The sequence below is a fragment of the Hordeum vulgare genome, chromosome 4H (genome assembly GCF_904849725.1).
Source record: "Hordeum vulgare subsp. vulgare chromosome 4H, MorexV3_pseudomolecules_assembly, whole genome shotgun sequence".
Lineage (NCBI taxonomy): Eukaryota > Viridiplantae > Streptophyta > Magnoliopsida > Poales > Poaceae > Hordeum > Hordeum vulgare.
This window is the reverse complement of record NC_058521.1, coordinates 489015630-489087718: the sequence shown is the minus strand read 5'-3', so window position 1 is coordinate 489087718 and position 72089 is coordinate 489015630. Positions and strand designations below refer to the sequence as shown.

At 42.8% G+C, this 72089-nt stretch overlaps 1 pseudogene; it reads right to left on the bottom strand.

Annotated features, from left to right (window-relative positions):
- Positions 1 to 37816: 37816 nt before the first annotated feature.
- Positions 37817 to 67347, bottom strand: LOC123450648 (annotated as a pseudogene).
- Between the last annotated feature and the right edge of the window lie 4742 nt (positions 67348 to 72089).

Sequence of the window (72089 nt, the reverse complement as noted above, 5' to 3'; positions counted from 1 at the left end):
GAACATGCGCCAAGTCAAGCCACTTGAATCATTCAAAGGAGGATACCATCCTATCATAGTACATCATAGTCATCTCAAGATTCATGTTGGCATCCAAGACAAACCATTATAAGATCCTAGCTAATTAAGCATGGCATCAGAAACTATGATCTCTAAGTTGTCATTGCAAACATGTTTCTCTCACAACAAAGCTGAATCAGGCACGATGAGCTAGTCATATTTACAAAAACAAAATAGATCGAGTTCATACCAGCTTTCCAGGCTCAGTCACTTCATCATATATCGTCATTATTTCCTTTCACTTGCACGACCGAATGATGTGAACAATAATAAGAGTGCTCGTGCATTGGACTAAAGCTGGAATCTGCAGGCAAACACAAAGGAGAAGACAAAGTAATATGGCTCTTTAACTGACAAACAGATATCCATGCGAGAGCCACTAAACATTGTAACCATGGTCTTCTACCTTGACCCAAAGAAAAAGAAAACTATTTACACGGGAAAGCTCCCAACAAGCAAAAGAAGAAAAAGAAAATCTTTTTTGGTTTTCTCAAACTAGATAGACACACGAAAAGAAAACGAGAAAAATAAAATAAACTAGCATGGATGATAAAGTGGCAAAGTGTGAACACCGACGAACAAAGTGATAGCATAAGCAAGAATGTAAAGTTGGTGAGAAACACGTACTCCCCCAAGCTTAGGCTTTTGGCCTAAGTTGGTCTACTCCCAAGGATGGTCTGGATGATACCCAAAATCATAATGAGGGTTGTACGGGAGCGCTGCAGTCACTGCCTAAATAGCTGCCTCACGGAGACGAGCATCCTTTGCCTCCCTCTCATACTCTTCTGCCTCTCCTCTCGTTATGTAATATCTCCGTTTTACCTGAAAGTCAAAGAAGGCAGGAGCAGGAAGGGTAATATGGAAAACACGCTGCCGGTTAATTATCAAATGGTATAGGAGGGATTCATCATCCCTCTCAAGGAACTGATAGCGTGTCAAAGCGGTGCGATCAAGGAAAGCTGTATGAAGCTGGGGATCTCCTTCGCGGATGGGTACTGCAAGAAAATTTGCTATGTGAGTGGCATAGATCCCACCAAAGAAATCCCCTTCATTAGCATTATTATTCAGCCTCCTGGCTATAATAGCTCCCATGTTGAAACTTTTATCACCCGTTACAGCGCTCTTAAGAATACTAAGGTCGGGTGCGCAGAGGTGACAATGCTCAATCTTGCCATTAATGCATCTACCTATGAAGAGGGCATAATAATGCAAGGCAGGAAAATGAATGCTCCTCATGGTAGTCTGTGTAATATCTCTAGTTTCTCCAACAGTTATACCAGAGAAAAAAATCTCTAACCGAAAATTTAGGAGGATCATTGAGACTACCCCAAATAGGTATCTCGAAAATTCTATTGAAATCCTCTAAATCCATGGTATACGATTTGTTATAGAGATCAAACAGTACAGATGTATCACGGCCAACTGAAAATTTTAATCTACGAACAAAAGAGGCAGTGAGAGCAACATACTGTTCACATTTATCGGAGATGAATTCTTCGAGTCCGACGTTGTGAACAAGTGTATCAAACTCGTCTTTGAAACCTGCCTCAATCATGAATTCATCAGAAGGCCATTCAGATGATTGTACCTGTGCGTTCCTCGGTTGGTAAGGATTGGGTTCCCGAATCGCAAGACGGGGGCCTCTCTTGCTTGAGGAACCACCAAGATAGTTTCTCCCGAACATCTTCCTTTTCTGAAATTTTCAGTGACCCAAAGGAAAAGTGAACAAGGCTCAACTAAACTAGTCGCAACTACTCCCACAAGTGCCTCGAGGCCATATTACGCATCAAAACTACTTGGGACCAGCTAAAATTAGCATGCAAAGCTCAAGAACATGGTCACCAATGCAGCAAAAATACGCGAAGTATAAGGCAATAGAGCAAAAACTAATTGGACCAATGGAGGAGTCAGTTACCAAGGAGTAATTTCCCCCAAACAGTTCGGAGAATGGTACTTTGAGCAAGGAGATCGAAAATCCCAGCAAGAAGAGCAAGCACACGGGTTTGAGCTGTGACACGATTTTTTCTGGAGGTAGAAGAAGCAGATGGGAGCTAGAATGAGTGGAGGGGGTTCACGTGGGCCCCACAAGCCAGGTAGGCACGACCAGGGGGGTGCCCGCGCCTTCAGGGCTTGTGGCCCACTGGTGCAGCCCCCAGACTAGCTCTTCGTCTTAGTATTTTTCAAAAATTCCAGAAAAAGTCATACTTGATTTTTGGACGTTCGGAGAACTTTTATTTTTGGGGTACTTTTCTACGGGATGCTAAGACAGAAAACACGGAAAACTAAACTAACTCTATCATTTTTCTTCTAAGCAACCGAAGGTGAAAGCTTGGAACACAGGTTTGTGACTCCTCGATTCATCCATCTCATGGTCATCGAAAGAAATTCGTCAATGAGGTTGATCAAGTCCCCTTGACAAACTTTTTTGAATCGCAAAAGAAGATGGAGAATTATCGAATAGTCACTAGGTCACCTCAATGGGGATGTGAATATCCCCAACAAGCAAATCATACTTCATCTTAACAGGAGGAATAGGGCATTCAAAGCTCCCAATAAGAATCGATGAAGTTTTTCGATAGCATTGATGCGATGTACTCGATATTGTCTCTTCGGAAAGTGCACCATATGCTCATTACCGTTGACATGGAAAGTGACATTGCCTTTGTTGCAATCTATAACAGCCCCTGCAGTGTTTAAAAAGGGTCTTCCAAGGATGACCGCCATGGCATCGTCCTCGGGAATATCCAGAATAACAAAGTCTGTTAAGATAGTGACGTTGGCAACCACAACAGGCACATCCTAGCAAATGCCGATAGGGAAAGCAGTTGATTTGTCGGCCATTTGCAGAGAGATTTCAGTGGGTGTCAACTTATCCCGTTCAAGTCTATGATAAAGAGAAAGAGGCATAACACTAACACCGGCTCCAAGGTCGCATAAAGCAGTTCTAACGTAGTTTCCTTTAATGGAGCAAGGTATAGTAGGCACACCGGGATCACCTAGTTTCTTAGGAGTTCCACCCTTGAAGGTATAATTAGCGAGCATGGTGGAAATCTCAACCTTAGGTATCCTCCTTTTATTAGTCACAATATATTTCATGTACTTAGCATACAGAGACATTTTGAGCATATCTGTCAAACGCATTTGCAGAAAGACAGGTCTGATCATTTCAACAAATTGCTTAAAATCCTCATCAACCTTTTTCTTGGATGGTTTGGGAGGAAAGGGCATGGGTTTCTGAACCAATGGTTCACTTTCTTTACCATGCTTCCTAGCAGCGAAGTCATTCTTATCGTATCTTCTATTCTTAGGCTGTGGGTTATCAAGATCAACAGGTTCAATCTCCACATCCTTATCATTGCTAGGTTGAGCATCAACATGAACATCACTATCGATATTATCATTAGGCTCATGTTCATCGCCAGATTGTGTTTCGGCATCAGAGGCAGAGACATCATTTGGACTCTCAGGTGTAGCAGCAACAGGGTTGCTAGCGTGCAGGTTCCTATCATCTTTCTTCTTCTTTCTAGGATGACTAGGTGCATTAGTGCTAACTTCTTGAGAATCTTGTTCAATTCTCTTCGGATGACCCTCAGGATACAAGGGTTCCTAGGTCATTCTACCGCCTCTAGTGACGACTCTGACAGAATTGTCATTCAACTCATTGAGCAAGTCATTTTGAGCTTTAAGTACTTGTTCTACTTGATTAGTAACCATAGATGCATGTTTACTCAGAAGCTTAAGATCATTGACATTTCTGTCCACACAGGCACTTAAATGACTAAGCATACGAGCATTCTGTTCCAATTGTGTGCTAACATAATCATTGAAACTTTGTTGTTTGGCAACAAAGTTATCAAATTCATCCAGGCATAGGCTAGCAGGTTTACCAAAAGGAATATCACTCTCATCGAATCTACGCAGAGAATTTACTTCTACTACCTGTATCGGGTTATCAAGACCATGGATCTCTTCGATAGGTGGTAGATTTTTGACATCTTCAGATTTAATGCCTTTCTCTCGCATATATTTCTTAGCTTCTTGCATATATTCAGGACTGAGGAATAGAATACCTCTTTTCTTCGGAGTTGGCTTAGGAGTTGGTTCGGGAATAGTCCAAGCATTCTCATTGCACAAGATGTTATTCAATAGAATCTCAGCTTGTTCTACAGTTCGTTCCCTAAAAACACAACCGGCACAACTATCTAGGTGGTCTCTAGAAGCATCGGTAAGTCCATTATAGAAGATATCAAGTATTTCATTCTTCTCAAGAGGGTGATCAGGCAAAGCATTTAGTAGCTGGACGAGCCTCCCCCAAGCTTGTGGGATTCTCTCTTCTTCATCTTGAGCAAAGTTGTATATTTCCTGCAAGGCAGCTTGCTTCTTATGGGCAGGGAAATATTTTTCAGAGAAGTAGTAGACCATATCCTGGGGGCTACGCACACAACCAGGAGCAAGAGAAGTGAACCAAGTCTTAGCATCATCCTTTAACGAGAAAGGAAACAGCTTGAGGATATAGTAGTGGTGGATCTTTTCCTCACTAGTGAATAGGATGGCTATATCGTGCAGTTTGGTAAGATGGGCTACAACCGTTTCAGACTCATAACCATGAAAAGGATCAGATTTGACCAGAGTGATTAACTCAGGGTCGACAGAGAATTCATAATCCTTATCGGTCACAAAGATAGGCGAAGTAGCAAACTTCGGGTCGTATTTCATCCTAGCGTTCAAAGATTTTTCTTTCCACTTGCGCAATAAATTCTCAACATCATAGCTATCCTTACAAGCAAGAAAATCCTTAGCTATCTCTCCCTCCATAACATAACGCTCTGGCATATCAGGCAATTCAGGCATAATAGCAGGTTCTACTTCAATAGTATCAGGAGTTTCAGAAGTATCATCACATCTAGCGGCAACTCTAGCAATTTGTGCATCAAGGAATGCACCTAGTGGTAAAGCAGTATCAAGCATAGCATCATCAGGCAAAGTAGTATCAAGCATAGCATCATAATAAGCATCATGGGCAGTAGAAGTAGCATCATCAAGCACATGCGACATATCAAGATTTCTAGCAGGAGGTGGTGTCGCAAACTTACTCATAACTGAAGGTGAATCAAGTACAAAGCTAGATGGTAGTTCCTTACCTGTCCTCCTAGTTGAGGGAAAGACTTTAGTTCTTGGGTCTATTGGATTCCTCATAGTGACCAGCAGACGAAAATCCCAAGCGACTCAGAGAATATAGCTGTGCTTCCCCCGCAACGGCGCGAGAAAATAGTCTTGATAACCCACAAGTATAGGGGATCGCAAAAGTTTTCAAGGGTAGAGTATTCAACCCAAATTTATAGATTCGACTCAAGGGGAAGCCAAAGAATATTCTCAAGTATTAGTAGTTGAGTTGTCAATTCAACCACACCTGAAAGATTTAGTATCTGCAGCAAAGTATTAGTAGCAAAATAGGGTGATAGCAGCAGTAAGAACAGTAACCAGTAGCAGCAGAGTAACAGCAGTAGCAACAGGGTAACAACAACAACAACAAAGTAACGTAGCAACGACCAGTAGTAAAATACTCGTAGGCATTGGATCGATGATAGATGATTATGCCGGATGTGATTCATCATGCAATAGTTATAACACGGAGAGATAAGTAACTAGCTCCAGTTCGTCAATCTAATGTAGGCATGTATTCCGTATGTAGTCATACGTGCTTAGGGAAAAGAACTTGCATGACATCTATTGTCCATCCCTCCTGTGGCAGCGGGGTCCTAATGGAAACTACGGGATATTAAGGTTCTCCTTTTAATAAAGAATCGGACCAACGCATTAACACTTGGTGAATACATGAACTCCTCATACTATGGTCATCTCTGGGAGTGGTTCCGGCTATTGTCACTCCGGGGTTGCCGGGTCATAACACATAGTAGGTGACTACAACTTGCAAGATAGGATCAAGAACACACATATATTGGCGACAACATAATAGGTTCAGATCTGAAATCATGGCATTCGGTCCCTAGTGACAAGCATTAAGCATGGAAAAGTAGTAGCAACATCAATCTCAGAACATAGTGATACTAGGGATCAATCCCCGTCAGAACTAACTCAATTACATGATAGATCTCATCCAACCCATCACCGTTCAGCAAGCCTACGATGAGATTACTCATGAACGGTGAAGAGCATCATGGAATTGGCGATGAAGGAAGGTTGATGATGACGATGGCGACGATCTCCCCTCTCCGGAGCCCAAAACGGACTCCAGATCTGCCCTCCAGATGAATTCTTCTCCTTGATTTTTTTTCGGGCGAGACGGACTAAATAGAGCTGGATTTGGAGGCGGTGGAGCAACGTGGGCCCCACAAGCCTGCCAGGCGCGACCAAGGGGGGCCCGCGCCTGGTGGGCTTGTGGGCTCACAGCTCCACCCCTCTGGTTGATTCTTGCACCAGTATTTTTTATATATTCTAGAAAAATTCTCCGTAAATTTTCGGGTCATTCCGAGAACTTTTATTTCTGCGCAAAAACAACACCATGGCAATTCTGCTGAAAACAGCGTTAGTCCGGGTTAGTTCCATTCAAATCATGCAAATGATAGTCCAAAACAAGGGCAAAAGAGTTCGGAAAAGTAGATACGACGGAGACGTATCACGCGGGTACAGCCACCGATGGTTAGTTAGCGTGGGCCGGAAAGGGCCTTGAGCTGTGGCTTTGTCGGTTGCGAGCGCGTTGATGTAGATGCGGGGCCGGTCGACCATGCCGATGACGACGACTACGATTGGTAGTGCAGGGCAGTCCCAGCTTCGCACGACGTGGGCCTCTCAAAGTTCTCGGATTTCTCTGATGACGGACGCACGGGAGCTGAACGGGCGCGCGCCGGAGCTCGCCCTTGGGTTGTGTTCGAGTGCCACCCTCGCCTCACTGGTCAGGCTAGGGACCTCCCTGGTGGGAGCCCCCAGCCCAGACCCAAGGGGGGCACCGAGCGCACCTTCCTATGCGATGGGGGCCATGGCCCCGTCCCCCGGTACGGAGCCCGAAGCCCCAGGGCACTCCGTGGGGAGGAGTTCCTTATTCTTCTTGCATGGGTCCTCGCGAGGCGACTCGTCTTCTTCGTCGTCCGAGCGCTCTGCCACTGCTGCGCGGTAGGCGCACTCGAGTGTGCAAACGACATCCTTCTCGTCACACGCAATGGTGATGACGCTGCCGCTCCCCGGCATCTTGAGGACGTTGTATCCATGGTGGGTCAGTGCCATGAACTTGGCGAGAGACGGGTATCCAAGGATCGCGTTGTACGGCAGGTGGATGTGCGCAACGTCGACGCGATGATCTCAGTGTGGTAGTTCTTGCGCTCGCCGAAGGTGACTGGCAGTTGCACCTGCCCGATGGGCATGGTGGACCCCTCCGTGACTTTTGAGAAGGGCGCGTTCACCAGCAGCTGTTCGTACGATAGCTGGAGTTTCTCGAAGGTCCCGACCGAGAGGATGTTGAGCCCCACTCCACTGTCGATAAGGGTTTTGGTGACGAGGACGTTGTTGATGGTTGGGGTGCACATCATGGGGAGCTTGCCGGCCATGAACGAGCACCTGAGCTGGTCACTTGGGTCGAAGGTGATGGTGGTCTGGGACCAGTTGAGGGGGCGCATCGCTTCAAGCTTCGGGAGAGCGACATTCACCTCCCGTGCGGACTACTTGAAGGCGCGGTTGGAGGCCGGGGTCTGGGCGCCGCCCAATATGGAGGCCACCACCCTGACCTCCTGGAAGCCCCCAGCCCCATCATCCTGCATATCTTCATCCCTCCTTCTGGGTGGCGGAGGCAGAGGAGGTAGCCCAGCCTCACGAGGGCGAACCTCACGAGGCTGACCGCATCGTTGCCCCTCTTGAGGGTCGTCATGCCGACGGTCCTCCTAAGCCTGGCCGCGCCAACAGTCTTCATGAGACTACTCGTGCCACCCCTGACGCAGCTCTCAGTCGTCCCAGCGGCCCCCGTAGCGGCCTCCGTTGTGGGGGGGCTTCTGTCTCCCCGTCCAGGGCGACTGCTGAAGTGCTCGACACGGGCCAGTCGGAGCTTTTGGCACCCGGAGGTATCATGGCCGCTGGTGCCATGGAAAATGCACACTAGCCCCCCTCCGGATGGACACTCTCCTCCTTGGCCGTACTACGCCTCAGGCTCGGCTGCAAGCACCGCAAGAGCCCTGCGCTTCACCTCCTTGGCCTTGGCCTTCTTCCCTTCTAGTTCCGCCGTTTGAGCCCCAAGGAGAGACATGCGACCTTCCTCAGCCCTGGCGCACTTGTTTGCCAGGTTGAACATCTCCAGTGTGGTGCTCATTTCATCACTCATGGCGAGCTCCTCCTTCATCTTGAGGTCGGTGACTCCGTCGAAGAAGGCCGAGATGACGGCCTCGTCCGACGACGTGGGGATCTTGAGGCGCATGACCGTGAAGCGATGTATGAACTTGTGCAGGGTCTCCCCCTCCTGCTGCTTGATGCGTCGCAGGTCATTCATGGTGGGGGCGCGGTCGCGAGTGCCGTGGAAGTTGGCAATGAAGCGCTCGCGCAGGCTAACCCATGAGGTGATGAACGCCTTTGGGAGGTCGAGGAGCCAAGAGAGCGCGCCACCATTGAGCGCCATGGGGAACCAACATGCCATGACCTTGTCGCCTCCTCCTACCGCCCTAATGCTCAGCGTGTAAAGTTGCAGGAACTCTACCGGGTCTAGGGTGCCGTCGTAGTGCGAGGGCAGGTCGGGCTTGAACTTGCAGGGCCACATAGTTGGGTAGAGGTCATGGCCGATGGCGAGGCATCCCACTGGTCCGACGGATGTACCGCGTGCGGGGCGACCTGGCCCTGTTGCTCCAACGGGTCTGCTTCAGGCGGGGCACGCTCACGGTCCAGGACTTGCAGTGCCGGGAGCGCGTGTGCGTCGCCGCGCGGTCGAGGAACCACCTGACAACTCGCTTCGTCTCCTGGCCTTGCCCTGGGCTCGCAAGGTTGGTCGCGGGGACTCGCTTCCTGCCTGGGCTCGAGGCGCACGTCACGCCGCGGTGGTGGGGGCGGTGCATCTTGCTCCTCGTCGTTTGCTTGGGACGATTGGGGCCAAAACAAACAGGAGAGCATTGCGGAGTCGCCGACGGTGGCGACGAGCTCCTCGATGGACTGGAGCCAGTCGTTGTGGCGGTCAGGGGTGGGCCGGTAGCGGAGCAGTTCAGAGGCCATGGCAAGCGCGCGCCGGCCGTGTGGCATCTCCGATTGGGCGTGCGAGGTCGCCCCGGAGGCCCGGACGAGTGACGGAGTGGCGGTGCTGCCGTCGTGGTGCTCGATAGCCGGCTAGGAGGAACCCTGGTGTTCTTGAGTGTCGGGGCCCGTGGCGGCATTCACCATGGGTGATGGTGATCGACGTGCGCCGACGGGGCCTGCGGGCGCCGTCTGAGCGACACGGGTGGCGCAGCATTCGGCGCGAACCTGGCGAGCGTCACCCATCGGAGCAGCGAAGCTTGGTGAAGGAAGAACTTGGATGAAACCTTGACACGCCCCCTACCTGGCGTGCCAAATGTCCGATTTCGGTCTCCGCAAAACTCTTAAGATTCGAATTCACGGGCCTCTACGAAGATCTCTCACTGGCTCGCCTCACCTCGCCTTCTACTCGCTGAGAATGGCAAGGAACTCACTCGATGGTGAGGAAGACACAAAACACAACAGTTTACCCAAGTTCGGGCCATTGTGAAGCGTAATACCCTACTCATGCTTTGGTGGATTGCCTCTCTTGGAGGAGGGCGGAACAACAAGTACAGTGTTCAAGAGCCTCAGGAAACTGGGTGGCTTTGCATGGTGCTCGAGGGTGAATGAATTTGTCCCTCTCTATGAAGTATCCTATCCTCTATATATAGTGGCGGCCCGCGTCCTCTTCCCTTATCGTTTTGGCGGGAAGGGATCCCACAATGGCCAATTTTAAAGGGGAACATGGGAACATGCCCCCCCTGCCCAAAGGTGGTCTTCGCCTGCAAAGTGACTGTCAGCGCAACATGGCCGTGTACAGGGATGGCGCCCGTCCTGCTGGCGGGTGGCGACGACTTATTTACAACAGAAGGGAAACCTTTGGAAGATGCCTTGGGAACCCCGGTACGTCCTTGCCCCCATTTCACTAAAGGGGAAACTGCACCTCCCTGCTCCCTGCTGCTAGCCTGCCCTTCCTACACCTCATACTTGACTCCTGAGGATGGTCCCTGCCTCGGTATCTCCTCCGCTCTGGAGGGGTCCTGAGTAGCCCCCCTGCATGTCTTGAAGCTGCTCCTCCTCGCGAGGCTTGGACCCTCGCGAGGGCCTTGCCTTGAGGGGCCTCGGGCCCGTTGGTTTTGGTTGATAAAGCGGGCCAGCCCTGGGCCACAGGCACGCAGGTCTGGGTACCCCCATTCTCAGAACGCCGACAGAGACAATCCAAAGGACTACCGCTGATAAGAACAAATCATGTGGATATGTCCCATACATTCACATGCTTATCAATGCCAAGCTAGGCAAGCATGTATATCTCCTTGATCATCCCCATTTACCGCTATAGCCTGAGTTTGAACAGGATGATGTGGTGATGGATGATAATGATCCCAGGTCTGCTGTATCCAGAATGGCAGCAGAGGCAGTAGAAGTTGAAGCTGCTAGGAATGTGCCACCACCATCTCCACAACTCAGAACTCAAGCTGAGAAAATGGCATTTCTAGTTAGCTTTGTCCAAGGTACGGAGAAGAACATCTCGGAGATTCTGCAAAATCAAAAAAGCCTAGAGCGGGTCGTGGAAACAAAGTTTCACGACATGGATGTGAAGGTTACAAAATTGAACACTATAGTCAAACAACTTCAACATGAAGTTGACTCAGTGAAGATTCCAAGCTCAGATGATAATGATGATGATGATGATGAAGAGTCACCTCCTCGCACTACCACTCAGATCAGCACCAAGACTAGATCAGCTGTTGTACCTGCTCCAGAGACACGACAGACTTCATCAACTCAAGCATCTGCACCTTCAGCTCCAGCCCCAGCTTAAGCACCTCCAATATCTATTTCTCCAGCTCCACGACTTTCTGCAGAAGACTTCACGGATGCTCTTCTGTGGAGTCCATCATCAGCTGCCCGACGAGACGATTAGCTCTATACTTTTGAACTTTTTGGTAACTGATACGTCAATTTTGCATCATGTTTGCATGTTGATATTTATCGCTTCTTTGGCTGTTATTTCACTTCATGGTACAATTCTTATGCCTTTTCTCTCTTATTTTCCAAGGTTTACATGAAGAGGGAGAATGCCGACAACTGGAATTCTGGCCTGAAAGTGGAGCAAAGTTGAGATACCTATTCTGCGCAAATCCAAACGCCGTAAAATCAGTGAGGATTTTTTTTTCTAGATTTATCAAAAATACTGGGCCAAAGAAGCGCCAGAGGGGCGCCAGGGGTTGGCCTCAAGCCTGCACGGCGCGGCCACCCCCCAGGCCGCGCCATGAGGGCTTGTGGGCAACCTGCTGGCCCACTTGCCCCCTCTTTTGCTATATGAAGGGTTTCGTCTAGAAAAAAATCAGGGAGGAGCTTTTTCGTGGTTTCGCCGCCGCCACGAGGAGGAACTTGAGCAGAACCAATCTAGAGCTCCGGCATGACGAGGGAAACTTCCATCCCGGAGAGGGAAATCATCGCCATCGTCATCACCAACACTCCTCTCATCGGAGGGGACTCGTCACCATCAACATCTTCATCAGCTCCATCTCATCTCCAAACCCTAGTTCATCACTTGTAACCAATCTCCGTCTCGCGACTCCGATTGGTACTTGTAAGGTTGCTAGTAGTGTTGATTACTCTTTGTAGTTGATGCTAGTTGGATTACTTGGTGGAAGAGTTTATGTTCAGATCCTTTATGCTACTCATTACCTCTCTGGTCATGAATGTGATTATGCTTTGTGAGTAGTTACTTTTGTTCTTGTGGACATGGGATAAGTCATGCTAATAGTAGTCATGTGAATTTGGTATCCGTTCGATATTTTGATATGTTGTATGTTGTTTTCCACTAGTGGTGTTATGTGAACGTTGAATACATAACACTTCACCATTATCTGGGTCTAGAGGAAGGCATTGGAAGTAGTAAGTAGATGATGGGTTGCTAGAGTGACAGAAGCTTAAACCCTAGTTTATGCGTTGCTTCGTAAGGGGCTGATTTGGATCCACTAGTTTAATGCTATGGTTAGACTTTGTCTTAATTCTTCTTTCTAGTTGCGGATGCTTGCGAGAGGGGTTAATCATAAGTGGGATGCTTGTCCAAGTAAGGGAAGTACCCAAGCGCTGGTCCACCCACATATCAAACTATCAAAGTAACGAACGTGAATCATATGAACATGATGAAACTAGCATGACAGAAATTCCCGTGTGTCCTCAGGAGCGTTTTTCCTCCTATAAGACTTTGTCCATGCTCGTCCCTTGCTACAAAAGGGATTGGGACACTTTTCTGCACCGTTGCTACTTTTGTTATTTGTTGCTTGCTACAAATCATCTCACCACACAATCACTTGTTACCGATAATTTGAGTGCTTGCAGATTTTTCCTTGCTGAAAACCACTTGTCAGATCCTTCTGCTCCTCGTTGGGTTCGACACTCTTACTTATCGAAAGGACTACGATTGTGGGTCATCAAGACTCTTTTCTGGCGCCGTTGCCGGGGAGTGAAGCGCCTTTGGTAAGTGGAACTTGGTAAGGAAACATTCATATAGTGTTCTGAAATTTATTGTCACTTGTCACTATGGATACTAATCCTTTGTGGGGCTTGTTCAGGGTATCTTCACCTCGAACGCAAGCACAAATAGTTACTCCTCAACCTGCTGCACCTACTGAAAATATATTCTTTGAATTTCCTTCGGGTATGCTTGAGAAACTGCTGGCTAATCCTTTTACAGGAGATGGAACATCACATCCAGACTTGCATCTAATCTATGTAGATGAAGTTTGTGGTTTATTTAAGCTTGCTGATTTGCCCAAGGATGAGGTCAAGAAGAAGGTCTTTCCTTTATCTTTGAAGGATAAGGCGTTGACATGGTATAGGCTATGTGATCATACTGGATCATGGGACTACAAGCAGTTGAAATTGGAATTTCATCAAAAGTTTTATCCTATGCATTTAGTACATCGTGATCGAAATTATATTTACAATTTTTGGCCTCGTGATAGAGAAAGCATCGCTCAAGCTTGGGGGAGGCTTAAATCAATGCTATATTCATGCCCCAATCATGAGCTTTCGAAAGAAATTATCATTCAGAAATTCTATGCTCGGCTTTCTCATGATGATCGCACCTTGCTTGACACTTCTTGTACCTGTTCTTTTATGAAGAAGGATATTGACTTCAAATGGAATTTATTGGAGAGAATTAAGTGCAACTCTGAAGATTGGGAGCTTGAAGAAGGTAAGGAGTCAGGTATGAATTTCATGTTTGATTTCGTTAAATCCTTTGTTGAGACAAATACCTTTAGTGATTTTAGCGCTAAGTATGGACTTGACTCTGAGATAGTAGCTTCATTGTGTGAATCTTTTGCTGCTCATATTGATCTCCCCAAAGAGAAGTGATTTAAATATCATCCTCCTTTAGAAGTCAATGTAGTTAAACCCACTCCAGTTGAAGAGAAAGTCATTGCCTATAATGATCCTGTTGTTCCCAGTGCTTACATTGAGAAACCACCTTTCCGTGTTAGGATAAAGGATCATTCTAAAGCTTCAACTATGATACGTAGAGGCTATATTAGAACACCTACACCCCGTGAGAAAATTAGAGTTGAACCTAGCATTGCTATTATCAAAGATCTTCTGTCCGACGATGTTGAGGGACATAATATTCACTTATGTGAAGATGCTGCTAGAATTGCTAAACCTCACGTTAGAGACAAACATAGGCCTATTGTTGGCATGCCTGTTGTTTCTGTTAAGATAGGAGATCATTGTTATCATGGCTTATGTGACGTGGGTGCTAGTGTTAGTGCAATACCTCAATCCTTATATGATGAAATCAAAGATGAGATTGCACCTATTGAGATAGAGCCTATTGATGTCACTATTCAGCTTGCTAATAGAGATACTATCTGCCCCGTGGGAATTGTTAGGGATGTTGAAGTCTTGTGTGGTAAAACAAAGTATCCTGCTGATTTCCTCGTTCTTGGTACCACACAAGATAGCTTTTGTCCCATCATATTTGGCAGACCTTTTCTCAATACCGTCCATGCTCATATTGATTGTGAGAAGCAAACTGTCACGGTTGGCTTTGAAGGTGTGTCACATGAGTTCAATTTATCTAAGTTTGGTAGACAACCTCATGAAAAGGAGTTGCCTATTAGGGATGAAACTATTGCCTTAGCCTCTATTGTCGTTCCCCCTACTGATCCCTTAGAGCAATACTTGCTTGAGCATGAGAATGATATGCATATGGATGAAAGGGATGAAATAGATAGAGTTGTCTTAGAACAATATCCTATCCTTAAGAATAACTTGCTTGCTGAACTGCTTGGGGATCCACCCCCACCAAAGGGTGATCCTGTGTTCGAGCTTAAACAGTTGTCTGATACTCTTAAGTATGCTTATCTTGATGAAAAAGAGATATATCGTGTTATTATTAGTGCTAGCCTCTCAGAGCAGGAAGAAAAGAAGTTACTAAAAACTCTGAGGAAGCACCGTGCTGCTATTGGATATACTCTTGATGATCTTAAGGGCATTAGTCCTACTCTATGCCAGCACAAGATTAAAACTGATCCTAATTTCAAACCAGTAGCTGATCATCAAAGGAGATTAAATCCTAAGATGAAAGAAGTAGTGAGAAAAGAAATACTAAAGCTCCTGGAAGCAGGTATCATCTATCCTGTTGCTCATAGCGATTGGGTGAGTCCAGTGCATTGCGTCCCTAAGAAGGGAGGCATTACCGTTGTCCCTAATAATAAGGATGAATTGATTCCACAGAGGATTATTACTGGCTATAGAATGGTGATCGATTTTAGGAAATTGAATAAAGCCACTAGGAAAGATCATTACCCTTTGCCTTTTATCGACCAAATGCTAGAAAGACTGTCTAAACACACACACTTCTGCTTTCTAGACGGTTATGCTGGTTTCTCCCAAATACCGGTTGCACAATCTGATCAGGAGAAGACCACTTTCACCTGCCGTTTCGGTACCTTTGCTTATAGACGTATGCCTTTTGGCTTATGTAATGCACCTGCCACTTTTCAAAGATGTATGATGGCTATATTCTCTGACTTCTGTGAAAATATTGTTGAGGTTTTCATGCATGACTTCTCCATTTACGGGTCTTCCTTTGATGATTGCCTCAGCAACCTTGATCGAGTCTTGCAGAGATGTAAAGACACCAATCTTGTCTTGAATTAGGAGAAGTGCCACTTTATGGTTAATGAAGGCATCGTCTTAGGACATAAAATTTCTGAAAGAGGTATTGAAGTCGATAAGGCTAAGGTTGATGCAATCGAGAAAATGCCATATCCCACAAATATCAAAGGGATAAGAAGTTTCCTTGGTCATGCTGGTTTCTATAGAAGGTTCATCAAATACTTCTCTAAGATTTATAGGCCTCTTACCAATCTCTTACAAAAGGATATTCCTTTTGTTTTTGACGATGATTGTGAGGAAGGCTTCGAAATACTTAAGAGGGCTTTGATAACTGCACCTATTGTTCAACCACCTAATTGGAACTTACCTTTTGAGATCATGTGTGACGCTAGCAATTATGCTGTTGGTGATGTTCTACGCAAAGAGTTGATAAGAAGTTGAATGTTATTCACTCTGCTAGTAGAACTCTAGATAGTGCCCAGAGAAACTATGCTACTACGAAGACGGAATTTTTAGCATTTGTGTTTGCATGTGAAAAGTTCAGGTCTTACATAGTTGATTCCAAGTCACTATTCACACTGATCATGCTCCTATTAAGTACCTCATGGAGAAGAAGGACGCTAAACCTAGACTTATCAGATGGGTTCTCTTGATACAAGAATTTGCACGTTGTCAACAAAAAGGGTGCTGATAAATGATACGTCCATTTTGCATCATGCTTTCATGTTGATTTTTATTTCTTCTTGGGCTTTTATATTACTTGTGGTACCATATTTATGCCTTTTCTCTCTTATTTTGCAAGGATTATTTGAAGAGGGAGAATTCAGGTAGCTAGAATTCTCGACTAGAAGGGGAGCAAATCCTAGTCCACTATTCTGCACATCTCCAAATGCCCTGAAAATTTACGTGGATTTTTTCTGGAATATATTAAAAATACTGGGCGAAAGAAATACCGGAGGGGGTCCACGAGGGCCCCACAAGCCCCCACTCCACCACCACCCGCTGGTGGCGGTGGGCAAGGTTTTGGGCTGCCTCAAGGCCCACTAGCCCCCTCTTTTGCTATATAATGCATCCTGACCTGGAAAAAAAAATCAGAAGGGAGCTTTTTCGTGGTTTCGCCGCCGCCACGAGGCGGAACTTGAGCAGATCCAATCTAGAGCTCCGGCAGGACGATCCTGCCGGGAAAATTTCCCTCCCGGAGGGGGGAATCATCGCCATCGTCATCACCAACACTCCTCTCGTCGGAGGGGAGGCATCTTCATCAACATCTTCATCAGCACCATCTCCTCTCCAATCCCTAGTTCATCTCTTGTAACCAATCTTCGTCTTGCGACTCCAATTGGTACTTGTAAGGTTGCTAGTAGTGTTGATTACTCTTTGTAGTTGATGCTAGTTGGATTATTTGGTGGAAGAGTTTATGTTCAGATCCTTGATGCTATTCATTACACCTCTGGTCATGATTATGATTATGTCTTGTGAGTAGTTACTTTTGTTCCTGAGGACATGGGATAAGTCATGTTAATAATAGTCATGTGAATTTGATATTCGTTTGGTATTTTGATATGATGTATGTTGTTTTTCCTCTAGTGGTGTTATGTGAACGTCGACTACATAACACTTCACCATATTTGGGCCTAGAGGAAGGCATTGGGGAGTAGTAAGTAGATGATGGGTTGCTGGAGTGACAGAAGCTTAAACCCCAATCTATGCGTTGCTTCGTGAGGGGCTAATTTGGATGCACTAGTTTAATGCTATGGTTAGACTTTTTCTTAATTCTTCTTTTGTAGTTGCGGATGCTTGCGAGAGAGGTTAATCATAAGTGGGATGCTTGTCCAAGTAAGGGCAGTACCCAAGCGCCGGTCCACCCACATATCAAACTATCAAAGTAACGAACGCGAATCATATGAACATGATGAAACTAGCATGACAGAAATTCCCGTGTGTCCTCGGGAGCGTTTTTCCTCCTATAAGACTTTGTTCAGGCTTGTCCCTTGCTACAAAAGGGATTGGGCCACTTGCTGCACCGTTTCTACTACCTGTTACTTGTTACTCTTTGCTTGCTACGTTTCACCTTGCAACACAATCACTTGTTACCGCTACTTTCAGTGCTTGCAGTTATTACCTTGTTGAAACCCGTTTATCAGAGCCTTCTGCTCCTTGTTGGGTTCGACACTCTTACTTATCGACAGGACTACGATTGATCCCCTATACTTGTGGGTCATCAATAACCCAGTAGCAGATAACTTGTCTAGGTTGGAGAACGTTCTTGATGACCCACAACCTATTGATGATAGCTTTCCCGATGAGAAATTGAATGTCATCAATGCTTCACGTAGTGCACCGTGTTATGCAGATTATGCGAACTATATCATTGCCAAATACATACCACCTAGTTTCACGTACTAGCAAAAGAAGAAATTCTTCTTTGACTTGAGACATTACTTCTGGGATGATCCTCACCTTTATAAGGAAGGTGTAGATGGTGATATTAGACGTTGTGTACCTGAACTTGAACAGGGACAGATCCTACAAAAGTGTCACTCCGAGGCCTACGGAGGACACCATGCGGGAGATAGAACTGCACACAAGGTATTGCAATCAGGTTTCTATTGGCCCACTCTCTTCAAGGATGCCCGTAAGTTTGTCTTGTCTTGTGACGAATGTCAAAGAATAGGTAATATTAGCAAATGTCAGGAAATGCCTATGAACTATTCACTTGTCATTGAACCATTTGATGTTTGGGGCTTTGCTATATGGGACCTTTTCCAAAATCTAATGGGTATACTCACATCTTAGTTGCTGTTGATTACATCACTAAGTGGGTAGAAGTTATCCCCTCTAGTAGTGTTGATCACAACACCTCTATCAGGATGCTGAAAGAAATTATCTTCCCTAGATTTGGAGTCCCTAGATATCTAATGACGGACAGTGGTTCACACTTCATTCATGGTGCTTTCCGTAAAATGCTTGCTAAGTACGATGTCAACCATAGAACTGCGTCTCCCTATCACCCTTAGTCCAGTGGTCAAGTAGAGCTAAGTAATAGAGAGATTAAACTGATTCTGCAAAAGACTGTCATCAGGTCTAGAAAGAATTGGTTTAAGAAGCTCGATGATGCACTGTGGGCTTATAGAACTGCCTATAAGAATCACATGGGCATGTCTCCATACAAAATGGTGTACGGTAAAGCATGTCATTTACCTCTTGAGCTAGAGCATAAAGCTTATTGGGCAATCAAAGAGCTCAACTTTGATTTCAAACTTGCCGGTGAGAAGAGATTATTTGATATTAGCTCGCTTGATGAGTCGAGAACTCAGGCATATGAGAATGCCAAGCTGTTCAAAGAGAAGGTTAAGAGGTGGCATGATAAGAGGATACAAAAGCGTGAGCTCAATGTAGGTGATTATGTCTTGCTATATAACTCTCGTTTAAGATTCTTTCCAGGCAAGCTTCTCTCTAAATGGGAAGGTCCCTATGTTGTTGAGGAAGTATATCGTTCCGGTGTTATCAAGATCAACAACACGGAAGGTAATTGTCCGAGAGTGGTAAATGGGCAGAGAATCAAGCATTATATCTCCGGTACTCCCATAAATATTGAAAGCAATATTATCAATACCATAACTCGGGAAGAATACCTAAGGGATATTTATCAGCCTGTTTCAGACTCCGATAACGAAGAGGTATGTGATTCGGTAAGGAAACACAGTCCAAAACTTTTCCAATAGGAAATTTTCTCCGTTTTGGAATATTTGAAAAAAATACAAAAATTGGAAGTAGTCCGGAAAGTGCGCGAGGAGGCGACAAGCCTGCACGGCATGGGCCCACCCCCTGGCCGCGCCGTGAGGGCTTGTGGCACCTCGTGCGCTTCCCGGACTCCGTTTTCGTGCAGGGTACTCCTTCTGGTCTGAAAAAAATCATTATATATACTCCCGTTTGGTCTGACACCTGCATCACGCAGATCTCTTCTGTTTTTTGTTTCAAACCTGTTTTCTGCCGCAGATTTAGAGCAAGATGTCGTCCCAGGAATTTGTGGGGTAGAACAATCTCCGTCAAATCTATGTAGAAGTTCATGCTGATCTAAAAAGGATGGAGGTCATGGAGGCTAAGGAAAGGCTACCTAAAGAAACCAAGGGCAAAGCTAAGGAGAAGGATTAGGCATGGGACGAAGTGCAATCTGTGCTCAACAAGGAAGAAGTTGAAGAAGTGGACTTCCTCCAACCCTACCTCCACCTACTGTCTCCATCTTTGATTGAACTCTTGAGGTTTTGTGAAACAACTTGTTCTCACAATACTTGTCTCACTCGTGAAGTTGTTTTGCTGGAAAAACATATCGCAGATCTCCAAGGTATAAATCAAAGATTAATGGCCTTCTTGGAGTCAAAGATTGCAACAACTCCACCACCATCACCACCAAAGGAAGACAACTGAGCATTGGTATGGGCAATCCCCTTGGCTTGTGCCAAGCTTGGGGGAGTTGCCCCGGTATCGTATCACCATCACATCTTTTGCCTTTACCTTTGTTTTAGTTTGTTCCTTCTCAGTTTTCTCTTTCTCTAGTAGATTAAGAGTCTTAGTGTTTTAGTCTTGAGTTTTGCTTTGTGTCACCCTGATGTATTCTTGCTCGTGAGCCATATAATAAAGAGTGTCTTAGTTGAAGGGCTTTGCCTCTTGCCATGATGAAAAGAGTGAGAATAGAACAAAAGCATGAGAGATCATGTAATGATCTTATGGGTAGTGATGGCTTCACATATAAAAAGAACGAGGATTGAAACTTGTTGAGGGTAGGCAAACGTAGACCATGGTCATTGTTGCAATTAATAGGAAGTGATAAAGAAGGAGAGGTTCACATACAAATATATCATCTCTGACACCATCTATGATTGTGAACACCAACTAAACTATTGCATGCCTAGAAGTAGATGTTGGACAAGGAAGAGAACATAATGAATTGTGTTTACTTGGCTCCGAACAATATTATATGATTAGAGATCCCTTAGCATGTGATGATTGCTTCCACCTCATATTAGCCAAAACTCCCGCACCAAGTAGATATACTACTTGTGCATCCATAAACCATCAACCCAGTTTTGCCATGAGTGTCCACCATACCTACCTATGGATTGAATAAGATCCCTCAAGTAAGTTTTCATCGGTGCAAGCAATAAAAATTTCTCTCTAATATGTATGATCTATTAGTGTGTGGAAAATAAGTTTTATACGAACATGTGATGAGGAAGACATAAAAGCGACAGACTGCATAATAAAGTTCTTTATCACAGGAAGCAATATAAAGTGTCGTTCCTCCGCACTAAGAGGACACGCATCCAAACCTCAAAAGCGCATGACAACCTCTGCTTCCCTCTGCGAAGGGCCTATCTTGTACCTTTACTTTTTGCCCTTGAAAGAGTCATGGTGATCTTCACCAATTCCTTATTTCGCCTTTATCTGGGCTTCTGTAATATGCTTGGGAAGATCTATATTCATATGTCAACTTGGAGGTAGGCATTCATGAATTATTATTGTTGACATTACCCTTGAGGTAAGCAGTTGGGAGGCAAAATTGTAAGCCCCTATCTTTCTCTGTGTCCAGCTGAAACTTCGATCTCATCAGTACCACGTGAGTTGTAGCAATCGTAGAGAACGAAAGAATGATTAAGCATGTGGATTTGCTTTATAAGCTCTTATTTGACTCTTTCTGATGTTGTGATAAATTGCAATTACTTCAATGACTAAAGGCTATCGGTTGTTACTTCTCGGTAAGGTTCTTGATCCATGCTTTACTTTGTGAAGGAATTATCACTTTAGCATGAGAGATTATATGTTGGTATTGTTGTTCTGATCATGATCATGATGCATGCATGTTCGTATCTTGTTTTGTAGACACCTCTCTCCCTAAACATGTGGACATGTTTATTGAGATAGGCTTTCGCTTGAGGACAAGCGAGGTCTAAGCTTGGGGGAGTTGATACGTCCATTTTGCATCAAGTTTTCGTGTTGATATTTATCGCTTCTTTGGCTGTTATTTCACTTCACGGTAGAATTCTTATGACTTTTCTCTCTTATTTTGCAAGGTTTACATGAAGAGGGGGAATGCCAACAACTGGAATTCTGGCCTGAAAGTAGAGCAAAGTTGAGATACCTATTCTACGCAACTCAAACGCCGTAAAAATCACCGAGGATTTTTCCGGATTTATCAAAAATACTGGGCCGAAGAAGTTCCAGAGGGGCGCGAGGGGTTGGCCACAAGCCTGCACGGCGCGGACACCCCCAGGTCGCGCCATGAGGGCTTGTGGGCAACCTGCTGGCCCACTTGCCCCCCCTCTTTTAGTATATGAAGGGTTTCGTCCAGAAAAAAAATCAGGGAGGAGCTTTTTCGTGGTTTCGCCGCCGCCACGAGGCGGAACTTGAGCAGAACCAATCTAGAGCTCCGACAGGACGATCCTGTCGGGGAAACTTCCCTCTAGAGGGGGAAATCTCGCCATCGTCATCACCAACACTCCTCTCATCGGAGGGGACTCGTCACCATCAACATCTTCGTCAGCACCATCTCATCTCCAAACCCTAGTTCATCACTTGTAACCAATCTCCGTCTCGCGACTCCGATTGGTACTTGTAAGGTTGCTAGTAGTGTTGATTACTCTTTGTAGTTGATGCTAGTCGGATTACTTGGTGGAAGAGTTTATGTTCAGATCCTTGATGCTACTCATTACCTCTCTGGTCATGAATATGATTATGCTTTGTGAGTAGTTACTTTTGTTCTTGAGGACATGGGATAAGTCATGCTAATAGTAGTCATGTGAATTTGGTATTCGTTCGATATTTTGATATGTTGTATGTTGTTTTTCCGCTAGTGGTGTTATGTGAACGTCGACTACATAACAATTCACCATTATTTGGGCCTAGAGGAAGGCATTGGAAGTAGTAAGTAGATGATGGGTTGCTAGAGTGACAGAAGCTTAAACCCTAGTTTATGCGTTACTTCGTAAGGGGCTGATTTGGATCCACTAGTTTAATGCTATGGTTAGACTTTGTCTTAATTCTTCTTTCGTAGTTGCGGATGCTTGCAGGAGGGGTTAATCATAAGTGGGATGCTTGTCCAAGTAAGGGCAGTAACCAAGCACTGGTCCACCCACATATCAAACTATCAAAGTAACGAACGCGAATCATATGAACATGATGAAACTAGCATGACAGAAATTCCCGTGTGTCCTCGGGAGCGTTTTTCCTCCTATAAGACTTTGTCCAGGCTTGTCCCTTGCTACAATAGGGATTGGGCCACTTTGCTGCACCGTTGCTACTTTTATTACTTGTTCTTGCTACAAATCATCTCACCACACAATCACTTGTTACCGATAATTTCAGTGCTTGCAGATTTTTCCTTGCTAAAAACCACTTGTCAGATCCTTCTGCTCCTCGTTGGGTTTGACACTCTTACTTATCGAAAGGACTACGATTGATCCCCTATACTTGTGGGTCATCAGTAACTAGTTTCCAAAGTGGGAGAAATGTATAGATCATAGGGCTTCGAGTGAGAGAGAGCTTTTGACTTTATTTGCTCTCATTTGCTTTCACAAAGTTTGATCTTTTGGTTGAATTTATCTAGTTCCCGTGTTTGATCATACGCTTTATCCTGTGTGATGCTATATTATTATATTTTAACTATCCGTGTGATAATCATTCACTTATCTTGTTGGTGTCATGCGCATTACTATTCATTCTTATCTTGTTTGCGCAGCACCAAGATGTATATGACATGGAAGAGTGACCCATGATCCTAATTTAGGGGGAGCTCTTGCTTTTCGCATACTTCTCAAAGCATCGATGCTAATCATTGGTTATATCTTTTGTCGAAGCTTTGATCTATGTGTTGTCATCAATTACCAAAAAGGGGGAGATTGAAAGCACAGTCGCTCCCTAGGGTGGTTTTGATAATTGATCACAACATATGCATCACAGGACTAATATGTTTATCCAAGTATATTTCAGAAAAGTTCAAAAGATGCTTTGGCTAAGGCTTATGTGGAGATGTCCCTTGACGCAAGAAAGGATTAGGATTGGCTCAAGCTTCAAGCTAGAAGACTCTTCATTTTCTGTTTGCGACAAACCACATTTGAGTCCATAGGAAAGCCAATACTATTAAAAGCGGGTGAGGTATTAAAATGAACTAGTTGCTCAAGTGCTCTAAGTTAGCCACCAAAATACTCAGTCATTTTTCCCACAAAACCATTCTGTCAAATTCCACATACTCAAATTCGGTGTCACCAAGTTTCATATTTTGGACCCACCGACTTTGACCTCACATAGAAACCCTAGCTACTGTCACCAAATCGGTGCAACTGAAAACCATATCGGTGCTGCCGAGTTCAGGTGACCAACTTTCGGTTGCCTCGATACACAAAATCAGAATTTCCGAGTTTGAGTAACGGTGTCACCGAGTTTGCTCATGTGACTGTTAGTCACTTTTTCGGTGCCACAAAATTTCATATATCGGACTCATCAAGATTCAAAAGTTTATACCTTTAATGCTTGTCGGTACCACCGAGTTTCCCACTTTGGTGTCATCGAGTTTGCTACTTTTGGTGTAATGGTTGGATTTTGTATACTGCCTACATATACGCCTTCACCCACCTCTCATTCGTGGGAGAAGCACTCAGAACACACACTTCATATCCAGATCCATTTTCTGAGAGAGAATCACCTAATCATGTGTTAAGACCGAGATATTCCACTTAAATAATTTGAAATTGACCTCTAGCCTCCCCAAACTGCTTTCCACAAAATCAACCTCTCCTACCTTTGCCTATTCCTTGAGAGAGTGATTTTGTGTTGAGGAGACTATCTGTAGAAGCACAAGAGCAAGGAGTTCATAGTTCTACCCCGTCTATTACCTTTTGGAGGGTGGTGCCTCCTAGATTGGTTAGGTGTCGCTTGGGAGACTCCTACTTCGTGTTGTGGAGTTGAACCAAGATGTTTGTAAGGGCAAGGAGATCGCCTACATCGTGAAGATCTACCGTGAATAAGGCTAGTCCTCCATGGATGGAAGCCGTGGTGGAATAGACAAGGTCGCTGCTTTGTGGACCCTTCGTGGGTGGAGCGCTCCGTGTACTCTCGGAGCCGTTACGTTCCATGGGTTGTAGTTTCCACAAACATGGACGTACGATAGCGCCACTTATCGGAACCATGCCAAAAATCATCGTGTCAATCTCATTCGTTTGATCTCCCTACCTTACTCCTTTACTTTACACTTGCATGTTTCACTTTTCGCTGCTACACTCTTAGAACTGCATGTGTAGGGTGTACTTGACTTGCCTTAACTGCCAAATCTGCCCCTCATCTAAAATTGGGAAAAGGCAGAATTTTTATATTGTCAAGTAGTCTAATCACCCCCTTTTAGACATACTTTCTATCCTACACAAGGTGACAAGAACTCACCTTGAGCTTGACAACACACATCATGAGCTAAAAGAAATATTGCATATAATTAATTGTCAAGGTTCGTCAATACTTTGCAAACGCTTGGGAGTTGGCACATTCTGCTAGGAGCCACTACCAGCTGTCGATTCGTGTTGTGTCCATGTGTACGTAAACTCATATGGTCGCGCATTTTAGGGCAAGTGGTGGATAACTCAACCCGAGGTTAGTCCCAAGTGATATTTGCACATAGTGTACAAATGGAAGTATTGAGGCTATCTCGAGGTGTAACCCTTGAAAGGGTTAAATTCTTCCACATCTCAACTTCCACCATTTCCATGCACATGTCATGAAATAGGATCTAGCTGACCGCCACCCGTTGTTCCTCCTTGTACACGGGGATACCATGGAGGTGTTGCATTATCAATGCTCGAACAAATTGCTCATGGGAACCATGAAGAGGGGATGGTAGACACGCTTCACTAACTCTCCTTCCATCACCGTGATTGCACGTCTCGTGAAAAAATACTGCAACTGTTGTTTATCTTTGCAGTATGTTCTTCGTTCACGTGGTACAATTTTTTTCCACCAGGCAAGCTCACCACATGACCCAAGAGGCAAATCACTGCCAAGTTACACACATTATCAAAACCAACGCATAATTCACATCACTTTCCTTATTAAGGTCTAGCAAGTTTTGCATGTGTTTAATTAATGTTTATAGAGGTTTGGTTGAAGTTTTGGATTTGTTTAACAGAAGTTTCAAACCTTTCTAACTAAGGTATACAAATAGCGTCAAAAAATTGCATCAAAGTTACTTAAAACTCTTAACTAAGTTTCATACTAGTTTTAGTTGGAATGAAACTGCAGTAACACTCATTTAAACCTTCATGTGAGAAGAATGGATTTAGAAGTATAAATGACTGAATACAAACATATTCAACATTGGCCTTATTTTAAAGATTTTTTCACGATGAATGTGATGGTTGGAATGGATCCAAAGTACATTTTTCAGAAACACGCGAGTCACCCACCTCAAATTGTATATATTAGGATGTGTTTGGTTACGTGCACCATTTTTTTTATCACTTTGCATACTTGTCCCAACTGAGCGTGGTTGAGAAAATGCAAGCATAAAACCAACATTTGCATGTTGATTGGTTGTGTGCATCCCCTCTCCCTGCATGGTGGCAACAACTCTATGCAGTGTGTTTCGTTATCTCTTAGGATAAGTTTGGTTAGCTCCACCATTTCCCTACTTTCCATACTTGTCCCAAGTGAGCCTGGTTGAGCAAATGTAGGTAGAAAAATAACATTTGCATGTTGGTTGGTTGCTTGCATCCCCTCTCCTTGCATAGTGTCAACAACCCTATGCATTGTGTTTGGTTGCTCGCATTGGTTGTGTGCATACTAGTGCATGATGTTTGGTTGCATACAAGCATAGATGGCTGCTACTTGTAAACTGCGTCGGTTTTTCCCCGAAGAGGAAGGGAGAGGCAACACCGTAGGTATAAATATTTCCCTCAGTGAGAACCAAGGTTATCGAACCAATAGGAGAATCACGCAAATCCCCTTTGGCAGCACCTACACACACAAAACCAAACATTTGCACCCGACACGAGCAAGAGGGTTGCACGCCCCTTGAACTTGTTACTTGCAAGGATTAAATAGTGATAGATAGATAATATAAATATATAAGTAAATCAATTGCTGCAAGGTAAATAAGGTTTTAGTAAATATATTTTAGTAGACCCGGGGCCACAATTTTTGCTAGAGGCTTCTCTCCCGAATATAGCATACGGTGGGTAAACAAATTACCGTTGGAAAATTGACACAATAGCGCATAGTTATGAGATGTTATTCACGACAATGATCATGTATAATCCCGTCCATAAACAAGTAACTGACTCCTGCGTGCATCTACTACTATTACTCCACTCATCGACTGTTATCCAGCATGCATCTAGAGTATTAATTATGAAATAGAGTAATCCTTGTAGCAACATGACATGATATAGACAAAGTAAGATAAGGAATATATTTAAACCGCGTCGTTTTATCCTTAATGTCAACAATGCAAATATGTGGCATGTCCCTTTATGTCATTGGGATTGAGCATCGCAAGATTGAACCCATCACAACACACCACTCCAGCTGAAGATAAATCAATCTAGTTGGCAAAACTAAATCGATAGGTTGGAGGGAAATACGAAGCTATAATAATCAGGCATAAAATAATTCAGAGAAGACACAACATATATTCATGAATAATGTGATCACAAACCCACAGTTCATTGGATCCCTAAACATACACCACAAATAGGATTACATCGGATAGATCACTACGGGAATCATGATGGACTTTGAATGAAGATCAAAGAGAGAGAACAAGCCATCTTGGTACTAGCTACATACCCGTGTGTGTGTGGTGGAATACTCCCACATCATCATGGAGGCACCAAGGTTGGTGCAGATGGCCTCCATGATCAATTCCCCCTTCGCCAGGGCACCTAAAAAGGTCTCCACATGGGATCGCACTGGAACACTGACTTGCATCAACAAAAAAATTGTTTGTGGTGGCTCTCTATTGGTTCCCCGATTTTAGAGAATTTATGAAGGTGGAATTAGGTCCGATGGATCCACGAGGGGCCAACAAGGCATCACGGCGTGCCCTGTTGCCTTTCCATCTCCTAGTGTGTCTTGTGGTCTTCTTTTGAAGCTTCTAGGGTCCGTTTTGTCCAGAAAAAACCTGAAAAAAATTCACAACATTTGGACTATGTTTGTTACTAATTTCATGGAAAACCGAAATAAGCAAAAAACAACATTTGGCACGAGGAAGTGGTTAATAGATTAGTTCCCAAAAATTACATAAAATAGCATATAATTGCATAAAGGTATCCAAGATTGATAATATAATAGCATGGAACAATAAAAAATTATCAATACATTGTAGATGTATCAGCATCCCTAAGTTTAAATCATGCTCGTCCTCGAGTAGGTAAATGATAAAAGCAGAATTTTTGATGTGACATATTACCCAACATGTAATCTCTTTTAGGTACGATCTTGGGAAATGATGAACTAATTGATATCAACATAATAATATCCATAAACATAAGAAGCATAATCATTCATATTCATAATATACAATCCTTAAAGAATGTAATTTCCTACTAATTTTATCATATTAGCATGCATGTCTTCGTCCTCATCGCATGAGTATAAATGATGAGCACCTCGATGTCAAGTCAAGCTATTGGATCAAACTTCTAATGTCCTTCAACATTTTAAACTCCACTCAATACATGAGCATGAGCCATGGGTATAGCATATGGGTGGAATAGAGTATGGTGGTAGAGATCAAAAGTAGTCAAACTGGGAAGAAAGTCTCACGTCAACTAGGTGGACCAACGGGCTATGGAGTTGCCCATCAATCAATATCAATTCTACTATATTCCAAATCATCACAAAGGTTTTACATGGCAAAAGCACTAATGAAAACATAAAAACACAATCATTATAGTAGCAATAATCATTTAAACACACTAAATGAGAAAGTATTTTTCAAGATAACTATTGAGTTGCCTCTCAACAAGCACTATTGTTTTGTGCCCCTAGTTAGGCATAATGCATAGTATCAAGTATTGTCATTATTAAAGTTCAGTACATAGGTGGCTCTCATGATAGATTCATAAGGTGGTTTAATTCTCTTTGTAGGTAAGTGTTCCATCCCTTTCTTTAATGGGAATTGGCATCCTATGTTTCTTCTCTTCATATCAATAATAGCACATTTAGTTCGTAAGAGAGGCCTACCAAGTATTATTGGACAAGAGGGATAACATTCAATATCAAGCACAATGAAATCTATAGACGCATAATTTCTATTGGCAACTATAAGCACATCATTTATTCTACCCAAATGTTTCTTAATAGTGGAATCCGCAAGATGCAAGTTGAGTGAACATTCATGCATATCGTTGAGACCTAGCACATCACACAGAGATTTAGGTATAGTAGAAACACTAGCAGCAAGGTTACACAAAGCATTACATTCATAATATTTAAGCTTAATTTAATAGTAGGTTCCCATTCGTCATGCAATCTTCTAAGTATTAAAACCTATATTTCAAGTTTCTCCGCATGAGCTTTTTCCATAGCTTCTACGATAAGCATTAGGTGAGCTAATCATGGATTGAAAAGTCAAATACATTCAGCTAAGGGGCTGTTTGGGACACTCTGCTCCTTAAAATTCAGCTCCGCTCAAGAAAACGCAGCCCAAACGGGGTAGCTGCACTACTTGTCGCTCCGCAAAAAAACTAGAATGTTGGATACAACTTCATGTTTTTTGTGAAGATCTTTAGGAGCTGCTCCAAAAAAATATAGAAACTGGAGTGGGAAGGCAATTACCCACCACTGCCACCAGTAAGTGGACACCCCTTCGTTTCTCCCTACTCATCCAATCAGATATATCATTTCCATAAACTTTCTCATTCTTGAAGCTGGAGCTAAATGGAAGTCAAACACTCTGTTTCAAAGAGTTACAACTTGTATATGAAACCGCTCCAAAGTGAATTTGATGAAGCGGAACTGAATTTTATGTATAGTCCCAAACAGACCCTAAAGACTAACTTTCATAACTAAAGTCCTTGTAATCCAAAGTAGTGAGCACATCAATAGTTAAAGTATTGACCTCTCCAAACCTACTTTTTCATTTTTATCGATAAGATCATCGGCCTCTGAGCAAGCGGGACGCCCTCTAGATAAAGTTGAACAACAATATCCAATAACTTTTTCATCAATTTTCATATTAGTAAACAAAGATACAATAGGAGAAAGACCAATCATTTAAATATCTTCATCACGATTATGGTAAAACCCGGGTGGAAGAGTTTTTTCTAGGAATTCTCACTTAGCTCTCAACCTACCTGTCCTCTCCTTACTTTCATAAATAGTTATTTGAATCGATTTGATGGACTCATTCATATCATTTTTAGCTGGAAAAACTATAATTTTAAGAGCATCCGCATCAAGAGTAATGTCATCCATGTTTCTTGCAAATATCGTCAACTTTATGTAGTTTTTGCCCTATCATAGTGTTGAAAAATCTTTTGAGAACTGATAAATTCTTTAAAGATCAGAAGGTATTCCATTATTATTATTATTATTATTATTATTATTATCATTATTATTATTATTAGAAGAATAATTTCCATAGGAATTACCATAATTATTAGAGGAATTACCGGGATACGATCTAGGATTGAAATTTCCTCTATAAGCACTTTGTTGAAATTATTTCGAGAGACAAAATTCACATCAATAGCATGATTATTTTGTTCAAATAAATTAGATGGTGGCACATCATTGGGATTAACATGAACATTTTTAGTAGCAACCATATTCATAAGAGCATCCACTTAATCACTCAAGGTAACAGTTTCTTCGACATGGTTTACCTTCTTACCATTTGGAGCTCTCTCAGTATGACATTGAGAATAATTTGTCATGACATTATCCATAATTTTTGTAGCTTATCCCAATGTATCTTCCATGAATGTACCACCTGCAGCAAAGTCTAGAAGATTTCTCGACACAAAGTTTAGTCTCACATAGAAATTTTGTATTATCATCCATAAAAATAAGCCATGAATTGGACAATTTATAATCATCAATTTAAATCTCTCCCATGCTTGCCCAACATGTTCTTTCTCATGTCATTTAAAATTCATAATTTTGTTTCTAAGAGAAATAATCTTAGTAGGAGGAAAATACTTAGCAATAAAAGCATCCTTACATTTATCCCACGTGCCAATACTATTATGAGGTAAAGATGAAAACCATGCTTTAATTTTATCTCTTAGTGAGAAATGAAATAACTTTAATTTCAGCACATCATTATCCATATCCCTTTTCTTTTGCATATTACATAATTCAACAAAAGTAATATTATGTGAAGCATGATCCTCATTAGGACTTCAAGCAAATTGTTCTTTCATAGCAAGATTTAGCAACACAACATTAATATCCGAAAACTCCACACTAGTGGTGAGTGGTATAGGAGTATTAATAAAATCATTATTGTAAATATTTGAGAAATCACATAGTTTGGTGTTTTCTTGAGACATGGTGAGGAAGCAAGCAAACTAGCAAGCGAAATAAGTAAACTAGCAAAGATAAATATTTTTTGTTTTTGATATGTTAGAGCAAGAAAATATAAAAGCAAATAAAAATTGGAACAAGTGAATGATAGTTTGTGTAAAGGGACCTGAAAAGAATTTGATGATGTCTCCCAACAACGGCACCAAAAATTCTTCCTACTACTTGTAAACCGTGTTGGGTGTTTCCATGAAGAGGAGGGGAGAAGCAACCCACTCGAGATAAGTATTTACCTCAGTGATAACCAAGGTTATCAAACCAATCACGCAAACCTCCTTTAGGAGAACCTACACACACAGAACCAAACACTTGCACCCAGTGTGGGCAAGAGGGTTGTCAAGCCCCTTCAACTCGTTACTTGAAAACTTACTAACTAATTCATACTAAATCATAAAAATGCAAATAATATACCTAAATGTTCGAAAAAACATCACCTATATGCCAGTGTCATTTGCATTCATGACAAAGGTGTTGTAAAGTGCCCATCCGAGTGTTAGCTCTTATGATACCACCATGAATAGTAAAATATAAAAAAAAATCGAATAATTCTAAAAAAATTGGTGGAAAAGAATGACAAATTTTGAAGTGCTTGCCAAGTTTTATTAGAGAACAGCATTTGTGGAAGTCGTGGCAAAAAAACAACCAGCACTCCAAAATAGATTTTGTTTTGCCACGACTTCAATGAATGTCGTTCCCTCATGAAACTTGGTAAGCATTTAAAAAATTTGTCATTTTTCGCCACCAAATATTTTTTATAATTTTTTGATTTTTTATATTTTACTATTCAAGGGGGTATCATAAGAGTTAAAACTCGGATGGGCACTTTCCAACACCTTTGTCATGAATGCAAATGACACTGACATATAGGTGATGTTTTTTCGAACATTTTGGTATCTTATTTGCATTTTTCTGATTTAGTATGAATTAGTTATGAAGTTTTCAAACTAACTATCAAACGGTCAAAGGGCAAAAGCATAAGAGGAGCAAAGTGAGTTGGACATAACCGGTGACTTTTGGAAATTAGGGGTAAAACAACCGAGTGGAACACAATTAGGGGCATAAATCTAATTAGCCCAACAAATTACTATTGAGCAATTGACACAATGAGCATAGTTATGACATGTTATTCACCACAATGATAATTTATATAGGCATCCCGTCCATAAACAAGTAGATCGACTCATCCCTGCATCTGTAAGTGCAATCATGCCCTTAATAAATTTTTGACGTTGTTGATAACATACATATAGGGAACTAGCCATCTCTGTCAAGTGCGTCTGAGGTTAGTTCCAAAAAGACTTGAGCAGATCATGACTAATGTATTCAAGGTGCTCAAAGTATGGAGAAACAAGACAAAAAGATTTGCTCTTCTCGGTTTACTCTTGAGTATAGGGATCTTGCACTATTAAGAGGGGATCAATGGCTCTCGCAAAAGACTTGTTGAAAAGCCCAAGAAAACTTCATGGTATAGGTTTTCCTTTTTGCTGTGATGTTTGGCATGTGCCTTGTTCAGACATCTCGCGGCCTTTGGATTCCCGGCGCATAACAGCCTACCGGATGTTCGGTGTTCTCGAGTATTCTCGTGCCACAACACCAGCACCAAAATTTTGGATTTCCGGTTTGTTCGGACCACCGGCCTTCCGACGTCTGTATGTGTCCGAAGTTCCGATGGCACCACATTAGCACCAAAATGTCGGATGCCCGGTCCTCTCCGGACGACTGTGGCATGGGACGTCCGGTCTGGGTTTTCCCCTGTTTCCTCTGCTGCTCCGCTTAACAACTCCTCTCTCCAGTGTAGGGACGACCGATGATCCGTTGGACATGAGGTCCTTGTTTTCAGTCCGGACATCTGAAGACTGCACAACTTATGTGGTCTCCAACGTCCATATCTACACTACTACTATATATACCCTTGTACCACTCCGGGTGAGGGTTGTCCAACACATTGGAAAGATCCCAAGAACACTCTTTATCTGACTCTCTTGTTCTTTCACCAAATCATAGAGCCCGAGTGCATTTGTGAGCATTCTTGAGAATTGCTCCATTGAAAAGATAGATAGTCTCTCTCTTTGATGACCCACAAGTATAGGGGATCAATCGTACTCCTTTCAATAAGTAAGAGTGTCGAACCCAACAAGCAGCCGAAGGAAATGATAAGCAGTTTCGGCAATGTATTCTTTGCGAGTGCTATGAGGAACAATGATAAGTAGTTTTGTAGCAAGATAATTTGTAACAAGTGACAAGTAACAATAGTAGAAAGTGTGCAGCAAGATAGCCCAATCCTTTTTATAGCAAAGGACGGGCCTGGAAGTACTCTTATACTCCCTTCGTACCTAAATAATTGTAGTTGGGAAGTTAGTTCTTCCCAACTACAATTATTTAGGTACATAGGAAGTATGAGGCATGCGCTCCCGAGGACACATGGGAATTTCTATCTAGTCATGTTCATCATGTTGAGTAGATTCGTGTTCGTTACTTTGATAATTTGATATGTGGGTGGACTAGTGCTAAGGTGTTGTTCTTACTTGAACAAGTAACCCACTTACGATTATCCCCTCTCGCAAGCATCCATAACTATGGAAGAAGAATTAAGATAAATCTAACCATAGCATGAAATATGTGGATCCAAATCAGCCCCTCATGAAGCAATGCATAAACTGGGGTTTAAGTTCCTGTCACTCTCGCATCCCATCATCTACTTGCTACTCCACAATACCTTCCCTTAGGACCATAACATGGTGAAGTGTCATGTAGTCCACGTTCACACGACACCACTAAGAGAAGCAACAACACACACATCATCAAAATATCAAACGAATACCAAATTCATATCATTACTTATAAGAAGACGTATCCTCAGGAACAATAGAAAATACTCACACCTCATTAACATGTTCAAGATCAGAGGTATAATAATGGCAATCAAGGATCTGAACATAATATCTTTCACCAAGTAAACCAATTAGATCAACACTACTAGTAACCCATAGGTACCAATTTAAGGTTTTGAGACAAAGATTAAATACAAATAGATGAACTAGGGTTTGAGATGAGATGGTGATGGTGAATATGTTGATGAAGATTTGTACTACCACGAAGGATGAAGATTTGGTGATGACAATGGCTTAAATTTGCCCTTCCAGGAGGGAAGTTTCCCCTCAAAATATCCTTGTCGGAGAGCAAAAGGGCCTCTGCCCAGGTTTTCGCCTCGATACGGCGACGCTTCATCCCTAAAGTATCCTTATGATTTTTCTAGGGTAAAACACACCATATAAGAGAAGATGGGGAGGGGGGGGTCGAGAGACCTGCTCGGGCCCCACAAGGCAACAGGGCGCGCCCTCTTGTATTGTGGCTAGCAGGTGGCCCCCCTCTGGTATATTTTTGGCCCAATAATTCTTATATATTCCATAAAAAATCTTCTAAAGTTTGAGGTCATTTGGAGTCTAGTGAAATTTCAGCCTTTTTCTTGGTTTTCACGTCCAGAATTCCAGTTTCCACTAATTTCCCTCCTTGGAATGTACCTAGCATATTCACACAGGAAAAACATAAGAATTGTATCATAATGAGGTATAATGGACAAGAATATGATAAATATCAATAAGCATTTATGATGCAAAATGGACATATCAACTCCCCCAAGCTTAACCTCGCTTGTCCTGAAGCGAAAGCTGAACTCAATAATGATGCCCACATAATTTGAGAGAGAGGTGTGAATAAAAACAGAATAGGGCAAGCACTACAAGGAATATGCAAATACACGATGCTATATTTTCGTCGCTACATCGTCACGGTTTTTAGTTTACAACGATCTTACGACGAAAAACCAAGCGTCGAAAACGGAGCGTCACAAATGAACAACATCGACGTTTTGATCGAAATCGTCATAACCTTTACGATGATTCCTGGATCGTCGTAACCTTTACGACGATCCTAAATTGTCGTTGACAATCTAACCCAGTCCTACGTGGCAAAATTACGACGAAATCAAAACGTCAAGGTTGAAATCAGCCCAACCCATTTCAATTCATCACATGGGCTGATTTTATTTTTTTGAGCTTTTTCTTATTGGGCTTCTTTTTGGGCCTTAGCCTATTTACAAGCACTTTAATATATTTTTTCAAATTTTTTTTGTATCCTTATAATTTGGGCCCCGGCCTTTTAGTGCCCAAATACATTTGGTCTAGTTTCAATTTTGGCCTTTTTTCATTTTAAAATTCAACAACTTTTCGTTCGAGAACTTGGTTTCTTTTCTATCTGTTGGGCCTTTTCAACCCAATTATTTGTCCAATATTAAATCCAATACCATTTCATATTCAAATCAAGAAAACTCCAAGTCAAATTAAAATCATCCATCATATAACATCACATAATACGTCTCCCAAGTTTACATAACACAATAACTCATCTCATGAATACATTTCCTTAGACAGAAATATAGCAAGAACAGATAGAATTCCACAATAAAACAATGGCACATCTGCTAACAATGGAGTTCATTCCACTCTTCTATGAGACATAGGTTCAGAAATTTTTATGTTGTGTTGATTTGAATGTCCCAAGTAGGCATCATCGACATCTTCTCACCACTTTCCTAGCAACAGAGAAAGAGACAAAACAAAAAACATTAGACCGTAATATTTCCTACAAAGCAAAAATACCATGGAAACCCCGACGTGCTTTTTCTGTGGAATACTGTTTACATAGCCTACTATGAATCTTTAAGTTTTTACCTGAATTATTGACTACAGTTTACATTGCCTACTATTAATCTTTAATCAAAATGATATGTTGCATTAGCACTCAAACTTCAATAGCAGTTTAATGAGGTATCAGGACATACCTTCTGATTTATAGATTAGTGCACCATTGACAGTAATCAGGATGTGAGGGTCAGCAGGATGAATAGATGTACATCTAGCATATAGAATCAGTACCGATAGGGCTTGATAAAAATAAATAGATACCAGAGGCATATTAAATGAAATATACTCCAGGATCCAATCCATGCATGAAAATAGAGGAAGTGGAACCTTACCAGGAAACTATAAACATCGATTGCAATATACTGATACAAGTTCTTCCCAAGAAACGGAGACAAGAAAGCATGGACTGCTATATACAGCAAGAAGAACACTGTTATAGCAACCACCTGCCGAAAAAAACACCATTCAAAGTTTATAGAAGAAGAAAGAGCGCTTAGTATATCAAACCATCGACCGAACGGCTGACAAGAAAATACAAGTCACAACCAACCAAACATAACCTGAACCGAGCACTGACAAACACCACTAGGGCTAAAACTAGACAAAACAAAAACAGCTCAGGGAGGAGCCAGTAGCTAGCGTCATCTTTAATCTGAGTTATGAGTAATGATCTGGGGAGTCAAGATGGAATGTACTTGTTATAAAAAATCAAACAGCTTGTAGTGGCAGCAACATAGAAGGAAGTGTAAATCCAACCTAGACTCCAGAACTTGAGCAAAAAAGCAAGACCGAAACCTCCACCAAAAACTGAAAGCGAACTAAGGACTCCTAACCCTAGGTTTGTCATAAACAAGAAGCATTTGAAGTCATAAAACCGTCAAATTTACATGTAATTTTTTGAATTATTTACACAAGTTAACCAGTTAACCAGGCTTGCTCAGATATGGAAGCTCTCTTGTAAAGTACAAGATCAAAGATAAAAAAAGCCTTTGCCTATTTTCTTGATCTTTTAAACTACCATCTTTAAATTAATGACGAAGGAGAGGTAAGACGATCAGTTCAGATGAAGGTAAAGTGGCAAACAGGGTGGTTTCGTCTGTACATGTACCAGAGAGCCATAAGTAACTGTATTTTCTAAGTAAAGAGATGATCAGTCCATTTGGATGTCAAAAATGGAACATCCCTACGGAATGGAACAACTCCAAGCAAAATGAACAGGTAAAGAGAACAATGTTTAGATCAATGAGATTTATTCATCTTATCCTTATCAGTTAGGATATTTTAAAGAGCATTGAAACTAGTAATAGGCTTCAATCTCATTAAAATGAAATAATTACTTAAACAAAAGGATCGCATTATAATTCACTATCAGATAATGCAGAACTAAATACAGAACTAAAGCAATCCTATGTTTTCGCCGGGCAGAGGTACCAAATGTGTGAAAACCCAAAACATATATAATTTGAAGAGCTAAGGGTGTGAGGGAATTGATTGTAATTATGTCATCAGTATCAGAGTAGCATTATTTTATGTCAGAAAAGAAGTTCATTAGGATGCAAAATTTAAGAATGGCCGACTGTGTGTGTGGTATTAGACTCTTGGGACTTGGACCCTTAAATCTTAATGAGGCATTTTTATTTTGCAAATTAAAAGTAGAGAATTACCAATAGTAATATGCATTCAATGATTACTAAAAACAGTACTCTGAAATATTCGAAGGAACCCAATCATGCAGAAATTTATGTTCTGGACAAAACACTTCAAGCATTACCGCATCTTCTATTTCATTCACAAGAAGTGTCAGCAACAAATTTGGGAGTTCCATTACTTCAGCTAGTAGAAGCCTAGAAGGTATATTATTTCTGAAGCATGATATCACATTGTACTAAATTATAAACCCATTCAAGTAAGTAAATATTCTGCATGCCATTATACGAGTTATTTGCATAGAAGGCACGAACAAATTATAAACCATAGAAATGAATCCTACATTCAGGTACGTCACTTCTGGTTGGCACTGCGATCTGCAGTAGAACTATTTTGTATTCAGAATCCAATTCCTTGTTTTCCACAAGAAATTTATCAAAGGCCAACACTTTTTGCAGGAATCCTTTAATCATGTCTAGCCAGTCCACACCAAGTATTACCTATCACATTAGCAAACAAAAACGATTGCTTAGATGTAGATGGATGGATGGATGGATGTAGATAGATGGATGGATGTTCCTGGGCACCCATCCGTCGAGCTCGAAGGTCAAGAAGTACTTGACCTTGATGAGCCACACGAGGATGCATATGAGGCCGATGATCATGGTGAGCGCCTCGCCGAACTCGTTGAGCTTCTTTTTGAGCGGCGTGTCGTTGTCCTCCTGCAAGGCCTCGTGGATCTGCGAGTGGATCTTGCCAATCTCGGTGGCCATCCCGGTATGCACGACGAGGCAGACGGCGCTGCCATTAACGACGGTGGTGCCCGCGAACACCATGCAGTCCTTGGCCTGGATGTCGGCATCGTCGGCCGACACGAGGTGGGCCGTCTTGTTGACGGAGTTGGTCTCGCCGGTGAGCTACCCCTGCTCGACCCGGAGGTTCGACAAGACGAGCCTGAGGACGCGCATGTCGGCGGGGACCTTGTCCCCTGCGCGGACCATGACGACGACACCCAGGACGAGGTCGCGCGCGGGGAGGGCGGGCGCCCACTCGGCGTCGCGGAGCATGGCGGCATTGTGGGACTGGATCTGGCCCAGCGCCTCGAGCGCCTTCTCGGCGTTGGTCTCCTGCCAGACCCCGACGACGGCGTTGAAGACGAGGATGAGGAAGATGACGAGCGGCTCGACGAAGGCCGAGAGCGTGAGTGCGCCGGCCGGCGAGGAGAGCGCGAGTGCGAACGAGACGGCGCCGGCGGCGAGGGCGATGCACACCAGCGTGTCCTCGAACTGCTGCGCCATGAGCTGCAGCACCGAGGGCCCCGGATGGTCGAGCAGCTCGTTGGGCCCGTGCGCGCGCAGCCGCGGCGCCGCCTGCGACGAGGACAGCCCGCGATCCCTGTCCTCAAACGAGGTGGTGGGGATCGGGAGGGGGCGGGGACGGGGAGGAGGTGGCAGCGGCGGCGAGGAGATGGGGATTAGGCAGGAAGGGTGGGATGGGGGGATCTGACCTAGGGTTTGGGCTGCTTTTTTAGTTTTTTTCTGTAGATAGATGGATGGATGGATGTGGGATGAAGAGATGGATGGATGGATGGATGGGCGCCATGTCATCGATCCGTGGGAAGGGTTTTGGTTGGTTCGGAAAATCAGTGATTTAAAATACTCCCTTCGTCCCAAAATAACTGTCTCAACTTTGTACTAGCTCTAGTACAAACTTGTACTAAGCTTGAGACACTTATTTTGGGACGGAGGGAGTAGTTTGCAAATACTAAAAATAGAGGAATCTATGTTTTGGGCACATAGATGATGTGGAAAAAATTCAACTCATCAGGATATTCCTATCTAGTACCTCCTTCACAAAGCTATTAGCTGAACACAAACTTTGGAAATTTGATGAGAAAGATTTACTAGGCAAATCCTTACGAAAGTTTTCATGAGACAATGATTTGGATAGGAAAGAGTGCCCTCAAAATATGAGGGTAATCAAAGAAATAGAAATAACACTTGCTTCACAAAGTGCTATTCTAAACAGAATAGGAAAATGAATATTGTTGAATTGTTTTTGAACTATGGAAGGAAAGGTTTTCACAAATTTAGAAATATATGATCCAAAGTATTTATGAGAATTTTTTGAGAATTTTTGGAATGACAGAATAGTAGGTTGCTTCACAAACTAGCATGAGGTGGGATAGAATGGACCCACGAGTGACATGTTAACATAGTTAGAACGTGTTACGACATTTTTACAATCATCGTAAAAGTTATGACGATCTCATCTTATGTGGTTACGACGTTTTTGACTCACATCATCGTAATTTATATGTAGATTTGATCCCCTCAAATGGTTTACGACGATCTCGGATGAAATCGTCATAGATTTATGAAGAATTCATCAACGACATCTTAAAAAACGTCATGTATGAGCATATTTCTTGTAGTGATGAGAGTATCATGAGTATTAACATAGCTGCACTTTTTCCATCACATAGCTTCTCATAAACAACTAACAATCTATTCACAATTGTTGAAGTATGAAGCATAAACTTTATTGGCAAACAACAAACTATGTTCTTGGTCATCGAGACAATCATAGTTCATCATATTTCAGAGGAGAGTCTATGTAAGAGCTTTCATATTATCAAGTTCACATACTAAACTATCATTTAGTCTTCTATTATTGGTGGCACTCATTTCATATTTTATGGAGCTAATGTTTTCATTGGACACATAGGAAGATAGGGGCTTTATTGTTTTGCCACCCAAGTTATTTACCTCAAGGATAATGTCAACAATAATGGTTCATGATATCTTACATTCAACTAGATATATATATATATATATATATATATATATATATATATATATATAGAGAGAGAGAGAGAGAGAGAGAAAGAGAGATCTATCCCCAACACATCATGCTTGCCAACTATAGAGGTAATAGGTTGGAATAAGGATAAACCTTAATGGCTCTTGCACAAAAGTAAATTCATGAAGATAAAAGATAGGCCCTTCATAGAGGGAAGCAGAGGTTGTCATGCACTTTTAAGTTGGATGTGCAAACTAGTTAATGCAAAGGAACGTCTCTTTGTATTGCCCCTGATGATAGCAAACTTTATTATGAAATCTGTCGCTTTTATTTCTTTGCCATCACAAGATCATACAAAGCTGATTTTCCCTTACAATAAAAGATCATGCATGCTTAGGAGCAATTTTTATTGCTTGGTGCACCAATGATAAATTACTTGAAAGATCTTACTCAATCCATAGGTAGATATGTTGGACTCTCATGGCAAGAAACTGGGTTTAAGGGTTATGGATTCACAAGTAGTATCTCTACTTAGTGCGGAAAATTTTAGCTAGCAAAAGATCTAAAGCAAGCACCGCATGTGAGAGGATACATGACAAAATAAATTATGTGTGAATGTAAACTATCATGATCATTATGTTGCATTACATGTCCAACATCAACACTTGCTCGTTATATAATATTTGGTGGGGGCTCTGATACGTCCATTTTGCATCATGCTTTCATCTTGATATTTATTGCTTTATGGGCTGTTATATTACTTTGTGGTACCATATTTATGCCTTTTGTCTCTTATTTTGCAAGGTTTATTTGAAGAGGGAGAATTCAGGCAGCTGGAATTTTGGACTGGAAAAGGAGCAAATCTTAGTCCACTATTCTGCACATCTCCAAATGCCCGGAAAAGTTACGTGGATTTTTTTGGGATTATATAAAAAATACTGGGCGAAAGAAGCACTAGAGGGGGGCTACCAGGGCGCCACAAGCCTCGTAGCTGCCACCCCCTGGTGGCGGCTAGCAAGCTTGTGGGCTCCCTGCCCACTGGCCCACCTCTTTTGCTATATGAAGGGTTTCATTCCAGAAAAATCATTCGGGAGCTTTTCGTGGTTTCACCACAGCCACGAGGCAGAACTTGAGCAGATCCAATCTAGAGCTCCGGCAGGATGATCCTGCTGGGGAAACTTCCCTCCTAGAGGGAGAAATCGTCGCCATCGTCATCACCAACACTCCTCTCGTCAGAGGGGAGGCATCTTCATCAATGTCTTCATCAGCACCATCTCCTCTCCAATCCCTAGTTCATCTCTTGTAACCAAACTCGGTCTTGCAACTCCGATTGGTACTTGTAAGGTTGCTAGTAGTGTTGATTACTCTTTGTAGTTGATGCTAGTTGGATTACTTGGTGGAAGAGTTTATGTTCAGATCCTTGATGCTATTCATTACACCTCTGATCATGATTATGATTGTGCTTTGTGAGTAGTTACTTTTGTTCCTGAGGACATGGGATAAGTCATGCTAATAATAGTCATGTGAGTTTGGTATTCGTTTGGTATTTTGATATGCTGTATGTTGTTTTTCCTCTAGTGGTGTTATGTGAACGTCGACTACATAACACTTCACCATATTTGGGCCTAGAGGAAGGCATTGGGGAGTAGTAAGTAGATGATGGGTTGTTGGAGTGACAGAAGCTTAAACCCCAGTCTATGCGTTGCTTCGTAAGGGGCTGATTTGGATCCACTAGTTTAATGCTATGGTTAGATGTTGTCTTAATTATTCTTTCGTAGTTGCGGATGCTTGCGAGAGGGGTTAATCATAAGTGGGATGCTTGTCCAAGTAAGGGCAGTACCCAAGCGCCGGTCTACCCACATATCAAACTATCAAAGTAACGAACGTGAATCATATGAACATGATGAAACTAGCATGGCAGAAATTCCCGTGTGTCCTCGGGAGTGCTTTTCCTCCTATAAGACTTTGTTCAGGCTTGTCCCTTGCTGCAAATGGGATTGGGCCACTTGCTGCACCATTGCTACTACTTGTTACTTGTTAATTTTCGCTTGCTACGTTTCACCTCGCTACACAATCACTTGTTACCGCTACTTTCAGTGCTTGCAGTTATTACCTTGTTGAAAACCGTTTATCAGAGACTTCTGCTCCTCGTTGGGTTCGACACTCTTACTTATCGAAATGACTACAATTGAGGCCCTATACTTGTGGGTCATCAAGACTCTTTTCTGGCGCCATTGCCGGGGAGTGAAGCGCCTTTGGTAAGGAAACATTTATATACTGTGCTGAAATTTATTGTCACTTGTCACTATGGAAACTGTTCCTTTGAGGAGTTTGTTCGGGGTATCTTCACCATGAACAGAAGCACGATGAGTTGTTCCTCAACCTGAGGTACCTACTGAAAATATCTTGTATGAAATTTCTTCGGGTATGCTTGAGAAAATGCTGGCTAATCCTTTTACAAGAGATGGATCTTCACATCCAGACTTGCATCTGATCTATGTAGATGAAGTTTGTGCTTTATTTAAGCTTGCAGGTTTGCCCGAGGATGAGGTAAAGAATAAAGTCTTTCCTTTATCTTTGAAGGATAAGGCGTTGACATGGTATAGGCTATGTGATGATACTGGATCATGGGACTACAATCGGTTGAAATTGGAATTTCATCAAAAGTTCTATCCTATGCATTTAGTACATCGTGATCGAAATTATATTTATAACTACTGGCCTCGTGACAAGGAAAGCATAGCTCAAGCTTGGGGGAGGCTTAAATCAATGCTATATTCATGCCCCAATCACGAGCTCTCGAGAGAAATTATCACTCAAAACTTTTATGCTCGACTTTCTCATGAAGATCGTACCATGCTTGACACTTCTTGTATCGGTTCTTTTATGAAGAAGGATATTGACCACAAGTGGAATTTATTGGAAAGAATCAAAAGTAATTCTGAAGATTGGGAGCTGGAGGAAGGTAAGGAGTCAGGTATGAATTTCCAGTTTGATTGCGTTAAATCTTTTGTTGAGACAAACACTTCTAGAGATTTTAGCGCTAAGTATGGACTTCACTCTGAGATAGTAGCTTCTCTATGTGAATCTTTTGCTGCTCATGTTGATCTTCCCAAAGAGAAGTAGTTTAAATATCATCCTCCTGTAGAAAGCAACATAGCCAAAACCAATCTAGTTGAGGAGAAAGTCATTGCTTTTAGTGATCCTATTGTTCCTTGTGCTTCCACTGAGAAACCACCAAACCCTGCTAGGATAAAGGACTATTCTAAAGCTCCAACTGTGATACGTAGGGGTTACATTAGACCACTTGCACTCCCTGAGGAGATTAGAGTTGAACCTAGTGTTGCTATTATCAAAGATCTCTTAGCCGAAGACGTAGACGGGCATGTTATCAAATTCTGTGAGGACTCTGCTAGAATTGCTAAACCTCACACGAAAGACATATACGGACCTGTAGTTGGCCTGCCTGTTGTTTCCGTCAAGATAGGAGATCACTCTTACCATGGTTTGTGTGATATGGGAGCTAGTGTTAGTGCAATACCCCATTCCCTATATGATGAAATCAAAGATGAGATTGCACCTGCTGAGTTAGAACCCATTGATGTCACTATTAAGCTAGCTAATAGACACACTATTTCCCCTTTGGGAATTGTGAGAGACGTAGAAGTCATGTGTGGTAAGACGAAGTATCCTATTGATTTCCGCGTCCTTGGTACTGCACAAGATAACTTTTGTCCCATCATATTCGGTAGACCCTTTCTCAACACTTTCAATACTCACATTGATTGCATTAAGCAGACTGTCATAGTTAGTTTCGAGGGTGTATCTCATGAATTTAACTTCTCCAAGTTTGGAAGACAACCCCATGAAAAAGAGTCGTCTGGTAGGGATGAAATCATTGCTCTTGCCTCTATTGTCGTACCTACTACGGATCCTTTAGTGCAATATCTGCTTGAGCATGAAAATGATATGCATATGGATGAAAGAGATGAGATAGATAAAATTGTCTTAGAACAATATCCTATTCTCAAGAATAATCTGCCTGTTGAACTGCTTGGGGATCCTCCCCCACCGAAGGGTGATCGTGTGTTCGAGCTTAAACAGTTGCCTGATACTCTTAAGTATGCCTATCTTGATGGGAAGGAGATATATCTTGTCATTATTAGTGCTCTCCTCTCAGAGCACGAAGAGAAGAAGTTACAAAAAACTCTGAAGAAGCACCGTGCTGCTATTGGATATACTCTTGATGATCTTAAGGGTATTAGTCCCACTCTATGCCAGCACAAGATTAAAACCGATCCTGACTTCAAACCAGTTGCTGATCATCAAAGGAGATTGAATCCTAAGATGAAACAGGTCGTTAGAAAAGAAATATTAAAGCTTCTGGAATCAGGAATCATTTATCTTGTTGCTCACAATGATTGGGCAAGTCCAGTACATTGCGTACCTAAGAAGGGAGGTATCACCGGTGTTCCTAATGATAAGGATGAACTAATCCCATAAAGGATTATTACTGGCTATAGGATGGTGATAGACTTCCGAAAACTAAAAAAGGCAACTAGGAAAGATCATTATCCTTTGCCGTTTATCGACGAAATGCTAGAAAGGCTATCCAAAAATACACACTTTTCTTTCTAGACGGTTATTCAGGTTTCTCGCAAATACCTGTTGCACAATATGATCAGGATAAAACCACTTCCACCTGCCCCTTTGGTACCTTTGCTTATAGACGAATGCCTTTTGGCTTATGCAATGCACCTGCCACCTTTCAAAGATGTATGATGGCTATATTCTCCGACTTTTGTGAAAAGATTGTCGAGGTTTTCATGGATGACTTCTCCGTTTACGGGTCTTCCTTTGATGATTGCCTCAACAACCTTGATCGAGTCTTACAGAGATGCGAAGATACCAACCTCGTCTTGAATTGGGAGAAGTGCCACTTTATGGTTAATGAAGGTATCGTCTTAGGACACAAAATCTCTGAAAGAAGCATTGAAGTTGATAAGGCTAAGGTTGATGCAATTGAGAAAATGCCTTGCCCCACAAATATCAGAGGTATACGAAGTTTCCTAGGTCATGATGGTTTCTATAGAAGGTTCATTAAAGAGTTCTCTAAGATTTCTAGGCCTCTTACCAACCTCTTGCAGAAGGATGTTCCTTTTGTTTTTGATGAGGATTGTGAGGAAGCCTTCGAAATACTTAAGAAGGCTTTGATAACCGCACCTATTGTTCAACCACCCGACTGGAACTTGCCCTTTGAAATCATGTGCGATGCCAGTGATTATGTTGTTGGTGCTGTTCTAGGAGAAAGAGTTGACAAGAAGTTGAATGTTATTCACTACGCTAGTAAAACTCTAGACAGTGCCCAAAGAAACTATGCCACTACGGAAAAGGAATTTTTAGCAGTCGTGTTTGCATGTGAAAAGTTCAGATATTACATAGTTGACTCCAAAGTCACTATTCACTCTGATCATACTGCTATTAAGTACCTTATGGAGAAGAAGGACGCCAAGCCTAGGCTGATCAGATGGGTTCTCCTGCTACAGGAATTTGATTTGCACGTCGTTGACCGAAAGGGTGCTGATAACCCTGTAGCAGATAACTTGTCTAGGCTAGAGAATGTCCTTGATAACCCACGACCTATTGATGACAGCTTTCCTGATGAGCAATTAAATGTCATCCGCACTTCACATAGTGCACCGTGGTATGCGGATTATGCAAATTATATCGTAGCCAAATACATACCATCCAGTTTTACCTATCGGCAAAAGAAGAAATTCTTCTTTGATTTGAGACACTTCTTTTGGGATGATCCTCACCTTTATAAGGAAGGAGTAGATGGTGTTACTAGACGTTGTGTGCGTGAACATGAACAGGGACAAATCTTGCAGAAGTGTCATTCCGAAGCCTACGGAGGACACCACGCTGCAGATAGAACTGCCCATAAGGTATTGCAATCAGGTTTCTATTCGCCCACTCTCTTCAAGGATGCCCGTAAGTTTGTCTTGTCTTGTGACGAGTGCCGAAGGATAGGGAACATCAGTAAGCGTCAGGAAATGCCTATGAACTATTCACTTGTCATTGAACCATTTGATGTCTGGGGCTTTGATTATATGGGACCCTTCCCGAGTTCCAATGGGTACACTCACATCTTAGTTGCCGTGGATTACGTCACTAAGTAGGTAGAGGCTATTCCCACTAAAAATTCTGATCACCACACCTCTATTAAGATGCTTAAAGAAGTCATTTTCCCAAGATTTGGAGTCCCTAGATATCTGATGACTGATGGCGGTTCACACTTCATTCATGGTGTTTTCCGCAACATGCGCGCTAAGTGTGATGTCAACCATAGAGTTGCATCTCCTTATCATCCTCAGTCTAGTGGTCAAATGGAGTTGAGTAATAAGGAGATCAAATTGCTCCTACAAAAGACTGTCAATAGATCTCGAAAGAATTGGTCTAGCAAACTTGACGATGCACTATGGGCTTATAGGACTGCTTATAAGAATCCCATTGGCATGTCGCCATATAAAATGGTTTACGGTAAGGCCTGTCATTTACCTCTTGAGCTGGAACACAAAGCTTATTCGGCAATCAAAGAGCTCAACTTTGATTTCAAACTTGCCGGTGAGAAGCGGCTGTTTGATATCAGCTCGTTAGATGAATGGAGGGCCCAGGCATATGAGAATTCCAAGTTGTTCAAGGAAAAGGTTAAGAGATGGCACGACAAACGAATACAGAAACAGGAGTTCAATGTAGGTGATTATGTCCTCCTATACAATTCTCATTTGAGATTCTTCGCAGGCAAGCTTCTCTCCAAATGGGAAGGTCCTTACGTTATCGAGGAAGTATATCGTTCCGGTGCCATGAAAATCAATAACACGGAACGCAATCTTCCTAGAGTGGTAAACGGGCAAAGAATCAAACATTACATCTGTGGTACTCCCATAAATGTTGAGACCAATATCATCAATGTCATAACTCTAGAGGAGTACCTAAGGGATGTTTATGAGCTTGTTTCAGACCCAAAAATGAAGAGGTATCTGTTTCGGTAAGTAATTGGACTCCGAAACTTTTCCAATAGGAAATTTCCTCCATTTTGGAATTTTTGGAAAATTAGAAAAATAAAAAGCAATCAAGGGAGCGCACGAGGCGGCCACAAGCTTGGTAGCCGCCCCCTACCCCCCCTAGTGACGGCTAGGGGGCTTGTGGGCACCTCGTGTGCCTCCCGGACACTGTTTTCTTGCGGAGCACTCCTTCTGGTCCAGAAAAAATCAATATATATCTTCCCGAGGGTTTTGATCTCCGTATCGCACAGTTCTCCTCTATTTTCGTTTCGAGCCTGTTTTCTGCCGCAGATCTAGGTCAAGATGTCTTCTCAAGATTCAGAGGGGAGAGCTATGTGGCTGATTACCTAGCTAACACCAAAGTCTATGGGGACTTGGAACCATATGTCTGGACCACTGACGAGGAAGAGGACTATGATCCCAAGGGGAAGGAACAAACGAGTTCCGACGAAGAGGACGCTCCTCTACCTCAACCTGGACGCACTCATGTCGAGTTCAAGAAGTCAAACCTCCCTGACCAAAGGAAGAAGTCTAAGACATTTTTTATTCCTTCTCATTTCTTGCAGGAGAGTAAGCAGGAACTTTTCCATAGAGTGTTGAAACTTGAGGAGGAAAATGACGATCTGAGGGAGCAGAACTTTTTGCTCAAGTGGAAATTAGACAAGCTCAAGACTGCTCCAACAACACCACCACCATCACCGCTAAAGGAAGACAACTAAGCATTGGTATGGTTAATCCCCTTGGCTTCTGCCAAGCTTGGGGGAGTTGCCCTGGTATCGTATCACCTTTATATCTTTTGCTTTTACCTTTGTTTTAGTTCTTTCATTTTCAGTTTTTATTTCTTCTCTTAGTGGAATAAGTCTTTAGTGTTTAGTTTGAGTCTTTTTCTTTTGTCTCTCACCCTTTGTATTCGAGCCTGCGAGCTATATAATAAAGAGTATCTTTGTCAAGGGCTTTGCTTTATGTCGTGATCAAAAGTATGAAAAGAACGATAACATGAAAGATCATGAGATTATCTTATGGAAAGTGATAGCTTCACTTATGACACGCATGATGATTGAAACTTGTTGAGGATAAATCAACATAGACCTCGGTCATTGTTGCAATTAATAAGAAGTAATAAGGAAAGAGAGGTTCACATATAAATATATCATCTCAGACACTTTTTACAATTGTGAGCACTCACCAAACTATTACATGCTTAGGAGTAGATGTTGGACAAGGAAGACAACATAATGAATTGTGTTTGCTTGGTTCCAAACAATGTTATATGAGTAGAGATCCCTTAGCATGTGACGATTGCTTCCACCTCATATTAGCCAAAACTCCCGCACCAAGTAGAGATACTACTTGTGCATCCATAAACCTTCAACCCAGTTTTGCCATGAGAGTCCACCATACCTACCTATGGAGTGAATAAGATCCTTCAAGTAAGTTGTCATCGGTGCAAGCAATAAAAATTGCTCTCTAAAAGGTATGATCTATTAGTGTGCGGAAAATAAGCTTTGTACGAACCTGTGATGAGGAAGACATAAAAGCGACACACTACATAATAAAGTTCTTTATCACAAGAGGCAATATAAAGTGACGTTCCTCCGCACTAAGAGGACACACATTCAAACTTCAAAAGCGCATGACAAGCTCTGCTTCCCTCTGTGAAGGGCCTATCTTGTACCTTTACTTTTTGCCCTTGTAAGAGTCATGCTTTATGGGCTGTTATATTACTTTGTGGTACCATATTTATGCCCTTTCTCTCTTATTTTGCAAGGTTTATTTGAAGAGGGAGAATTCAGGCAGCTGGAATTCTGGACTGGAAAAGGAGCAAATCTTAGTCCACTATTCTGCACATCTCCAAATGCCGTGAAAAGTTACGTGGATTTTTTTGGGATTATATAAAAATACTGGGCGAAAGAAGTACCAGAGGGGGGCTACCAGGGCGCCACAAGCCTGGTAGCCGCCACCCCCTGGTGGCAGCTAGCAAGCTTGTGGGCTCCCTAACGGCCCACTGGCCCCCCTCTTTTGCTATAAGAAGGGTTTCGTTCCAAAAAAAACATTCGGGAGCTTTTTCGTGGTTTCGCCGCCGCCACGAGGCGGAACTTGAGCAGATACAATCTAGAGCTCCGGCAGGACGATCCTGCTGGGGAAACTTCCCTCCCGGAGGGGGAAATCGTCGCCATCGTCATCACCAACACTCCTCTCATCGGAGGGGAGGCATCTTCATCAACATCTTCATCAACACCATCTCCTCTCCAAACCCTAGTTCATGTCTTGTAACCAATCTCCATCTCGCAACTCCGATTGGTACTTGTAAGGTTGCTAGTAGTGTTGATTACTCTTTGTAGTTGATGCTAGTTGGATTACTTGGTGGAAGAGTTTACGTTCAGATCCTTGATGCTATTCATTACACCTCTGATCATGATTATGATTATGCTTTGTGAGTAGTTACTTTTGTTCCTGAGGACATGGGATAAGTCATGCTAATAATAGTCATGTGAGTTTGGTATTCGTTCGGTATTTTGATATGATGTATGTTGTTTTTCCTCTAGTGGTGTTATGTGCACGTCGACTACATAACACTTCACCATATTTGTGCCTGGAGGAAGGCATTGGGGAGTAGTAAGTAGATGATGGGTTGCTGGAGTGACAGAAGCTTAAACCCCAGTCTATGCGTTGCTTCGTAAGGAGCTGATTTGGATCCACTAGTTTAATGCTATGGTTAGACATTGTCTTAATTATTCTTTCGTAGTTGCGGATGCTTGCGAGAGGGGTTAATCATAAGTGGGATGCTTGTCCAAGTAAGGGCAGTACCCAAGCGCCGGTCCACCCACATATCAAACTATCAAAGTAACGAACGCGAATCATATGAACATGATGAAACTAGCATGACAGAAATTCCCGTGTGTCCTCGGGAGCATTTTTCCTCCTATAAGACTTTGTTCAGGCGTGTCCCTTGCTGCAAAAGGGATTGGGACACTTGTTGCACCATTGCTACTACTTGTTACTTGTTACTTTCCGCTTGCTACGTTTCACCTCGCTACACAATCACTTGTTACCGCTACTTTCAGTGCTTGTAGTTAGTACCTTGCTGAAAACCGTTTATGAGAGCCTTCTGCTCCTCATTGGGTTCTACACTCTTACTTATCGAAAGGATTATGATTGATGCCCTATACTTGTGGGTCATCAGGCTCACGATCATAAAAGATGTCCAAGATAGGCTATTTATATGTGAATCTCCTATCCTCTATCATAATCTTTCATAGATTGTATCAATGACTAATGTTATAGATATTTTTTTTCAAAACTACTTCCAAATTTCTAACAAATTTAAAAAACACGTGTTGAAAAAAAATAAAAAGAAAAACTAGCACCCCGTCGGTCGGGTGGAGGCCGAACTGGTGCCTGTCGGCCAGGTGATGGCGAAGAGCTCCTGTCGGCCACGAGGAGGCCGAAGAGCCTGCCGTCGGTCAGGTGGAGGCCGAAGAACTCCTGTCGTCCACGAGGAGGCCGAAGAGCCCATGGAGAAGTGCCCCCCTCCTTTCTCCTCTGACCCCTCTTTTCGCCCTCCCCGTCCTCGAGGCTCCCCAGCTCCACCTCCCACTCCCATTGCTCTTTGGTGCTTCCACCCCCGCGCCGATCTCTTCGCTCGTCCAACCATTTTTGTATCGAACCCGCGTAAACAATAGATCAAGTCTCTCTCGAGAGGCCTACGGTATTTTTTTTTTGCTTCCAACTCAATCAAATCTCAACTTTCAACTCGGTTGTCGATTCAGTTCTTATTGGTCACCATTTGTTTGCAGGTAAATGGCTTGCCCATTTTGTCCAGCTCCACATGGCCCTTGTTCTTCCTTTGATTCTGGTGCGTCTGTATTCACTGTTGTGCTGGATCATCGATGTTCAAGGCGTGTTGTAAGATTCTATATCTTGTTTATCTGACTGTGCCATATGGTTGATGTTGTTTTGGTTGGAATGTATGTGAATGCCTTTGTTTATATGATTATGATGTTTGCTTCCATTCTTGTTGTAGTATGTTCCGTGCAGTGTTGGATCACATCTTGCTCAGTACATTGAGGAGTTTAGAGCTTTAGCTATTCGCAAGGGTGACACATATATTCATCTTGCTCTTCACAACAGTGAGGGTAACCTATACCATGTTCTGTTTAGACATGGTCGGATGAGCACTAAATTCCATGGTTCTTCATGGGAGGAACTTGTGAATGATTATGGTCTCCGTCATCGTAACATGATGACTGTTAGGCTTGAGCACTATGGAACTATGTTTGGTGTCGATTTTCATCGGGATGGTGTTATGTTGTTCCCTTTACCCTGTGTTGGTGAGTTATTTGTTGGACTGATTTTCAGTTTCGTTTCAGCTTATACGTTTTGTTGTTCTGTTCAGTTTGTGAAATCATTTTTTGTAGCTCTTGAGGATCTGAGTGAAACTCAGAGGGAACTTGTTGACAGTTGTTTTTATAGTCGTGGTGTCACTCTGGATTATCATCAAATGTATGTCATGTCGCGACAGCTCTTTGATGACAACTACATATTGTGTACTCCTTTTGTTCATAGGATGGATTCCACGAATGTTATTTCTCAACATATGGTGAGCTTTGGTTTCAGGTACTTTTTATTTGTTTGTTCTTTGTTGTAGCATATTGTTTGAAATTTGTAAGCTGAATATCATATAACTTGATGTTTTTTGTCACGTTATTCCTAGCATGGTTTTGAGGACTTTGAAGGAATTTGTGTCAATTCCTAGGACTGGTTCTTTAACTCTTGAAATTACTTTGGATTCTGAAGATGATGATATATCCGTGAGCATTCCTTGTTCCTGCTTTATTGGCTTGGGTGGTAGAATGGTGTTGAAGAATGAAGTCTTGGTAATTTTGTTCTGGCATCGTCTATTCAAGCCAACAATTTGGTGCTCATGACCTTCAAAGAGCGTGAACATGAGCTAGCTGTTGTTTTCAGCAATCTGCCATAGTGATCGTATTGTCTCGCCATTTTCTTTTCCCCGATACTCTGTCGCCACTTTCTTTCCCGCCATTCTTTACCGCCATTCTTTGCTGCCACTTTCTTTCCCGCCAATTTATCCTCCCTACTTTCCCACCAAATTTTCCCTGCCTCCTTTCCCGCCTAATTTTTCCCGCCTCATTTCCGTTCTCGTTTTTCTGCCATCGCCCTTGTTATGTGTGTCTATAAAAGGAGGCATTGGACTGCCTTCCTCCATCATCCATCCACACTTGAAAACACTACCGCTTTAGTCATTATGAGTTTGCCTTGCTTGGATCAAAGCATAAGGCCTAAGAAAATGAAGAGTGCGAGTTTGCCTCGGGGGGTGGAAGCAGTTCGTTGTTGGTGCGGCGATCTTTGCAAAGTGAAGGAGGTGACGGATTTTTCAGATTGGTTGGGCATGAAGTTTTTCATGTGCGCCAATTATGAGGAAGATCCGCCCATTGCTCCTTCACCGTACATCAGTCCTCCGATATGCTTTAGTCATCAAGAATAAACACGTTGTAGATATTATTGTTAGCTTGATATATATATATTTCTTTTTTTTGTAGTATCCTCCTCCTCTGTGCATGTACTATCGTTGGATCGACACGGAAATGCCGGACTGGGCGGTGACCGAGATTCGTCAAAGAGGTCGTCCTGCATGGGCTAGTTTGCACTTGTAAGAGCATCGAGCGAAGGCTAAAGCAGAGGAGAAAGCACAGGAGAAGAGAGAGTGGGAAAAGTATTGTGTGGAGCAGAGGGCTTTTCTTGATGAGATGATCAGGAAAAGTGAAGAAGAGAAACTTCGACTGGCTGAGGTTTACAGACAGCGGCAAGAGGCCCGTGATGATGAGAGGGGGAGAAGGAAAGAAAGGGCTCGTGCGGCCAAGGCAGCAGAAGAAGCTGGTGATGGAAAAGAAAAATATCCATGTTGGACTCAGTAGATTTATTTTATTGTATCCTAAAATTGTTGTATCTTAATTTCACCAAGTTATATCTTAATTTCAACAAGTTGTATCAGCAAGTGTGCTGAACGCGGAGGTGTCGTCTGTTCGACACTAGATTGGGATGGATCGTGATGGGATCGCGGGACGGATCGTGATGGGATCGCGAGACGGACTGCGATTTGGATCGCGAAGATGTTCGACTACATCAACTGCATTATATACGCTTCCGCTTAGCGATCTACAAGGATATGTAGATGCACTCCCCCTTTCGTAGATGTTAGTCTCCATAGATTGATCTTGGTGAGCGTAGGAAAAGTTTTGTTTCCCATGCGACATTTCCAACAGTGGCATCATGACCTAGGTCTATACATAGATGACATCTCGAGTAGAACACAAAGGAGTTTGTGGGTGTTGATATTCAGATTGCTACCCTCCTTAGTCTTTTCTTGATTCGGTTGTATTGTGGGCTGAAGCGACCCGTCCAACCTTACTCGTCCGCGTACGAGATTCCGGTTCCATCGAGTGACATGCAACTTGTTGCATAAAGATGGCTCGCGAGTGTCTGTCTCTCCTAGTTTAGTTGAATCGGATTCGACACAGGCGGTCCTTGGAGAAGGTTAAATACCGACTTGTATATCACCGTTGTGGTTTTTTGCATAGGTATGAATCATTCTTGCTAGATACCCATAGCAACCACTTAAACACATGCAATAACAAATTAGAGGACGTCTAACTTGTTTTTGCACGGTATGTTGTGATATGATATGGCCAAGAACATGATGTTATATATTTGATGTATGAGATGATCATGTTGTAATAGTTAAATATGGACTAGCATGTCGATGCTACGGCAATCGGCAGGAGACATAGGGTTGTCTTTAATTTATTTTGGCACTTTGTGATGCTTTACTTTATTGCTAAATCGGTAGCAATAGTAGTACAAGCATGGTTGGCGCGACAACCCCTATGGTAACATAATGATGGAGATCATGGTGTGGCCCCGGTGACAATGGAGATCATGCCGGTGCTTTGGAGATGGAGATCAAAAGCACAAGATCATGGCCATATCATGTCACTTATGATTTGCGTGTGATGTTAATCCTTTTTATGCACCTTGTTATGCTTACAGGGACGGTAGTCTTATAAGGTGATCCCTCACTAAAATTTCAAGATAAAATTTTGTTCGCCCCGAGTGCGCACTGTCGCGAGAGTTTGTCGTTTTGAGACACCACGTGATGATCGGGTGTGATAGAATATATGCTCACATACAACGGGTGTAAGACACTTTTGCACACGCGGAACACCCGGATTAAACTTGACGAGCCTAGCATGTACATACATGGCCTCGGAACACAAGAGACCTAAAGGTCGAACATGAGTCATATAGTAGATATGATCAACATGGAGATGTTCACCATTGAAGCCAACTCATCTCATGTGATGATCGGATTTGGGTTGGTGAATTTGGATCACGTGTCACTCGAATGACTAGAGGGATGTCAATTTGAGTGGGAGTTCTAGAGTAATATGATTAATTGAACTTGTTATCATGAACATAGTCTAAGTTGTCTTTAGAAAAGTATGTTGTAGATCACTAGCTCATAGTGTAGTGCTACGGCAACAAAAGTCCTTCCCCGGCAACGCTAGGAATTCTTCTTGCTACTTCTCTTGCTTGCGTCGGTTTTTCCCTTGAAGAGGAAAGGGTGATGCAGCACAGAAGCAGTAAGTATTTCCCTCAGTTTGGGAACCAAGGTATCAATCCAGTAGGAGAATCTCGTCAAGTCCAGAGTACCTGCACAAACACAAAGAGCTTGCACCCAACGCTATAAAGGGGTTGTCAATCCCTTCAAGATTGATTGCAAAGTGAGATCTGAAGGCGGAAAGTGAAACGAAGAAAAAGTGTAAGGCTGAAAATATGGTGTGGAGTAGACCCGGGGGCCATAGTGTTCACTAGAGGCTTCTCTCAAAATAGCAAATATTACGGTGGGTGAACAAATTACTGTCGAGCAATTGATAGAACCGCGCAAAGTCATGACGATATCTAAGGCAATGATCATACATATAGGCATCACGTCCGAGACAAGTAGACCGATACTTTCTGCATCTACTACTATTACTCCACACATCAACCGCTATCCAACATGCATCTAGTGTATTGAGTTCATGACGAACAGAGTAACACCTTAAGCAAGATGACATGATGTAGAGGGATAATCTCAAACCAATGATGAAAACCCCATCTTTTTACCCTTGATGGCAACAACACGATGTGTGCCTCGCTACCCCTTCTGTCACTGGGTGAGGTCACCGCACGGTATGAACCCAAAACCAAGCACTTCTCCCATTGCAAGAATCATAGATCTAGTTGGCCAAACAAAACCCACAACTCTAAGAGAATTACAAGGATATGAAATCATGCATAAGAGAGATCAGAAGAAACTCAAATAAGATTCATAGATAATCTGATCATAAATCCACAATTCATCTGATCTCGACAAACACACCACAAAAGAAGATTACATCGGATAGATCTCCATGAAGATCATGGAGAACTTTGAATTGAAGATCCAAGAGAGAGAAGAAGCCAGCTAGCTACTAGCTATGGACCTGTAGGTCTATGGTGAACTACTCACGCATCATCGGAGAGGTCATGGTGTTGATGAAAAAGCCCTCCATGTCTGAATCCCCCCTCCGGCAGGGCACCAGAACGTGCCCTAGATGGGATCTTGCGGAGACAGAAGCTTGCGACGGCGGAAAAGTACTTTCGATGATCTCCTGATTTTTTCTGGAATTTAGGGAATATATAAGCGCAAAACCTAGGGCAGAGGTGGCCCAGGGAGCCCACAAGCCAGGGAGGCGGGGGGCCCCTGGCCGCTCCATGAGGGCTTGTGGGGTCCCTGCAGGCCCCCTGCCGTGATTCTCCGGCTTCTCGATCTTTTTCTGTTTCGGAAAAAATCTTTTTGGCAGTTTCATTCCGTTTGGAGTCCGTTGAAAATCCTCCTCTGAAAGGGGTCAAAAACATGAAAAAAACAGGAACTGGCACTTGGCAGTGAGTTAATAAGTTAGTCCCAAAAAATATATAAAAGGCATGCAAAACATCCAAAGTTTGACAAGATAATAGCATGAAACCATCAAAAATTATAGACACGTTGGAGACGTATCAAGCATCCCCAAGCTTAACTCCTGCTCGTCCTCGAGTAGGGAAGTGATAAAGAATGAATTTTTGATGTGGAATGCTACATAGCATAGTTGTCCTTTGCAACTTATTTCACGTGACATGAGTGTTCAGATCCGTGAGATTCAAAACAATAGTTTGCTATTGACATGAAAACAATAGTAATTCAAGCAAACTAGCAAGGTAATCATGAACTTCCAAAATAACAAGGCCAAGGAAAGTTATCCCTACAAAATCATATAGTCTGGCTATGCTCCATCATCCTCACACAACTAATTTAAATCATGCACAACCCCGGTATTGGCCAAGTAATTGTTTTCGCACTCTTACTTTCTCAAACTTTTTATAACTATCACGCAATACATGAGCGTGAGCCATGGATATAGCACTAAAAGTGGAATAGAGTGTGGTGGTGGTTGTGAGACAAAAAGGAGGAGATGGTCACATTGACTCGACGTATCAAAGGGTTATGGATATGCCCATTAATAGATATCAATGTGAATGAGTAGGGATTGCCATACAAAGGATGCACTAGAGCTATAAGTATGTGAAAGCTCAAAAGTAGAACTGGTGGGTGTGCATCCAACTTGCTTGCTCACGAAGACCTAGGGAAATTTTGAGGAAGCCCATCATTGGAATATACAAGCCAAGTTATATAATGAAGATTCCCACTAGCATATGGTGGTTACGAAACGAGAGGCTCTCAAACATGAAGAACATGGTGCTATTACGAAGAACAAGTGTGGAAAAGATAGTAGCATTGTCCCTTCTCTCTTTTTCTCTTTTTTTTATTTGGGCTCTTAGGCCTCTCTTTTTTTCTCCTTTTTTATTTATGGGCTCTTTGGCCTTTTTTTATTCCTCACATGGGACGATGCTCTAATAATGCTGATCATCACACTTTTATTTACTCACGGCTCAAAGCTTAGAACGATGATGACTCTATAGGAAATGCCTCCGGCAGTGTACCGGGATGTGCAACGATCTAGCTTGGCATTTGATGTTGAAACATCTCGCTAGCTATCTTACGATCATGCAATGGCAATATGAGAGTGACGGCACAAGTCATGAGACGGAACGGTGGGAGTTGCATGGCAATATATCTCGGAATGGCTATGAAAATGCCATAGTAGGTAGATATGGTGGCTGTTTTGAGGAAGGCATATAGTGGGTTTGTGTACCGGCGAAAGTTGCGCGGCACTAGAGAGGCTAGCAAAGGTGGAAAGTGAAAGTAAATCTATACCATGGACTCACATTAGTCATGAAGAACTCACATACTTGTTGCGAAAGTTTTTATTAGTAATCTAAACAAAGTGCTAAACTCATACTCCTAGGGGAAGGGTTGGTAGGTGTTAACCATCGCGCGATCCCGACCTCAACACAAAGGATGACAATCAATAGATCAATTATGCTCTGACTTCCTAACATAGTGGTTCACCATACGTGCAAGCTACAGGAATCACTAACTTCAACACAAGTATTTCTAGATTCACAACACCTTACTAACATAACTCTTAATATTACCAAATCCATGTCTCAAAACTAATTGAGAGGAATCAAAACTTCTCTTTATACTCAATGCACATGAAGATGGAGGTTTTTGTATCCTCTTTAGGTACCTATCACCTTTGGGACTACTTTCATAGCATAAGCCAACTACCAAATCACGCACCGCCATGCTCTAAAAGATCTTAGTGAAGCACATAGAGTAAAATTATCTAGCTCAAAAGATATAAGTGAAGCACAATGAGCATTCTAGCAAAATCACGATGAGTGCATGTCTCTCTCTAAAGGTGTGCAACAAGGATGATTGTGACACAACAAAAAGAAAAGACTCCTAAGATACAAGATGCTCCAAGCAAAACACATATCATGTGGTGAATAAAAATATAGCTCCAAGTAATGTTACCGATGGATTGAAGACGAAAGAGGGGATGCCTTCTTGGGCCCCAAGCTTAGGATTTTTGGTGTCCTTGAATTTGGCTTGGGATGACTTGGGCATCCCCAAGCTTGAGCTCTTTCCACTCCTTATCTCTTTGTCCATGATAACATCACGCAAAACTTGAAAACTTCACAACACAAAACTTAAACAGAAACTCGTGATAACATTAGCACAAGAAAACAAACTACCACCTCTTTAGGTACTGTAGCAATCTTGATTTCTATTTTTATTGCTGTTGGGCTACTGTATTCTCATTTTCCATGGCTAGTACCCCCCCCCCCCCGATACTAACCATAGTTTCATCAAAACAAGCAACCAACTCAACAAAAACAGAATCTATCAAAAACAGACCAGTCTGTAGCAATCTGTATACTTCGTATACTTCTGGTACCTCAAAAATTCTGAAAAATTACGACTGCTGGGAAAAAGGCATATCAACCAGCAGCAAAAAGAATCAACTCAAAAGGTCTTTCTGAATAAAAATTAAAAATCATCTCGTGAGCAAAAAGTTTCTGTCTTTTCCAGCAGGATCAAACAACCATTACCAAGACTAGTCATAAAGGTTTTGCTTGGCTCAAACACACAAAGAAACACAAAAGACACAATCATAACAGAATTATGATGGTGTGGACGCAACAAAACATAAAGAAAAAGATAAATTCATTAGGTTGCCTCCCAACAAGCGCTATTGTTAAACGCCCTTAGCTAGGCATTGGTAATTCAATGATGCTCACATAAAAGACAAGAATTGAAGCGCAATGAGAGCATCATAAAGCATGTGAAAATCACATCTAAGTCTAACATAATTCCTATGCATAGGCATTTTATTGGGAAATGGATTGTCAAGACAACCAATAGTTGCCATATGCAAGGAAGAAGAAAGAGACAATAGCAATCTCAACATAACGAGAGGTAATTTGGTAACATGAAAGTTTCTAATACAATATTTTCCTCTCTCATAGCAATTACATGTGGGATCATATTAAAATTCAACAATATAGTTATCCCATAGGATATTCTTTTCATGATCCACATGCATGCAAAGTTGACGCTCTTCAAAAATAGTGGGATTATCATCAGCCAAAGTCATGACTTATCCAAACCCACTTTCAATAATATTGCAAATATCATATTCATCATTAGGTTTAAAGAAATTTTTAGGATCATAAGAAAGATCATCACCCCAATCATGATTATCGCAACAAGTAGTGGTCATAGCAAAACTAGCATCCCCAAGCTTAGGGTTTTGCATATTTTTAGCATTATTGTCTCTAATAGAATTTATACTGAAACCATTGCAATCATGCTTTTCATTCAAGGAGCCCTCGTGAATCACTTCATGAATTTATTCATCACGATTTTCAGATTCACGCATATCAAGCAAAACTCCATAGAGAAAGTCAAGTGCACTCAACTCACTAGCAATTGGATCAACATAATTGGATCTCTTAAAGAGATTAGCAAGTGGGTGAGGATCCATATCACTAGATTTTCAGCAAGCGAAGATGCAAGCATATTGAAGGCACATAGCACACAAGCGAACAGAAAGCAAGGGAGAGAAAGAGCGAACGAAAAGGCGAACGAAAAAGGCAAACGAAAAATGCAAATTGGTGAAGTGGGGGAGAGGAAAACGAGAGGCAACTAGCAAACAAAGTAGATGCAAGACATGAGTTTGCGACACTTACTTGGATAAGTTCTTGACTTGATCCTCCCCGGCAATGGCGCCAGAAATTCTTCTACTACGGCAACAAAAGTCCTTCCCCGGCAATGCCAGGAATTCTTCTTGCAACTTCTCTTGCTTGCGTCGGTTTTTCCCTTGAAGATGAAAGGGTGATGCAGCACAGGAGCAGTAAGTATTTCCCTCAATTTGAGAACCAAGGTATCAATCCAGTAGGAGAATCTCGTCAAGTCCAGAGTACCTGCACAAACACAAAGAGCTTGCACCCAACGCTATAAAGGGGTTGTCAATCCCTTCAAGATTGATTGCAAAGTGAGATCTGAAGGCGGAAAGTGAAACGAAGAAACAGTGTAAGGCTGAAAATATGGTGTGGAGTAGACCCGGGGGCCATAGTGTTCACTAGAGGCTTCTCTCAAAATAGCAAATATTACGGTGGGTGAACAAATTACTTTCGAGCAATTGATAGAACAACGCAAAGTAATGACGATATCTAAGGCAATGATCATACATATAGGCATCACGTCCGAGACAAGTAGACCGATACTTTCTGCATCTACTACTATTACTCCACACATCGACCGCTATCCAGCATGCATCTAGTGTATCGAGTTCATGACGAACAGAGTAACGCCTTAAGCAAGATGACATGATGTAGAGGGATAATCTCAAACCAATGATGAAAACCCCATCTTTTTACCCTTGATGGCAACCACACGATGTGTGCCTCGCTACCCCTTCTGTCACTGGGTGAGGTCACCGCACGGTATGAACCCAAAACCAAGCACTTCTCCCATTGCAAGAATCATAGATCTAGTTGGCCAAACAAAACCCACAACTCGAAGAGAATTACAAGGATATGAAATCATGCATAAGAGAGATCAGAAGAAACTCAAATAAGATTCATAGATAATCTGATCATAAATCCACAATTCACCGGATCTCGACAAACACACCGCAAAAGAAGATTACATCGGATAGATCTCCATGTAGATCATGAAGAACTTTGTATTGAAGATCCAAGAGAGAGAAGAAGCCATCTAGCTACTAGCTATGGACCCGTAGGTATATGGTGAACTACTCACGCATCGTCGGAGAGGTCATGGTGTTGACGAAGAAGCCCTCCTTGTCCAAATCCCCCCTCCGGAAGGGCACCAGAACGTGCCCCAGATGGGATCTTGTGGAGACAGAAGCTTGCGGCGGCGGAAAAGTACTTCCGATGATCTCTTGATTTTTTCTGGGATTTTAGGGAATACATAGGCGCAAAACCTAGAGCAGAGGTGGCTCAGGGAGCCCACAAGCCAGGGACGCGCGGCCCCCCTGGCCGCACCATGAGGGCTTGTGGGATCCCCTCAGGCCCCCTGCCCTGATTCTCCGGCTTCCCGATCTTCTTTTGTTTCGGAAAAAATCTTTTTGGCACTTTCATTCCGTTTGGACTCCGTTCAAAATCCTCCTCTGAAAGGGTTAAAAAACATGAAAAAAACACGAACTCGCACTTGGCACTCAGCTAATAAGTTAGGCCCAAAAAATATATAAAAGGCATGCAAAACATCCAAAGTTTGACAAGATAATAGCATGAAACCATCAAAAATTATAGATACGTTGGAGACGTATCATGTAGCTCCCTGTTTTTAATATGTTTCTAGACAAACTAAGTTGAAAGATGATAGTAGCAATTATGCGAACCGGTTTCGTAAACTAAGGATTGTCCTCATTGGTGCATAGAAGGCTTATGTCTCTGATGCACCGCTCAGTGTGCTACCCCCCAAGCGTCGGCTGTGGATGTTGCGAACATCTGACAGACACTTTTGATGACTACATGATAGTTCTGTGCACCATGCTTCATGGCTTAGAATTGAGGCTTGAAAACGTTTTTGAAATGCCGTGGAACATATGAGATGTTCCAAGAGCTGAAATTAGGATTTCAGGCTCGTGCCCGTGTTGAGAGGTCTCAGACCTCCAAGAAGATTCTTTTCCCAAAAATTAAAGGAGAAAAGCTCAATCGTTGAGCATATGCTCAGATTGTCTGGGTGCTACAATCACTTGAATCAAGTGGGAGTTGATCTTCTAGATGAGATAGTGATTGCCATAGTTCTCCAAAGTCACTGCCACCAAGCTACCGAGCTTCATGATTAACTATAGCATACCAGGGATGGAGGAGATGATCCTTGAGCTATTCGCGATGTTTGACACCCCGAAGGTAGAAATCAAGAAGGAGTATCAAGTGTTCATGGTTAGTAAAACCACTAGTTTCAAGAAGGGCAAGGGAAAGAAGGGAAACTTCAATAATGAAAATTCAGTTGTCACTCCAATGAAGAAACCCAAGGTTGAACCCAAACCCGAGACTATGTGCTCCTATGATGAGGGGAATGATCACTGAGGCGGAACTGCCCTAGACAATTGGTATATAAGAAGGCTCGCAACATCAACAGAAATATATTAGATATACGTGTTATTGATGTGTACTTTACTAGTACTCCTGGTAGAACATGGGTATTAGATACCGATTCAGTTGCTAAATGTTAGTAACTCGAAATAAAAGCTACGGAATAGGCGGATACTAGCTAAAGGTGAGGTGACGATGTGTGTTAGAAGTGTTTCCAAGGTTGATATGATCACCATCGCACGCTCCCTCTACCATCGGGTGTTAGTGTAAACCTAAATGTTGTTCGGTGTTTGCGTTGAGCATGAACATGATTGGATCGTGTTTATTGCAATACAATTGTTCATTAGAGAGTAATGGTTACTCTGTTTAATTGAATAATACCTTCTATGGTCATGCACCTAATATATGAACGGTTTGTTGAATCTCGATCGTAGTGATACACATGTTCATAATATTGATGCCAAAAGATACAAAGTAGTAGTGATAGTACAACTTACTTGTGGCACTGCCACTTAAGTCATATTGGTATAAAACACATGAAGAAGCTCCATATCGATGGATCTTTGGACTCGCTCGTTTTTGAATCCTTTGAGGCATGCGAACCTTGTGTATTGGTGTAAACGCATGAAGAAACTCCATGCAGATGGATCTTTTGGACTCACTTTATTTTGAATCACTTGAGACATCCAAATCATGCCACATGAGCAAGATGACTGAAGGCCTCGTTATCTAGTGATATGGAACGAGCAAGTGACTTTTTGGAAATAACACATTTTGATGTACGCAGTCCAATGGGTGCTAAAGTACACAGTGGATATTGTTATGTTCTTAATTCACTGATGATTTGAGTAGATACAGATGTATTTACTTGATGAATCACGAGTGTGAAGTGTTGAAAAGTTCAAGCAATTTCAAAGTGAAGTTGAAGATCGTCATGACAAGAGGATGAAATGTCTATGATATGATCATATAAATGAATATCTAAGTTGCGAGTTTGGTATAAAATGTGGAAATGTTTCAGAACTAATGCCACCTAGAACACCATAGTGTGATGGTGTGTCCGAACGTCATAGCCGCGCCCTATTGGATATGGTGCATACTATGATGTCTCTTATCGAATACCACTATCATTTTGGGGTTATACATTAGAGACAACTGCATTTGCTTTAAATAAGGGATCCATTTAATTACTTTAAAATAACACCGTATGAACTATGGTTTTGAGAAATCTAAGTTGTCGTTTCTTAAAGTTTGGGGCTGCAATACTTATATCAAAAGGCTTCGGCCTGATAAGCTCGAACCCAAAGAGGATAATTGCATCTTCATATGATACCCAAAGGAATCAGTTGGGTATACCTCTTATCTCAGATTCGAAAGCAAAGTGTTTGTTGATGAAAATGGGTCCTTTCTCGAGAAATAGTTTCTCTCAAAAGAATTTAGTGGGAGGATGGTGGAACTTGATGAGGTTGTTGAACTGTCACTTCAAACAGAGTGTAGCAGGGCGCAAGAAGTTGTTCCAGTGGCGCCCACACCAAATTGAAGAGGAAGCCAATGATGATGATCATAAAGCTCGAGATCAAGTTGCTACTGAACCTCGTATGTCGACAAGGATATGTACTACTCCAGAGAGGTACATTAATCTTGTCTTGGAGGTCATGTTGTTATACAACAACGAACCTACGAGCTATGGAGAAGAGATAGGATCCATGAAATCTGAGATAGGATCCATGTATGAAAAAAAGTGTGGACTTTGGAAGAACTACTTGTTGGTCGTAAGGCTATTAAGTACAAATGGATCTTTAAAAGGAAGACAGAGGATGATGGTAAATGTCACCATTTAGAAAGCTCGACTTGTCGCAAAGAGGTTTCTGACAAGTTCAAGGAGTTGACTACGATGAGACTTTCTCATCCGTAGCGATGTTAAAGCATGTTGGAATTATGTTAGCAGTTGCTGAATTTTTCAATTGTGAAATTTTGCAGATGGATGTCAAAACATTGTTTCCTCGACGGTTTCCTCGAGGAAAGGTTGTATGGGATACAACCAAAAGGTTTTTTCGATCCTAAGGATGCTAAAAAGTATGCAAGCTCCAGCAATCCTTCTATGGACTGGAGCAAGCATCTCAGAGTTGGAATATATGCTTTGATGTGACGATCAAAGCTTTTGAGTTAATATAAAGTTTATGAGAAACTTGTATTTACAAGAAAGTGAGTGGGAGCACTATAGAATTTTTGATGAGTATAGGTGGTTGACATATTGTTGATCGGAAATAATGTAGGATTTCTGGAAAGCATATAGGGTTGTTTGAAAGGAGTTTTTCAAAGGAAAACCTGGATTAAACTACTTCAACATTGAGCATCAAGATCTATGGAGATAGATCAAGACGCTTCATAAAACTTCCAATGAATACATACCTTCACAAGTTTTTGAAGGAGTTCAAAATAGATCGATCAAATAAGGAGTTCTTGGTTGTGTTGTAAAGGTGTGAAATTTGAGTGAGACTCAAAAGTCAACCATGGCAGAAGAAAGATAAAGGATGAAGGTCGTCCCCTATACCTTAGTCGTAGGCTCTATAGTATGACATGCTATGTACCGCACCTGATGTGTGCCTTGCCATGAGTCTTTCAAGGGGTACAAGAGTGATCCAGGAATGGATCACTGGACTGTGGTCAAAATTATCCTTATTAACTTGAGGACTAAGGAAATGTTTCTCGATTATGGAGGTGATAAAAGAGTTCGTCGTAAACGGTTACGTGGATGCAAGCTTTGACACTAATCCGGATAACTCTCAGTAGTAAACCGGATTCGTATAGTGGAGCAGTCGTTTGGAATTGTTCCAAGAGAATCATGGTAGAAACATCTATAGTATGACATAGAGATTTGTAAAGTACACACGGATCTGAATGTTTCGGACCCGTTTACTAAAAAACTCTCTCACAAGCAAGACATGATCAAACCCCATAACTGTACGGGTGTTAGATTCATTACAATCACATAGTGATGTGAGCTAGATTATTGACTCTAGTGCAAGTGGGAGACTGTTGGAAATATGCCCTAGAGGCAATAATAAATTGGTTATTATTATGTTTCCTTGTTCATGATAATCGTTTATTATCCATGCTAGAATTGTATATATTGGAATCTCAAATACATGTGTGCGTACATAGACAACACATTGTCCCTAGTGAGCCTCTAAAGGACTAGCTCGTTGATAAAATATTGTCAAGGTTTCCTGGCCATAGACATGAGTTGTCATTTGATAACAATGTCACATCATTAGGAGAATGATGTGATTGACAAGACCCAAACTATGAACAGAACATATGATCGTGTCAATTTTTGCTACTGTTTTCTGCATGTCAAGTATGTGTTCCTATGACCATGAGATCATGAAACTCCCGGACACTGGAGGAATGGCTTGTCTGTATCAAACGTTACAACATAACTGGGTGACTATAAAGGTGCTCTACAGGTATCTCCCAGGATGTCTATTGGGTTGGCGTGAATCAGTATTGGGATTTGTCACTCCATATGACGGAAAGGTATCTCACGTCCCAATCGGTAATACAAGATCACAACAAGACTTGCAAGAAATGTGACTAAGGAGTTAGTCATGTGATCTTGTATTATGGAACGAGTAAAGAGACTTGTCGGTAATAAGATTGAACTAGGTGTGGATATACCGACGATCGAATCTCGGCAAGTAACATATCGATGGACAATGGGAACAACGTACGTGATTGACAGAATCCTTGACATAGAGGTCCGACCGATAAATATCTTCGTAGAATATGTAGGAGCCAATATAGGCATCTAGGTCCCGCTATTGGTTATTGACCGAAGAGTGTCTCGGTCATGTCTACATAGTTCTCGAACCCGCAGGGTCTGCACACTTACGGTTCAGTGACATTTCGATATAGTTGAGTTATGTATGTTGGTGACCAAAGGTAGTTCGGAGTCCTGGATGAGATCCTGGACGTCACAAGGAGTTCCAGAATAGTCCGGAGACTAAGATTGATATATAGGAAAGAGGTATTCGGGTTATGGAAAGATTTTGGGCATTATCGGTAAAGTACCGGGAGTGACGAATGGCTTTCGGGGGCTCACCGGGAGGGGCCACCCACCCCGAGGGGAGGTGGCACACCAGCCCCTGGTGGGCTGAGCGGCCGGCCTCATGGTCCTATGCGCCTGAATAGTGGAGAAGGGGAGGAGTTTGACTAGGAGGAGGAGTCCTCCTAGCGCCTCCACCAAATCCACTTGGAGGAGGACTCCTCCTCCTCTTTGGCGTTGACAACCAACCCTAGGGGAAACCCTAGGGCGCCACCCCTTCCCCCTCCCACCTATATATAGTGGAGGGGAGAGTGGGCAACATGACCTAATCCAAGGCAAAGCCCCCTCTCCCTTCCTCTAGTTCGTTTCTCCTCTAGATCGGTTCGATAGTGCACGACGAAGCCCTGCCGGATCAGCTCCACCACCACCACCACCATGCCGTTGTGATGTTGGAGAACTCAACTACCTCTCCTGCCCTCTTGCTAGATCAAGAAGGCGGAGATCGTCATGGAGCTGTACGTGTGCTGAACGCGGAGGTGTCGTCCGATCGGCACTAGATCGGGATGGATCGTGATGGGATCGCGGGATGGGTTGTGATGGGCTGTGCTTAGCAATCTACAAGGGTATGTAGATGCACTCCACCCACTCGTAGATGTTAGTCTCCATAGATTGATCGTGGTGAGCGTAGGAATTTTTTTGTTTCCCATGCGACGTTCCCAACATAATATACACGTCTTTGTATCCGTAATTGGTGACCCTTATATTCTCGTTCTACGACGAGGACCACGTTTACCACTTGATTAGTGGCTGTGATGTATGGCAGCATTGGTTCCCCTGGGTAAGGTGTCGCGAGGATAGGGTTGCTGGCCATTAGCGTTTTGATTTCCTCTAGGGCCGTCGTGGCCTCCTCGGTCCATTTGAAGTTCTTTGTCTTCTTCAGCAACCTGTAGAGCGAGAGGTCCTTCTCGCTGACGTGAGAGATGAACTGGCTTAGAGCCGCCATGCAGCCTGCCAACTTTTGGATGTGTGGTACTCTGTTGGGATAGCGAGTTCGGACAGAGCTCGGATTTTGGCCGAATTGGCCTTGATTCCACGCTGTGACACTATAAACCCAAGGAGTTTGCTGGCTTGGACTCTGAAGAGGCATTTGTCCAAATTAAGTCGTATGTCATATGCCCGTAGGCTGGCAAACGTTTCTCTAAGATCGTCTACCAGTTGGCTGACGTGCTGGGTCTTGACAACTACACCATCCACGTATGCCTCCACGGTTTTGCTGATTTGTTTTCCCAGGCATGTGTGGATCATGCGCTCGTAAGTGGCCCGTGCATTTTTTAGCACGAAAGGCATTGTGTTTTAGCAAAACGACCTCTATGGGGTTATGAAGGCAATTGCTGCCTGATCGGATTCCTTCATTTTGATCTGATGGTATCCGAAGTAGGCATCGAGAAAACACAAGGAGTCATGTTCGACTGTTGCATCGATGATCTGGTCTATTCGGGGTTAGGGAAAGGGTCCTTTGGGCATGCTTTATTGAGGTATTTAAAATCGACGCATAGCCACCAGGATTTATCCTTCCTTGGTACCATGACCAAATTTGCCAATCAGTCAGGGTGTTTGATGTCCGTGATGAACCCGACCTCCAATAACTTGGCTAGTTCTTCCCCCATGGCTTGACGCTTAGGTTCAGAAAATCGTCGCAGGGTTTGTTTAACCGGCTTGAAACCTACTATTATGTTCAGGCTATGCTCGGCCAGCCCCCTGGGTATCCCTAGCATATCTGAGGGGTGCCAAGCAAATATATCCCATTCTCGCATAGGAAGGCATGTAGTGCTTCGTCTACTGCAGGCTCCAGGTGGGCTCCAATGGATGCGGTTTTATTAGGGTCCGTTGGATGCACCTGGAATTTCATAGTTTCGTCCGCCGGCTTGAAAGACGTGGATTTGGATTGCTTGCCGAGGACTACGTCATCTTTATCCACCACGATCCGTAGGGTTGTTAGTTCTTCTACGTCCAAGGTTTCAGCCAGTACCTCCAAGCCTAGGGATGCCGGCTAATTTTCGGCTCGGAGCACCATGTGGGGATCACTTTCTATCGTGATTATACCGTTTGGCCCTATCATCTCCAGCTTCATGTACTCATAGTGTGGTGTGGCCTGGAATCTTGAGAAGGCTTCCTGTCCTAATAAGGCGTGGTTGTTGGGGAACGTTTCATGGGAAACAAAAAAATCCTACGCACACGCAATACCTATCCATGGTGATAATCATCTACGAGAGAGGAGAGTGAATATACATACCCTTGTAGATCGCTAAGCGGAAGCGTATATAACGCGGTTGATGTAGTGGAACATCTTCGCGGTCCAAATCACTACCCATCCCGCGATCTCATCACGATCAGTCCTGCGATCCCATCACGATCCATCCCGATCTAGTGCCGAACGGACGGCACCTCTGCATTCAGCACACGTACAGCTTGATGACGATCCACGCCTTCTTGATCCAGCAAGAGGGGTGCAGAGGTAGATGAGTTCACCAACACAGCGGCATGGTGGTGGTGGTGGTTAACTAATCCATCAGGGCTTCGCCTAAGCATCGCCGAACTAGACTAGAGGAGAAACAGATCTAGAGAGAAGTAGAGGCAACCGTGGATGATTTATGTATCTCAAAACCCTCGAAGACTCTAGTATATATAGGAAGAGGGGAGAGGAGGCAGCCTTGGCCCCTACTCCAAGGAGAAGCGGTTGGCCGAACCCTACAAGGAAGAGTCCACCTTCCCACAAGGGAGGTCGACTACATTGGGAGGACTCCTCCTTCCTTTCCTTTTAACGGACTTTTGCCTTTCATCTCCACTCCTAGTTGCATGCGATATTGAGAGAGGCTTCCGCCAGCCCACCAGCGGCTGGTCCACCTCCTCTCACAGCCCATAAGGCTCTTGGGTAGTCACACTCCTCCCGGTGGTCCCCCGGCACCCCCAGTACACTACCGATGAGCCTGAAACTTTTCCGGTGACCAAAACAGGACTTCATATATATCAATCTTTACCTTCGGACCATTATGGAGCTCCTCGTGACGTCCAAGATCTCATCCGGGACTCCGAACAACCTTTGGTCACCAAAACCTATAACTCAACTATACTGAAACGTCACCGAACCTTAAGTGTACAGACCCTCCGGGTTCGAGAACTATGCAGACATGACCTGAGACACTCCCCGGTCAATAACCAATAGCGGGACCTGGATTCCCATATTGGATCCTACATATTCTATGAAGGTCTCTATTGATTGAACCTCTAGGTCAAGGATTCAGTTAACCCCATATGGTGTTCCCTTTGTCCTTCGTTATGTTACTTGCCCGAGATTCGATCATCGGTATCTTCATACCTAGTTCAATCTTGTTACTGGCTTGTTGTGATGTTGTATTACCGAGTGGGCCACGAGATACCTCTCCGTCATATGGAGTTACAAATCCCAGTCTTGATCCATGCCAACCCAATAGACACCTTCGGAGATACCAGTAGAGCACCTTTATAGTCACCCAGTAATGTTGCGATGTTTGATACACACAAGGTATTTATCCGATGTCCGGGAGTTGCATGATCTCATGGTCATAGGAAGAGATACATTGACATGCAGATAACAATAGCAATAAACTGACACGATCATATGCTACGTTCATAGTTTGGGTCTTGTCCATCACTTCATTATCCTAATGATGTGATCCCGTTATCAAATGACAACACTTGTTGTTAGAGCATATATCTCCATATGTGGTTTTGGTAATTGATGACAATTCCTATGGACTAATGGTTGCCTTAGTTATATTTATAGGATTTGTCCATAAGCACTTCTTGAAGTCCATCTGTTGGGTTCAAGGAGTTTATATGATGACCAAGATGGTATTCAAGGTATTATCCAAAGAATGGTCATAGAGACACAAGGTTGATCAAGATCTCAGACAAAGAGTAAATCAAGATGATCAACACACAAAGCGTACAAGATGTATCGAGAGGGATCAAGTGATCCCATGGTATGGTAAGCATTGTCCATTACGTGTTTGTGTACTAACCCATGGTCTTCGTGAGAGTTCTATGTGGGGGTTAGGTGTGTTTCCATGGGCTTGCGTCAAAAGGAAGATTTCATACAACCCATGAAGGATGACGTCAAGTGGTGATCATCATCAAGATTGCGGTGTGCAAGTTCAAGTGGATCAACACGAATATATCATGATTGATGCTTGCCATCCATTGTGGTGGCAATGGACTTGTGAAGATATGCTGAAGAGTGGCTCACCCATAGTGAGTATGGGGGAGCAATCAACTAGTCTTCATCAAGACAACGCAATCAAGAAAGGTGGTCCATCTTGAGGAAGCCAAGATCATCATCATCTAGCTCAAGAGGTCGAGGTGCAAGGTATAGTTTTTCCCTTGATTGGTTTTCTGTTTTAGGATAGATTGATGTACTGCCAAGGGGGACTCTCAAGTGAGTAGCTTGATCATATCGATCATTGAGAGCTCAAACCATTTGCATCCTTGCATCATACTTCTTGGTTCTTATTTTGTGTTTCTCTTTGTGAGTTTTAGAGCTTATGGTCATCTTCATGACAAGCTCGAGTTCATCGAAAACGGAGTCCATATGCATCTACTATGATGTTTTCGGTGATGGAGTTTTTGCCGGTTCTTCATTCATAGAGGTCTCACATCTCTATATCATTGGCATTTTCATATCTGCATGGTCTTAAGATTTCCAACAAGCTTGGGTTTGCTTGATTCAGAGCTCGTATGCGAAAGTTATGGCTGTTTAAGTGGCGAGCGGTAGTACCGCTAGAGCTGGCGATAGTACCGCTGTCCCAGCGGTAGTACCGCCCCTGGTCAGCGGTAGTACCGCTCCAGGACTTTAGTACCGTCATCCTTGCGGTTGTACTACGTCGGATTTTTTGCGAAGACTTTCTTGGCGGTGGTTGGCCCGGTAGTATCTTTGCACTACCATGGGCTCAGCGGTAGTACCGCTGTAGCTAGCGGTAGTACCGCTGGAGGGTCAGCGGTAGTACCGCTGCAGCCAGCGGTAGTACCGCTACAGCCAGCGGTAGTACCGCTGGGCTCGGCTGTAGGGGGGCGGGGTAACGGTGTGATTTCTTCCCCCACTATATAAAGGGGGTCTTCTTCCCCCTTGGTCCTCACTTATCCGTTGAGCTCGTGTTCTTCCCCCATTGTTGACCTTCTTAGAGCTTGCTAAGTCTCAATCCCTCCAATGATTCTTGCTTGTTCTTGAGGGAAAAGAGAGAGGAGATCTAGATCCACATCTCCCCCAATCACTTTCTCCTCTGTGTGAGGGGAACCCCTTGGATCTAGATCTTGGAGTTCTTTGTGAGCTCCTTTTTCTTCCTCTCATATTTCTCCATAGCTTTTGTTGTTGTGGAGGGATTTGAGTGTGGGGGACTTGACCACTTCATGTGTTCTTGCCATTGCGTTCGTTGCATCGCTTTGAGCTCTCCACGGTGATACATGGAAGTGACAAGTTGAGAAGCTTATTACCCTTTGGTACTTAGTACCCTAGAGATTGTTCTTCGTGGATGCTTTGGTGTCCTAGAAGCTTGGTGGTGTCTTGGAGCTCAATCATTGTGGTGTAAAGCTCCGGGCAAGCGTCGGGGTCTCCAATTGGATTGTGGAGATTGCCCCGAGCAATTTTTACGGGTACCGGTAACCGCCCCCAAGGGTTGCCATTTGTACGGGTTCGGTGACCGCCCTCAAGGG